This window comes from Malaclemys terrapin, chromosome 1, assembly GCF_027887155.1.
Source record: "Malaclemys terrapin pileata isolate rMalTer1 chromosome 1, rMalTer1.hap1, whole genome shotgun sequence".
Taxonomy (NCBI): Eukaryota; Metazoa; Chordata; order Testudines; family Emydidae; genus Malaclemys; species Malaclemys terrapin.
In genome coordinates this window covers 293,427,238-293,487,235 of record NC_071505.1, presented here as the reverse complement: position 1 = coordinate 293,487,235, position 59,998 = coordinate 293,427,238, and the positions used below count along the sequence as shown (strand labels likewise).

The 59,998-nt window shown below is 43.2% G+C and overlaps 1 protein-coding gene across 1 annotated transcript; it reads left to right on the top strand.

Moving 5' to 3' along the window:
- Positions 1-25,451: 25,451 nt before the first annotated feature.
- Positions 25,452-59,555, top strand: LCP1 (lymphocyte cytosolic protein 1). Its single transcript, XM_054014507.1, has 16 exons — positions 25,452-25,556; positions 36,809-36,899; positions 38,677-38,840; positions 39,388-39,517; positions 39,865-39,997; positions 42,175-42,256; positions 44,616-44,781; positions 46,545-46,687; positions 48,204-48,299; positions 48,860-49,055; positions 51,172-51,250; positions 51,550-51,664; positions 53,078-53,211; positions 54,014-54,137; positions 55,740-55,864; positions 58,031-59,555. Exons 2-16 carry the CDS (start codon positions 36,833-36,835, stop codon positions 58,161-58,163), a joined length of 1,887 nt encoding a protein of 628 aa, XP_053870482.1. The 5' UTR covers positions 25,452-25,556; positions 36,809-36,832; the 3' UTR covers positions 58,164-59,555.
- The last annotated feature ends 443 nt before the right edge of the window (positions 59,556-59,998 follow it).

Sequence of the window (59,998 nt, the reverse complement as noted above, 5' to 3'; positions counted from 1 at the left end):
ATGGCCATTCTTTACAGTCTCTACCAGCCTGGACTAGATTTGAACTGTTGATTAAGAGGGTTTATAGCCTGTTATTTATACTACATTTCTAATGTACCCATCACGGTGTTGGCAAGGCAACAATATTACTAGTGGGAAAATAATTGCTAATTCTTTGAGTTCCTCTAGCCACCCAACATGATCTTAAATGAGCACATAGGAGATACAGTCTCCCTCTCTCATTTCTGGTGCCCAGCACCACAGTAGCCCCAGGGGACTGGGAGGAACAAATGCAGGGAAAGTTTTGCTCAGCCCTGCAATCCAGAATAGTGCATGCTTGGTACAGAGAGAATTTTCAGAGAACTTAGCTGCCAAACTCTGACAAGTGTTTACTGAGCATGTGTGAACTGAGATTTTTCAGAGGCTTATAACTTGGCAAAATTTGGGTAAATTTTTACCGAGATGGCAAAAGGCACATCTCTGACACAAGGTATGCCCCATGCCAGATTTCAAGTCTCTTCTCTGAAGCACAGGCACTAAAGCTTATCCATGAAATGGATGGGGAAAAATTTAACTTGGGGGAAACAATGTATTTTTTCCCCTTTAACTTTGTTCTCAGAAACAGGTAAACTGTTTTGGCTAAAACTTTGTAGAAAGATTCACTGTGAGCAGACACTCAGCATGGAAAATTTCAGCTTGAATGGCTGGCTATATTTTGGCAAAGTTATAAGTTACAGAAAACAAGATCTTATAATGGGAAGTGTAGGTTAACCTTAACCACAGGCAGTCTATCTGCTCTGCCTATAATAAGTAATTAACTGAATTTCCAAAGTGTGCACATGCTTTAAACAGAGTAACTGAATGATAGACTACACTTGGATCACTTATTTGTTACTGAAATGCAGCCACCTCTGACATGACACATGGCCACTGTTCAGCAGGAGAGGAAGTGAAGAATACAGTATCCAACTAAAACTTCAGAGGCAGGCAGAATTGCCAAAACTACAATTTGGCCAGGACACCAAGGTGTAACTATAGTGACATCAGTTTTATGTATGAAGTACAAGAAAGAGTCTCCCAGTTGTGATTGAAAGATGGCACCTCCAACAGCAGAGTGCCCCCGAACGGCATGCTAGGACTTTGCGGCAACACTGAGGGAAAAAGTATTTGGGTTCCTGGGAGACCACTGCAGCCCAACAATGCTATCCCAGTCAATTTCTTCCCTTTCCTATAGCTGTTCAGGGATAACTCTCATGGTCCCAGCTGAGGGGAGAAAGGGATCAGGACTAGTACAGAGTTTCTTGGGCAGAGGATGTGAGAGCTTTGCCTGACTGCTATAATTTGATTATCCAATAATTCTGCATGGTAGTAATGATTTCCTCATATACAGCAGCGTATTCCCTGCACTCTACAAAAAAAGGAGGGCTTGAGGAATGCAAACCAGAGGCAGACTGTTTGGGTAACCAATGGGGACCCAGTTCTTGGAGGAAGTAAGCGGCTGCCCAAATCTAGTAAAGGGATTTGTTTCTGGAGTGTGGGGGCAGGAGAGAACCTAAAGTGTTGTTGGGGCAGCAGCTTTGTGTATGTGGGTGGAAGTGTCAACGTTGAGGAGAATGGGAGCCTGAGGCGTTGAGGGTGTGCCGAATTTGGCACAGCTTCCCCCATTCTACTCCTCTCCCCATTAGCCCCATCCCCTTTTTGGGCCATGCCTCTTTTCATCTATTGATCTCTCCCCATTATCAGTCCTTGCCTACTCAGCCCTCCTAGTTGACCCCCCACACGTCCCTGATAGCAATACCCAGCTGCCCACTCCTCTTTCTCCTAGCTGAGGGCTGACTTGGCACCAGCAGGGGAGCAGATTGATGATGTAGAGATGATGATGAGTCACAGCATCCTCTGGCAGCTGGAAGGTAAATGTGTGAACGTCACTTGAGATGTAGGACATTTGACAGCCCTCAGACACTTATGGACTGTTTTTCAGGAGAGTTGTTCATCCACAATTCCAGCTCATGGCAATGAGAACTGTGAATGCTCAGTAACTTTGAAAGTCAGGTATGGTATCTCATGCTGGGAACTCAGAAAAGGAGGCACCCAGAGTCAATGGTCACTTTTGAATGTTTGGCTACCAAGGGCAAATCCTTGTCATCATTGAAGCCAATGGGGAGTTTGGCCAGGGACTTATATCGGAGGGTGCTGAGGGAGTTGGCTGATGTGATTGCAGAACCAGTGGCCATTATATTTGAAAATTCATGGTGATCAGGGGAGGTCCCAGACAATTGGAAAAAGGCGAATATAGTGCCCATCTTTAAAAAAGGGGAGAAGGAGAATCCAGAGACCTGCAGACTGGTCAGCCTCACCTTAGATCCTGGAAAAATCATGGTGCAGGTCCTGAAGGAATTCATTTTGAAGCACTTGGAGGAGAGGAAGGTGATCAGGAACAGTCAACATGGATTCACCAAGGGCAAGTCATGCCTGACCAACCTGATTGTCTTTTATGATGAGATAACTGGCTCTATGGATATGGGAAAAGCAGTGGATGTGATATATCTTGACTTTAGCAAAGCTTTTGATATGGTCTCCCACAGTATTCCTGCCAGCAAGTTAAAAAAGTATATATTGGATGAATGCACTATAAGGTGAATAGAAAGTTGGCTAGATTGTTGGGCTCAATGGGTAGTGATCAACAGTTGCTGTCTAGCTAGCAGCCGGTATCAAGTGGAGTGTCCCAGGGGTTGGTCCTGGGACCAGTTTTGTTCAACATCTTCATTAATGATCTGGATGATGGGATGGATTGCACCATCAGCAAGTTCACGGATGGCACTAAACTGGGGGGAGAGGTAGATATGCTGGAGGGTAGGGATAGGGTCCAGAGTGACCTAGACAAATTGGAGGATTGAGCCAAAAGAAATCTGATGAGGTTCAACAAGGACAAGTGCAGAGTTCTGCACTTAGGAAGAAATAATCCTATGCACTGCTAGAGGCTGGGGACTGACTGGCTATATGGTAGTTTTGCAGAAAAGGCCCAGGGGATTACAGTGGAGAAGAAGCTGGATATGAGTCAATGGTGTGCCCTTGTTGCCAAGAAGGCTAACGGCATACTGGGCTGCATTAGTAGGAGTATTGCCAATAGATTGAGGGAAGTGATTATTCCCCTCTGTTCGGCACTGATGAGGCCACATCTGGAGTATTGCGTCCAGTTTTGGGGTCCCGCTACAGAAAGGATGTGGACAAATTGAAGCGAATCCAGTGGAGGGCAACAAAAATTATTAGGGGGCTGTGGCACATGAATTATGAGGAGAAGCTGAGGGAAATGGGCTTATTTAGTCTGCAGAAGAAAAGAGTGGCGGGGGGGATTTGATAGCAGCCTTCAACTACCTGAAGAGGGGTTCCAAAGAGGATAGAGGTAGGCTGTCCTTAGTGGTGGCAGATGACAGAACAAGGAGAAATGGTCTTGTTGCAGTGGGGGAGGTCTAGGTTGGATATTAGGAAAAACTATTTCACTAGGAGGGTGGTGAAGCACTGGAATGGGTTACCTAGGGAGGTGTTGAAATCTCCATCCTTAGAGGTTTTTAAGGTCCGGATTGACAAATCCCTGACTGGGATGATTTAGTTGGGGTTGGTCCTGCTTTGACTAGGGGGTTGGACTAGATGACCTCCTGACGTTTCTTCCAACCCTAATCTTCTATGATTCTATGACTTCAATAAAACCAGAGTTCAAGTCTGAATCCTTCGTTTTATACAATTACTATGCAGAATTATATAAAAAAATTAACTAGTCAAAGATGTGCATTCAAAAGTTCACTCACTATTCATGATGTCTTTATGCCTTTTCAGTTATGATAAACATTTAGGGATCCAGGCCCAGATCCACAAAGAACTTAGGTGCCTAAACCCCAGACATCGGGTCCAAATTTTAGGCTCCATTGTGATTCACAGAATTCCTGCTCTGCTGTCACCTAACTCTGTAGGCACATAAGTTTTCAGGGTTGAAGTTCTCTAGGTGCCTGAACCTCTTGACAAGCACACTGCTGCCTCCCTCTACCCATTGTATGCTTTTACCACATAAGCTCCAATGTGATCCACAAACTGTGGAAAGATAGGCATCTGCATGTCTATCTTGCCTGCAGGGCCTGATCTGGTAGGCATGCTAAGAGGCTGCCTACTAGATCAGGTCCTGTTCAACACTGCACTTTAGGTGGTGCCGCCCACCTTATAACCTTTAGCCCAGTGGTTAGGACACTCGGGATATAGGAAATGTAGGTTCCATTTCCCCCCCTGTCTGAGTGGGAGAAAGGATTTGAACAGGGGTTTCCCACACCTCTCGGAGGAGTGTCTAACCACTGAGCTATGGGATATTCTGGTGTGGGTCTTCCTCAGTCTCTTCTCTTGAAGCTGTTCCACTGTATATAAAGACTTAGAGTTGTTGGGCCACAGAGAGAGCCTGAGAGTGACTCTGTATCCTGGTGGAGATGCCAAGTCAAATCCCCTGGCTCCCATGACTCTTCAATTATTTATAAAAAGTGGAATAGCTTCAACAGGAGAGACTGAGGGATTCTGAATATCCTGTAGCCCAGCGGCCGGAGCACTCTTATGAGAGGTATAGGAGATCCCTGATCATATCCTTTCTCCCCTTCAGGGAGAAGAGGGAATTGAATGGGGGTCTCCCACCTCCCAAGTGAGTGTTCTAACCACTGGGCTAAACTTCTAAAAGGAATAGCAACTCCTCCTCCAGCCATTGTGTATGGAATGAGGCAGGTGCCTAACACTTTCTCATCAGAAACCACTTAGCACCTAAGCCAGTGTTTCTCAACGTTTTTGATATCAGGGACCGGCTTGCTGCCTCCCTAAACTGTGTCAGGGAGATCTCCGGGACTGGTCCATGGACTGGTCGTTGAGAAACACTGACCTAAGCCACCTGATTCCAGGAGTGAATCTGGTTGTACAACATTAGTGAAGATAAGCACCTATCTCCATGAGAGGGGATGGCCTTAGGATACCCCCTTTTCCTTGGCATCTCTCTTAGCTAGCATGCTGGCTTTTGTGGATCTCATTCTTGGATGCCTGTCTCTCACCATTCATTGTACAAGGAGTCTAGGTGCCTAACTTTGTGGATCATCAGTGTTGTTATTGTGATTTTCTAGGTAACTAAAAGTTAGGCATTCCAATGCCTAAGTCCCTTTGTGGTTCAGGCCACAGTCTGGAAGTGTGGTCTTGTACAGAACCTGCTACTGGCTCTGCTACCAACTCACTCTGAGTCATAGTTAAGTTTTTAGGATGTGTGGCAATAGGCCAGTCCCTTCCCTACCAACTTCCCCCTCTGCTGTTGCTCTTTTATAGACTCTCTTCTCCTAGTGCTGTTTTTTCAAACAGCTTACTTTGTTTTTATAAACTTCCTGAATTACTGAGCCACTAGAGTCAGTGGGTAAACCATTCTGTCACCAGTGGTGTCTTTGCTACATCCTCATTTATTTCCAGGCCAAGTGACTGGCAGGGGAGGCCAGTATCAGCATTCTGGTAAACAGTTGTTGAAAGAAAATGTTGCGCAGTAGCACTTTCTCACTCCGCCTCCGTGACTCTCTCTCCTCCAACTCCCCACTTCCTGTCCCCCGACTTCTTTCCAAACTCTGTGGCCACCTCATACACTGCAGAAGCTCTATCATACCAGCGATGTTTAAACAAAACTCCCCCAGTGATGGCAGTGCTTACAGCAGGGAGTTTTACTTGAAACTGGATGGGAAAATATGACTCCAAAAATGCAAATTATTATGACTGGTTTGTCTTGAATTATGGTACACAAAAAATATTGTTGTTTGCATTTCCCTCATAGCATTGTGTGCAGATCTCGGAAAACATGACAGTTGCACAAGAGAGGGTTATACAAGGGTATGCTCAAACAGGGAGCGAAGCAGGAAGGAAAAAGAGGAGGAAGGAAGAAACTCAATTAAGCATGTTAAATATTTTCTTGTCAATAGTGTTTTCTTAAACATTGGAAAATCTGAGTATGTAAGTTAAAGCTGCCTGGGCAGACCGTGCTTACTCACTGGATTCCATAAATCACACTGATGTTACCAGCATATTTTGTTTCGATGATTTCTCTAATTCATTCATCACACGCTGTTGTTGGACTTGAAGACTTAATATTCTCCATCTCTAATTTGTATGGGACAGATCCTTCAGTCCTAACTCAGGTCCAAGTCCTGATTATCTTACTCCTGCAAATAATCCAATTATCTTCAAATGGGACTAACTGCATGGGTAAAGTAAGCAAGATTTGGCCTTCAGTCCATACACAGCTAAAACTCCGACTGCAGTCTAAGGAGGTTTTGCCTAAGTAAGGAGTTCAGGATTTGACTCGATACTATGATTGTGTTCAACGCATACTTCTTTTAACAATAGAAAACAAAATTCCACTATGATTTATATTACCGTATTGTATATGTCAATTGTTTGAGTTCCCCTATGTTCTTTTGGTATTATTTCAGGATAGTGATGAACACAGAATCTTGATTCAGACTTGTCTGTCTTTTAGATAGTTTTAGTGCTTATTGCTCTTTTTCAAGAATTGGCCTAGGGTTTATTGGGAAAGCTTTTGAGAACCATCATTCTCATTTTAACATTTGAAAACACATAGGGTCTCTTTGTCTCATTTCTCCCCAGTGTGCATTGGCCCTAGCCGCAGAGAATGTGAAGCAGCAGCTTATGATATTGGAAAGATCACTAGGAAAGGGAATGTGTTCTGATTGTTCTAGCTCATATTTTCTATGCATCCAAGCAGCTCCTGTATATTACCCACTAGTGGAGAGCAAACTGCCTTTCTGTGGGCAAATGACACCTGCAGCCAAATTTTCATGTGGTCTTGCATTCTGGATGACTGTATTTTTTCAGTGTCCAACCTTCAACACCCTGCACGCCAGACTCAGGGTGTCCCAAGTTCAGCACTCAGAAATGGAGGCACCCCAAATTAGAGGCCACATTTGAAAATTTTGGCCTTAAAGTGTAGGTTGGACTACTTCCTTATTTATATAGTCAATAAGGAGATTCTCTAGGCCTACATTTTAAGTATTTAAATACACCATTAGCTAACCTTGTCCAAACCTCCTCATACTCTTCCCCTATGCTCTATATCTAATAAAAAACAAAAAGAAAAACCAGCAGTCATGGGCACTGCTACTGACTAATCATCCAACAGCAGCTGAAGATCTAGCTAGATCACCAGATTTTGAACTTTAGAAATAGTAAACAAACACCGTCAATCCAAGATGCACATACAATCCTTAGTGTATCTTCTCTTTGCTTCCACAACCTACCAACATCACCTTAGTCTTATTTCAGTTGAACCAGAGAAACCTAGATCTCATCCACGCTCCAGTGTCAACCAGTCATTCAGGCTTGGTTTCTATTACATAGACTCAGTTGTGCATGTGTCTACATGTAAATTTGTCCCCCAATGATGTAAATGCCTGTTATGGTCACACTGTAACACCACCTCCCCAAATGGCGTTGAGCCATGGTTGATGTACTGGGGTTGATGCAGTGTGAGTATAGACACTGTGTTACCTATGTCAACCATAACATCCTCCAGCAGCTATCCCACAATACCCAACACTGACCATTCTGGTCACAATTGTGAACTCCACTGTCCAGAGATCTCAGATACTGGAAGCCCTCCCTCCCCCTTCCCCGTTTCCCTTAAAACCCTGCAAATTTTGGAAATGCCTTTTCCTGATTGTCCAGTTTGGTGAGCAAATTAGCAACTTTCCATTGTTGTGTGCAACTGCCTGGCCAGCCATGCCAACTACATGCTCCAGATGTGCTTCAGCCTGGAGAAGACAGGAGATATTGGATCTCCTGGACCTATGGGTAAAATAAGCTGTGCAGGCACTGCTACAGATCTGCCATACCAATGTGTACATATAGGAGAAGATTGCACGGGGAATGCAGGAGAAGGGGTACGACAGGGATCAGCATCAGTGCTTCATGAAAGCGAAGGAATTGTGGCAGGAATACCAGAAGGCCAACAGTCGATCTGATGAGGCGCCTCAGACCTCTTGCTTTTACAATGAGCTGCATGCCATACTTGGCAAATACCCTACCACCACCCTTTAGACCACCACGGATACCTCTAAGAAACCCAAGACACAGGCCCCTGCTGTGAACAGCAAGGAGGAAGAGAAAGTGGATGGGGAACAAGCAGCTGGGGGATCCAGCTATACTGAGAGCCAGAACCTGTTTGAGACTCCACTGCAGTGCAGTCAGTCCCAGCAATTGAGCATAGGTGAACCTGATGCAGGGGAAGGAACCTTGGGTAAATGTGTGAATGTAATTCCCATTAAAATGATGCACTGATGGTACCTCCAACTTAGCAGGGCACAGCTATTGACTTTTCATTCATTTACTCATACTAGAAGAGGTAGAGTACAACAAAGACAGGCAGAGTTGTTATCTGCAGTTCATTCCCCTGTACAGTGAGGCAAGGAGGAGGGGGTATGTGAAGCAGTTTGTTTATGTACACAGGGATGTCCCTTGAATCCTCTGGAGAGATCTCAATGAAATTTTCACGGAGGTACTCTGAAATCCTCTCCTGAAAGTTTCTAGGGATGGCAGCCTTGTTTTTTCCTCCCCAGTACGACACTTTGCCACACCAGTCGGTGATAACTTGGGCAGTCACCATTGCAGTAAACAGACTAGAAGCATTCGGGCCTGGGCAGCTTCAGGACACCAACATGAGCTGTGTGCTCTGTGCCTTTATTACGCTCAAGAGTGAGATATCAGCTAAAATCATCACTGCCTGTTGAAAATAGTGCCAGTATTCAGTGCCATTGCCCTATACTCATAGTTTCATGCAACTGAGCCATTCCGTCCTCATTTCCTTCACCCCGGCAGGCCATGCTCACCATGTTTGGTGCTGTGAGTGGCGCCGTGCACAAGCACCCTGAAGTATTAATAAGCATGTCTTGTTTAAAACTTTAGGGAGCAAAGGAAGGCAGTTCTGAACCTTAATTTTTGCTTTCTGTTGTGACTATCCTGACAACGGTACCTCTGTGTGTTTTACTGTAACTACTATTGTCGTGGCCTTGGGGTTCACCTTCTACACTCGTGGAATCAGGGCTGGCTCCAGGCACCAGCATGCCAAGCAGGTGCTTGGGGTGGCAATCTGCAAGGGGCGGCAGTCTGTGTGTTTTTGCTCCCCGCCCCCAAGCAGCGCGCCGAATTACCGCCACGGACGGCGGGGGCAGTCCGTGTGCCATTAGGGCGGCATGTGCGTTTCCGCAGCGGCGGCAATTCGGCTGCAGCTTCTGTCTTCAGCTGCCTGCGGCGGCTGCCTCCGGCTGAAGACAGAGGCTGTCACCGAATCGCCGCCGCGGAAACACGCGTGCCGCCCTAACGGCACATGGACTGTCCCCGCTCTCCACAGCGGCAATTCAGAGTGCTGCTTGGGGCGGCAAAAACAGTGGAGCTGGCCCTGTGTGGAATGCCTGAGTCACATAAGGAAGAGAAAGAAGAGGACTCGGGATGACATATTCAGCGAGAGCCTGCAAGCCAGTGCTGCATCAGATCATGAGCATAGGGCCTGGAGGGTGAATATTGCAGAATGTATGGAGAAGGCAAGAGTGGGTAGGAGAAAGGCCAGGAATCCTAACAGGAAAAGGAGAGGGAGCTGCACCAGGACATAATGGGGCTTCTCAGGCAGCAAACACTCATGCTGGTGTCCATGCAATGGACTTCTGGGGCAAACTCGTCACACAGATCCAGGAATGTGGCTTTTTGCATCTGAAAGTTCTGCAGCCACTGCTCACCGTTCAAAACGAGCATTACAATGCAATCCCACCCGTCAGTGCTTGTTTCTCAGCCCAGAAATGGCGCTCCACTGTCAACCCTGTGAATGCCACCAACAACCTAGAATTGGTTTTTGTTCACTATGTCCCACAGCAATCTGTCTTCCATGAAATCATGATGTGGTTCTTTTTGTGGGTGTGGCAATATCGGAGGATCATGTGTCCTGTACTTGCAACACTCATGACAATAGTGCAGAGCTGTGTAATTTCCATGCTTCTGTTAGAGATGGTGGACAGTGAGGAGGGTCATATGGGTTCATCGGATTTTTAAAAAAGGCATGAAAATTATGGGATAGGGCTCACATTATAGGCTGGAGAAAGTCTCATGCAGGGAACTTGACCCCTTCTCCTAATCATGCCTGTGTGACTTGTTTCTGCCCCACCATATGTTGCCCAAACTTCCCAAAACAGTGCTCTGGATGGTGATGGGTTGCACACTGGAATATCTACCCCTGGTGCACCTCACTGTGCATTGACACAAACATTGCTGGTGAGTATGCTCAGCGCTGATGCAAGGAGCCAAGTATGCACGTGCATGAGTGATATACTAAGTGTGGTGGCTTTATGACAATGTAACATGCTTCAGCCAAAGTTTGTGCTACAAACATGGCCTCAATAAGGCATTTAACCAACAAGATAAAAAAAAAAATCCTACTGCCATTCCTGCAAACTTAGTTTGATCTCAGTAAGTCAAGTTGGGTTCCTTATTTCTAGTGCATCACTAGTAATAAAGGTTCTGCAGGCCGAATTAGGTCTTCATGATGCTGTCAACAGCACCAGTACAAACTGGTGCCTTCGGTGCTAGGTTAGCTGTTGGCGATGCATAAGAAGGAATAGAATCCAGCTCCCACGTTTAGCTGTGTTAGCTCTGTGGGACTAACAGAAGTAAACATTAATTTTTGTCACGGAGGGCAGCAGATGACTCAATACATATTGGGGGGGGGTGATCTGTCAGGTAAGATGATAGCATTTTTACACAGTCATTTTTCAGGGTAGAGCTGAATTGAATGGGGATTGCTAGCCCAAACCATTCAGACATTCCCTGCTATGGTCCTTATATTTCATTCTTGCAGGATATTTCAGTAAAGTTATTAGCTTCATTTCTTTACCAACTCCATCCCTCATCCCCCACCTTGTTTCCATCTATATTTTTCTGTCCTTCTGTAGCATCCCTTTCAGTCAGTGCCGGCGTTAAGCATACACAGACTAAACAATTGCTTAGGGCCCTGACCAGTTCCAGAGGCCCCCCCTATTCACTTTCTTAGTATGTGTTGTGTGTGAAAGGGGCCAAAATATTTCTGCATAGGGCCCCCAAAGAGCAGCACTGCCTCTGCTTTCAGTCTAACACTAAGGCGCACAATCAGCTCTGTGACAACTGTCATTGCTTTTTTTGCTGGAAAAAAATGGAGCCCATGATCTTCAAAACAACTATGGAAATGTTGAGAATAACACTTCTGTATTTCATCCAGTCCTTCACTTTTGGAGTTTACTATCCCAATTCCGTGCAAAGATTTTTATGTGTTGTGGAAGGGTAGCAAGTTCCTCATGGGGAAGGCCTAGTTCCTGTCCTCATGGGGAACTGATAGCAAGTTTTACAGTCTCCTATCTGCAAAATGCTACAAAACTGCTGAGTTGTATGAGCTATGGGTTAGAATGGAGAAGCCAAGTGCTGGGGCATTCTTGGCATGGTAATTCAGAGATAAGCAGGGAGCGAGGCTGGATGCTGCAAAGAGAAGTAGGAAGGAGAAGAGGGTTGGAAGTGGCCACATGACTGGGTGAGGGCAGGCAGAAAGAGAATGAGGGGAAGACTCAGAAAAGGGTAGTTAGAGGGAGAAAGTGGAAAGGGAAAGAGATTAAAGGGAAGTAAGGTGAAATAAAAAGAACCCGTGGAAAGAGGGAGAGAATGCATTATATGAAAGAGAGGGACAAATGGGAATAAGGGAGATAGAAAAAAGTGAACAGCAGACACCGAAAGACAGAGGAAGAGACACAGGGATATAATTTTCAAAAAAACTGAGTGAAGGAAGTGAAAAGAATAAACTAAGAGCAAAATGAACAGAGATTGGCAAGTTAGAATGTTAACATTTTAAAGCCAAAATGTGACAAAGTACACCAATTATTTTAGTTTGCAAGTGTGTATATGTACAAACACATTTACACATGCACGTGTGTGCAATTTTCTGAGTGAAATCCAAAAGCAAAACAAATTAAATTGCTGTTTATTAGGGCTGCCAAGTGATTAGACTTAAAATTAATCATAATTAATCGCACAATTAAAAAAATTAATCACGATTAATCGTGCTGTTAAACAATAATAGAATACTATTTATATACATATTTTTGGATGTTTTCCACATTTTCAAATATATTGATTTCAATTACAACACAGAACAAGAAATGTGCAGGGCTCACTTTATATTTATTTTTTATTATAAATATTTGCACTGTAAAAATAAAAGAAATAGCATTTTTCAATTCACTTAATATAAGTACTTCAGTGCAATCTCTTTATCATGAAAGTTGCACTTACAAATGTAGAAGTATGAACAAAAATAACTACCTTCACAAATAAAACAATGTCAAACTTTAGAGCCTAGAAGTCCACTCAGTCCTACTTCTTGTTCAGCCAATCGCTCAGACAAACAAGTTTGGTTACATTTGCAGGAGATATAATGCTGCCTGCTTCTTGTTTACAATGTCAATGTTTACAATGAAAGTGAGAACAGGCGTTCGCATGGCACGTGTCAAGGCTGCTTCCCCACTTTGAACTTTAGGGTACAAATGTGGGGGCCTGCATGAAACCAGCTTAGATCTGGTCCGCTGCCACCACTCCCAAAATGCTAATTCCCTTCCCTGGGTAGCCTTGAGAGACTCTTCACCAATTCCCTGGTGAATACAGATCCAAACCCCTTGGATCTTAGAATAAGGAGAAATTAACCATCTCCCTCCTTTCTCCCACCAACTCCTGGTGGATCAAGATCCAACCCCCTTGGATCTTAAAAACAAGGAAAAATCAATCAGGTTCTTAAAAAGAAGGCTTTTAATTAAAGAAAAAGGTAAAAATCATCTTTGTAAAATCAGGATGGAAAATAACTTTACAGGGTAATCAAACTTAAAGAGCCCAGAGGAATCCCCTCTAGCCTTAGGTTCAAAGTTACAGCAAACAGAGATAAACACTCTAGCAAAAAGTACATTTACAAGTTGAGAAAACAAAGATAAAAACTAACACGCCTTGCCTGGCTGTTTACTTACAAGTTTGAAATATGAGAGACTTGTTCAGAAAGATTTGGAGAGCCTGGACTGATGTCTGGTCCCTCTCAGTCCCAAGAGCGAACAACCCCCAAAACAAAAAGCACAAACAAAAGCCTTCCCCCCACCAAGATTTGAAAGTATCTTGTCCCCTTATTGGTCCTTTGGGTCAGATGTCAGCCAGGTTACCTGAGCTTCTTAACCCTTTACAGGTAAAAGGATTTTGGAGTCTCTGGCTAGGACGGATTTTATAGTACTGTACACAGGAGGGCTGTTACCCTTCCCTTTATAGTTATGACAGCACGGTTGTAGCTTTCTCCAATTTGTCCACATTTTTCCTGAAATGTGGTACGCAGAACTGGACACAATACTCAGTTGAGGCCTAATCAGAGTGGAGTAGAGCGGAAGAATTACTTCTCGGGTCTTGCTTACAACATTCCTGCTAATACATCCCAGAATGATGTTCGCTTTTTTTGCAACAGTGTTACACTGTTGACTCATATTTAGCTTGTGATCCACTATAATCCCCAGATCCATTTCCGCAGTTCTCCTTCCTAGGCAGTCATTTCCCATTTTGCATGTGTGCAACTGATTGTTCCTTCCTAAGTGGAGTACTTGGTATTTGTCCTTATTGAATTTCATCCTATTTACTTCAGATCATTTCTCCAGTTTGTCCAGATCATTTTGAACTATAATCCTGTCCTCCAAAGCACTTGCAACCCCTCCCAGCTTGTTATCATCCACAAACTTTATAAGTGTACTCTCTATGCCATTATCTAAATCATTGCTGAAGATATTGAACAGAACTGGACCCAGAACTGATCCCTGCAGGACCCCACTCGTTATGCCCTTCCAGCATGACTGTGAACCACTGATAACTACTCTCTAGGAACGGTTTTCCAACTAGTTATGCACCAACCTTATAGTAGCTCCAACTAGATTGCATTTCCCTAGTTTGTTTGAGAGAAGGTCATGCGAGACAGTATCAAAAGCTTTACTAAAGTCAAGATATACCACGTCTACCGCTTCCCCCTATCCACAAGGCTTGTTTACCCTGTCAAAGAAAGCTATCAGGTCAGTTTGACATGATTTGTTCTTGACAAATCCATGCTCACTGTTACTTATCACCTTATTATCTTCTAGATGTTTGCAAATTGATTGCTTAATTATTTGCTCCATTATCTTTCCAGGTACAGAAGCTGACTGGTCTGTAAGCTGACTGGTCTGTAATTCCCCAGATTGTCCTTCTTTCCCTTTTTACGGGTATTTTTTTAGTCTTTAACCACTTGAGCCGCTGAGGTCACATTTTCATCCTTTCCCCCATAGTCATGAGAGTTTGAAACTTACTATTAAAAAAATGAAAGCTGAGATTCTTACATAATCACTTGTCTCCAGGAGCTCAGGCTTTAAGAGATACACCAGTTTTCATGAGCCTTGTGATTAAAATCAAGAGTGTTGGCATCGCTATAAAACTGTTTGCGAACCACTGGTGTAACTCATGCCCTTTTGAAAATATTCGTGCATTCAGCATAAGACTCAATTTGAGACATAGCATGATCCAGCAAGATTACATTTTTTTTTCTTGACAGCCAAAATAAGCACTTCTGTATTTCACAGCCACTATTTTACCTTAGTTGTGTAAGTAGAGTGCCAAGAGGCTAGTTGTCTAACAAAAAAAGATACACCACAGCTATTCTGTTTCACTTAATAGTAGGCAGAGACTCCTCTAAACTGGCCTACTTCCACCTAGCTGTATCTAAGAGAGGCTCAAATTGTATCAGTCATATTTAACCAGAACTCCCTATTACAACCAGTGCAGGGATCTGCTTAATAACAGATGGCAGATTATGTCCTATTAAATTTGCATTAAAGTGTATCTTTTATTTCACTTATTTATCATTGCTTTAGTTTTACACTGTTGTGTAGCCAATCATTTTTCACTTTCTTATACACCCGTTCTCCCATTGCCCTCCTCCCAAAAAATAGAATTGTTCACAGGGAATCAATGAGACTGCTTGTTCTTTTTAAGTCAGGTTATGTTTCTCTTTATGTCAATTGGATTTTTGCCACTGGGTAAGATTTTCAAAAGCAACTAGTGATTTAGGCACCTAAGTCCTATTTTTAAAAATGACTCGGGCATTGAGAAGTCTAAGTCCTATTGACTTGCAATGAGATTTAGGTGCCTAAGTGCCCACGTTACTTTTGAAAATGGGACTGAGGCACCTAAATTGCTAGTTGCTTTTGAAAAGTTTATCCACTGACTTCAATGGGAGCAGCAGCAGGCTCTCGCTGAATAAGGTACTGATTCAATTCCCATCGAATTCATAGAGACAGCCCTGTTAAGGTTGGGAACTCCTGCACTGGGGGCCAGATTCACTTTACTCTGTGAATTTGGGATAGTTGGCAAAACTGTAGTTGCCACACACACATCAGGGGTGGGCAAGGGGGGTTTGAAAATCAACAAACACACCAAAACCACATCATCATCATTACTAAAACCAATCACTTAATGAGTTGTAGACCAATCTCAGGAGTTACTGGGGTCTGACTCAATATTTGAACTTTTAAGGTTGGTAATACTGTAGAAGGAAGGGCATTTATACCTAACCTCATCCGGTCTTGCTAGTGCACTGGACTCTGCTCATTGGGACCCATGGAGATTGGCTGGGTGGAAGCTCACAGCCCTAGTTTGACCCTCAGCACTGAGGGGTGAGAGGAGTTCCAGCCCATTCCGGCACTGGAACTCTAGTCCGAGGCCCTAAACAGAGGAAGCAGCCTGGGTTTTGTTCCAAACTACTGCCACAACTTCTCCTGCTCATCATCTACATCCCCTGTCCCACAGGTTTGTCTAGTTCCAGAAAAAATCTGGAACAGGATCATACTGTCTCCAAAGACTTCCCCCACCAACTTTAAATGGCTAGTATGCCCTCTTACAAAAATGAACAGGGCATCAACCCTGGGAGAAGGGAAAGATTGCTAAAGGACATAGTGAGAGACAAAGTCCCAGATCTATCAGGTCAAGGTGGAGTTGAGGGAGAAGAGAAGTTCCAACTCAATGCAGCATGCAAGGGGAAGCCAATGCAGGGATTCTGAGTTGGAATGGCCTTATCTCATTGACAGGCACAGAAGAGTGGCTGTGTATTGGGCAGATAGGTGGGGGACAATGTCAGTGCTGAGAGGTTAGACATGAAAAGGCACCGTTCGAGGTGCTGTGTTAATTAATGATCTTGAAAGAGGGATGTAGGTAGCAAAATTTGCAGATGATACAGAGTTCATAGACTCATAGACTTTAAGGTCAGAAGGGACCATTATGATCATCTGGTCTGACCCCCTGCATGCTGCAGGCCATAAAACCGTCCCTACCCCTTCCCTAGACTCTGCTGTTGGAGTCCCCAATCCTGTTTTAAGTGACTTCAATCAGCGGAGACCCTCCTGCTAGAGATCCCTGCCCCATGCTGCGGAGGAAGGCGAAAAACCTCCAGAGGCTCAGCCAATCTGCCCTGGAGGAAAATTCCTTCCCGACCCCAAATATGGCGATCAGTAAGACCCCGAGCATATAGGCAAGAGTCTCCAGCCTGACCCCTGTCAGCCATTATACTATTTACCTACCATTGCTTGGTTTTCCTTGACTACTATGCTTTACCATTAAACCATTCCCTCCATAAACGTATCTAACTTAATCTTAAAACCAGACAGGTCCGTCGCCCCCACCGTTTCCCTCGGAAGGCCGTTCCAATATTTCACCCCTCTGACGGTCAGAAACCTTCGTCTAATTTCAAGCCTGAACTTCCCCACGGCCAGTTTATATCCATTCGTTCTTGTGTCCACATTAGTACTAAGCTGGAATAATTCTTCTCCCTCCCTTGTATTAATCCCTCTAATATATTTGAAGATAGCAATCATATCCCCCCTCAGCCTTCGCTTTGTCAGACTAAACAACCCAAGCTCCTCTAGTCTCTTTTCATACGACAGGGTTTCCATTCCTCTGATCATCCTAGTGGCCCTTCTCTGCACCCGTTCCAGTTTGAGTTCATCTTTTTTAAACATGGGAGACCAGAACTGCACACAGTACTCCAAATGAGGTCTCACCAGCGCCTTGTACAACGGAAGCAGGACCTCCTTATCCCTACTAGATATACCTCGCCTAATGCATCCCAAGACAGCATTGGCTTTTTTCACCGCCACGTCGCATTGTCGACTCATAGTCATTCTGCGGTCTACAAGGACCCCTAGGTCCTTCTCCTCTTCCGTTACTTCTAACCAATGCATCCCCATCTTGTAACTAAAATTGTTATTAGTCATCCCCAAATGCATCACCTTACACTTTTCACTATTAAATTTCATCCTATTTCTGATACTCCAATTCACAAGCTCATTCAAGTCTCCCTGCAGGATATCCCTATCCTCCTCCGAATTTACAACGCCTCCCACCTTCGTATCATCCGCAAACTTTATCAGCCCACTCCTGCAATCGGTTCCGAGGTCAGTTATAAATAGATTAAATAAAATGGGTCCCAAAACCGAACCTTGAGGCACTCCACTAGTAATCTCCCTCCAACCGGACAGTTCACCCTTTAATACTACCCGCTGCATTCTCCCCATTAACCAATTCCTTATCCACCTCTGGATTTTCGTATCGATCCCCATGTTTTTCAGTTTAACCAATAATTCCTCATGGGGTACAGTATCAAACGCTTTACTGAAATCCAGGTATATTAGGTCCACCGCATTTCCCTTATCTAATAAGTCCGTTACTTTCTCAAAGAAGGAGATCAGATTCGTTTGGCACGATCTGCCCTTCGTAAAACCATGTTGTAATTTATCGCAATTGCCACTAACCTCCAGGTCCTCAACTAGTTTCTCTTTCAGAATTTTCTCTAACACCTTGCACACTATAGATGTTAAACTAACAGGCCTGTAGTTACCCGGATCACTTTTTTTCCCTTTCTTGAAAATAGGAACCACATTAGCTATTCTCCAGTCTAATGGGACCACCCCCGAGTTTACAGATTCATTAAATATTATCGCTAATGGGCCTGCTATTTCCCGTGCCAATTCCTTCAATATTCTCGGATGAAGATCGTCCGGTCCTCCCGACTTAGCCCCATTAAGGCATTCAAGTTTTGTTTCTACCTCGGATACGGTAATTCCCCATCCTGAATGCCCCTCTGTAGTGGTGCTAGTATCCCTAATACCTTCATTTGCCTCATTAAACACCGATGCAAAATATTCATTGAGATATTGCGCCATGCCTAGATTGTCTTTAATCTCCTCTCCGGCAATAGTCTTCAGCGGTCCCACCTCTTCTTTCTTTGCTTTATTACTATTTATGTGGCTGTAAAACCTCTTACTATTGCTTTTAATTCCCCTCGCTAGGTCCAACTCTACACGGCCTTTGGCCTTTCTCACTCTATCTCTACATTCTCTGACTTCACTTAGGTACGTTTCCTTACTGATCCCTCCCCTCTTCCACTCTTTGTACGCTTTCTGTTTTTTCCTAATCGCCCCTTTGAGTCGGTCGCTCATCCAGCTCGGTCTAAATCTCTTGCTTAGTAATCTTTTTCCCTTTTTTGGAATGCAGGCCTCCGACAGCTCATGCATCTTTAACTTGAAGTAATCCCAGGCTTCTTCTGCCTTTAGATCCATTAATATGTTTGCCCAATCCACTTCCCTTACCAGTCCCCTTAATTTGTTAAAATTGGCCTTTTTAAAGTTATAAACCCTAGTCTTTGACTTAATTCTGTTACTCCTCCCATGTATTTTAAACCGAATTAGCTCATGATCACTGGAGCCCAAATTGTCCCCTACTACCACTTCCTCAACGAGGTCCTCACTACTTACCAGAATCAAATCTAAAATGGCCTCCCCCCTCGTCGGTTCAACTACCACTTGATGGAGGAATTGATCAGCAAGCACATCTAGGAACATCTGAGCCCTATTATTGCTACTAGCGTTTGTTCCCCAATCTATATCCGGGAAGTTAAAGTCCCCCATAATTACACAGTTTCTATTAGTAATTACTTCTCTAAACACATTAAATAGTTCCTTATCCATATCGTGGGTTGATCCCGGCGGTCTATAGCACACTCCAAGCACTATCCCCGGAGAGGCTCTAGTAGTCCTATTACCCAGTGTGAGTATTGCCCAGACGGACTCTGTGTTATCTAATCCATCCACTATTATTTCTTTACAGCTTATTTCACTATTGACATACAATGCCACCCCCCCACCTTTATCTCTGTTCCGGTCTTTCCTAAACAGCGCATACCCCTCCATACCTGTGTTCCAGTCGTGACTGCCATTCCACCACGTTTCTGTTATTCCTACGATATCTGGTTTCAGCTCTTGGACCAAGAGCTCCAATTCCTCCATTTTATTACCTAGGCTTCTGGCATTGGTGTATAAACACCCCAATGTATGTCGTTTAGCCTGTCTCCCATTATTAGCAGTATATGTTGCGGGCCTCCTTGCGTCCTTCCCCCCTGTCCTTCCTATCTCCAATCTCATCTCCCCGGCTATTTCTCCTCTCATTTTACTCACCTTTTCCATACTGGAATCTGGCGTGGAGATTAGCTGTGCATCTCCCAACCATCTCCCCAAACTTCCTAGTTTAAAGCTCTTTTGATAAGATGAGCCAGCCTCCCTCCCAGAAGTCTATTTCCTTCCCTACTCAGGTGAAGCCCATCCCGCGAGAACAGGTGTCTGTCCCCGAAAGCCTCCCAGTGGCCATACATCCCAAAACCCTCCTTATAGCACCACTCTCTTAGCCAACTATTTATTCTCACTATCCTATCAGCCCTTTGCTGCCCTTCCCTTGGAACGGGCAGAATCCCACTAAAGATAATCTGAGCCTCTATCTCCTTGAGTGTCTTCCCCAGCCTAGCATAATCTCCCTTGATTCTCTCTAACGAGAACCTAGCCGTGTCATTCGTTCCTACATGAAGGATTATCAAGGGGTTCTTACCTGCTCCTTTTAGGATCCTTTTCAACCGCAGGTCCACATCGCGTATCTTTGTGCCAGGTAGACAGCACACCCTTCTGTTCTCCGGGTCTGCCCTGGTCACAGGCCTGTCCAATCTCCTCAGTAAAGAGTCTCCAATTACATACACCTGCCTTCGCCTGGCAACAGTGCGATCTAGTAATCTAGTCTCTAATCCCTCTAGTCCTGACCTGTGCCTGTTCCTATCTTCCCTTAAGCTCCCCCTTATGCCTTCCTGATTCCTCCCGGGGCCCAGAATTGGTGCTGTCTCCATCAACTCCTCCCCTCTCTCTCTTGGACTAGCTGCTCTTCTCTTCTTCCTCACTCTCCCACCTTCAGCCGCCACCTGCTGCCCCTCCACCTCGCTATCCAAACACTCGAACCTATTCCTGAGTTCTATTCCCCCCTCACTGGCCCTTCTTTTCCTTTGCCTGCTTCTCACAGTCACATGCTTCCACCTCCCATGTTCTCCCCCTTCCATTCCCCTCTCACCGTCCTCTGCCTCTACCTGCACCGCAGGGCAGTCTCCTTCCTCCCCTCCTTGCCTGTCCTCCATCAGCTGCTCAAACCCCCGCCTAAACTCCACCAGGGTATCTACCTGCATCTCTAGCCCCTTAATCTTTTCCTCCAGTAACACTATCAGGCGACACTTCATACACACATACCTGTGTTCCGGCTCCCCTGCTAGGACCATATACATACCACAGCTTCCACATGCCGCCATCTGCATTCTGTCTGCTGCTGCTGCTTGGCTCATGGCTGATGTACTCTCTGCCCACAGCACCTGTGGACTCAGAGCACACACCACACCGCGCCCTCCTGCCTCCCCCTTTACCTCCCCCTGCAAACTTCCTCTCAAATTCCCGTTAGCCGCCCTGTTTGCTACCGCTGCTCGCAGCTGTACCGCTGCCTGGCTGGGGGGCCGCTTTTATGGGCCCCCTAATCAGCCAAGCCCCGCCCCCTACTCAGGGCTCAGCATCCTTCTCAGCACCCAGCCCTTGCAGGCCCCTACAAACACACAGGAACACACAAGAACAACAAGGACAGACACAAATACAGGTACCTTCTCCTCCAATGAGAACTCCCTCTCAAACTCCCCTGTTAGCCGCCCTGTTTATTTTAGTCAGGACGAGAGAGGACTGGGAGGAGCTTCAGAGACACCTAAACAAGAATGAATGGATGGTAGATGAATGGGCTACATGATGGCTAATGAAGCTTGGTGTTGTTAAATACAAAGTAATTAATACTGGAGGGAAAATAATTAGCTACTTCTACACTTTACAAGGTTCTCAATTGACTATCAATTCAGGTAAGGGACCAGGGTGTCACTGTAGACAGTCAATGAAAATCTCTTCTTAACAGGGCCGCCCAGAGGATTCAGTGGGCCTGGGGCAAAGCAATTTCAGGGGCCCCTTCCATAAAAAAAAGGTGCAATAGTATAGTAATGTATTTGGAAATACATTCAAAAATTAATTTTTAATAATTTGAAAATACACAAAATACATTATTTAAAAACATTAAATGCTTTAATGGTATGTATACATTTGCAATTACATAATGGGCTGTCGCTGGGTGATGGTGATGGTTGGTGCCAATGGGCTGTCGCTGCCTGGGGGTGGCGCTACTGTTGTCCAGGGCTGGGTGGGGAGCTGGGCTCTGGGTTCGGGGGTGCCCAGCTCAGAGGGGCTGGGCTCGGAGCTGGGGGTCAGGGCTGGAGGGGATGGGATCGGGGGAGTGTCCGGTTCAGAGGGGCTGGACTCGGAGCTGGGGGTCGGGGGATTTCCGGCTCAGAGGGGCTGGCTCGGAGCTAGGGGTCAGGGCCGCGGGGGAGAGTGGGGGTGCCCGGCTCAGAGGGGCTGGGCTCGGAGCTGGGGTTCAGGGCTGTAGGGGGATGGAGTTGGGGGGATGTCCGGTTCAGAGGGGATGGGTTTGGAGCTGGGGGTCAGGGTGGTGGGGGATGGAGTCGGGGGGGTGCCTGACTCAGAGGGGCTGGGCTCGGAGCTGGGGGTCGGGGGGTGCTCGGCTCAGAGGGGCTGGGCTCGGAGCTGGGGGTCGGGGGGTGCTCAGCTCAGAGGGGCTGGGCTCGGAGCTGGGGGTCGGGGGTGTGCCCGGCTCAGAGGGGCTGGGCTTGGAGCTGGGGTTCGGGGGGTGCCCGGCTCAGAGGGGCTGGGCTTGGAGCTGGGGTTCGGGGGGTGCCCGGCTCAGAGGGGCTGGGCTTGGAGCTGGGGTTCAGGGGGTGCCCGGCTCAGAGGGGCTGGGCTCCAAGCTCGGGGGCAGGGCTGTGGGAGAATGGGGTCGGGGGGCTGTCCGTCTCAGAGGGGCTGGGTTCAACAGGGCTGGGGGGGTGCCCGGCTCAGAGGGACTTACCACGCCGCTTACCCCCTCTCCCAGAGCCTCAGCGAGCTGCGTCCAGGAGCTCCTGCCGCTCGGCCCGCTGGAGCTTGCAGCTCCGCCCCCTTACCACATGGCTCCGAGTGGGAGGACCTCAGGCCCCGCCCGAGCCAAGCCGCTGCAGCGCTGTCCAGGGCCGCTCCTGGGTGCGGCGCGCTGAGGCAATGGGGGAAGGCGAAGGCGAAGGCGGAGGCTGGGGGGAGCCTCTGACATTCTCGTGGGGGCCTCTGCGGGGCCCGGGACCTTGCCCCACTTGCGCCTCCCTCTGGGCAGCCCTGGTGCTTAATGCAGAGCTGTGATAAAAACAAAACAAACAAAAACACACTGAACAAGATGTTGAGATGCATCGGGAATTGGATGTAGAATACCAAAAATATTATAATGTCATAATCTAAATTCCCTGGGGTGATCTCATCTAGAATACTGTCTATAGAACCGACCACCCCTGGGTTTGAGATGGGGGACATTGGACTCCCTGTTTGTGTACCTGTGCAAAGGCCCAGTACAATAAGGTTCAGTTTTGTCCCATAACTAGTACTAATAAGTAGCCTGCTGCATTCATAGCACATGAAACGAGATGGTGTTCTGAGCGTAGGGCTGGGCATTCTGCATTCTAATCCCAGCTCTAGCACTATGTGGCTTTGAATGAGTCCCTTAACTTCTCTGCTTCATGTTCCCTATTTGGAATATGGGGATAGTAGTACTTATATACATCACAGGAAGACCGTGAGGATTAATTCATGTCTGTAAAACACTTTAAAAATGAAAAACACTATATAAATGCTAAGCAAAATCAGGTATTATGTGCAGTAAAACCTGCCTTCAGCAGCCACATCTTCTTCGGCATCTCCACTACTGCAGGTTTGCAACTAATTGTAGCCCATGGTGTATGATTCTCTGCTCATCTCTTTTTGGCTGTAGCCAAGATACCACATTATCCATCCATGATCTTCTTTTTCTGTTTCATTTTCTTCTGTCATTAACTTTCCCTTCCAGTGCTTGTAAATATGCATTGGCTGCTGAACATCACAAAATGTGCCCTTCAAATTGAATCTTTCTTTTTCATAAGATCTCTGATGAGTGTTTGCTGAGTTCCAGTTATTTCTAATACTTTTTTTGATGATTACACAACCACATTAGGGACCAGCAGAAATCTGTTGCTTATAAGAGGTAATCTACTCATAACAGTTGAGCAGAATTCATAGAATCATAGGACTGGAAGGGGCCTTGAGAGCTCATCTAGTCCAGTCCCCTGCACTCATGGCACGACTAAGTATTATCTAGACCATTCCTGACAGGGGTTTGTCTAACCTGCTCTTAAAAATCTCCAGTGATGGCGATTCCACAACCTCCCTAGGCAATTTATTTTCAGTGTTTAACCACCCTGACATCTGGGAAGTTTTTCCTAATGTCCAACCTAAACCTCCCTTGCTGCAATTTAAACCCATTGCTTCTTGTCCTATCCTCAGAGGTTAAGAAGAACAATTTTTCTCCCTCCTCCTTGTTAAAAACTTTTATGTACTTGAAACTGTTATCATGTCCCCTCTCTGTCTTCTTTTCCAGACTAAACAAACTCCGTTTTTTCAATCTTCCCTCATAAGTCATGTTTTCTAGACCTTTAATCATTTTTGTTGTTCTTCTCTGGACTTTCTCCAGTTTACAATATTCCAGTTGAGGCCTAACCAGCGTGAACTAGAGCGGAATTATTACTTGTCATGTCTTGCTTACAACACTCCTGCTAATACATCCCAGAATGATGTTCGCTTTTTTTGCAACAGTGTTACACTGTTGACTCATATGTAGCTTATGGTCCACTATGACCCCTAGATCCCTTTCTGCTGTACTCCAACCTAGGCAATCATTTCCCATTAATTGGGGTGGTCTCCTAAAACAGGAGGTTGCCTACTGTGGAGATAACGCCTGTGCAAGTTTCACTGTAATACCATACTGTCATATGATAATATCCACCCCCAGATCGCTGTATTTTCATCAGTGATGGGATCTTAAGCAGGGGGTTATAATTCAGGTGTGGGGAGTTCCAAAGCACTTTGTATCTTCAGGTGTAGAGTGGTCCAGTTAGTCAGTTTGTCCGATTAATGGTGCTCTATTTGTTTTTGAGGAAGGGTCTTTTTTCCTCCCCAGCAGTAACCTTGCTGAACTTAAAACAGTAAGAAAAACTGCTCAAAAGAGTCAAAAGAGAAAGGGTGAAATCCCACCCCCCATGGAAATTAATGGGAGTTTTGCCATTGACTTCGATGGGGTCAGGATTTCACCCCAAGTTCCCATAGTACTGAAGAGTCATTTTTACATACCAAGAGCCTGATTTTCAGTTACTTTAAGTCCCCTATACAGTACTCTGGCAGTGCAGAGGTGGGTTAAAGTAGGTGTAAATTATATTCACACCCACTTTAAAGCACCTTTTACTCTGAGCCTGAGGTCTTGGCTACACTGGCGCTGTACAGGGCTGCAACTTGCTGCCCTCAGGGGTGTGAAAAAAAACACCCCCCTGAGCACAGCGAGTGCAGCGCTGTAAAGCGCCAGTGTAATCAGAGCCTGCAACGCTGCACCCTCGCTCGCAGCACTGCAAGCTATTCCCCTCGGAGAGGTGGAGTACATAACAGTGCTGCGAGAGAGTTCTCGCGACTACACTCGCGCTTCACAGCGCTGCCACGGTAGTGCTGGGAAGTCCCGAGTGTAGCCAAGGCCTCAGTGTGACTGTGAACTGTGACCTGAAACTGTAATTGTTCAATTTTGAAAGAGAAAAGGCATAAATAGTGTGTGTATGTGTGTGTGTGTGTATATATAGATAGGAGAGAGAGAAAGAGAGAGAGAGAGATGCTTTTAAGAGACATAAAGAGGAAGCGGAAAGAACTCTACATTTCAATGTGACCTGCTCTGTGTGAGTAATCAGGTGATGGGGGGGGGGTTGCCCAAAGTAAGTAATATTTCCTTATAAAGACAAAATCTATCTCACTGCCACATGACGTTTGATCACTCTAGTCACTTCCTTCGTTGGGGTCACATACTGAAGGTTGACAAGTTGCACTTCGGATCAGAAAGGAGGGTTTTCCTAGGCACACTCCAAGCTGCTTCTACTTATTTTTTTACAGCTTTCAAACAAGGTAATTTTACAAAAAATCTTTCCTTTCAGTTTGAGTTGGATCTCACACTGCCTGGTAATTTGGACCACAGCATTAGATTTCTAGTATGCTTACAGCACCTGTTATTTTTCTGTGCACCCACCCTCAATGTGCACTCTAGCAGTTTAACTGCACAGGAAACCTGTGGTCACCAGGAACAAGAGCATAGGATCAGTAACAGCATGAATCATTTTGCAGTCTAGTGCAGATTATTTCTATAAACCTTTGGGAGTATATGTAGTGTGTTATTTTGGTATATTGCCGTTCGTTCGATTTGTATCGGAGTTATCGGCTGTATTTGATCCATTTGAAAATGTTGTGAGAATGAGTGGATTGATGTGGAGGTGTAGTTTAATTTTAGTTCCAGTGGTCTGAAAAAGGCTGATATTTTCTAGATGATTTACTTTTTCTGATACGGCTTAAAATTGTTGCTTGTTCGGAAGACATACAAGCTAACCTATTATCTGTCTAATTTCACTGTGCTGTCCCTTCCCCGATAATGGGAGCCATATTGGGTTATCAATTTTAAGGCAGAACTTATCACTGATTTCAATAGGGACTACTGCTTAAAACATGTGGGATGGCCCCAGAATAAAACTTTGTTTTTAAAAGCCTGAGCCAATGTGCATTTAAGTCAGTCAAAGTATTGCCATTGACTTGAATGGGCTTTGATTTGGACTCTAAATTTATTGTGTGTTACAAGTCTCTGGATTCTCCGGGTGGCTTTATCTCTTCTGAGCATTCAGAGGACGTTTGCACAAACAAGGATCTTCCTGCTGATCCTTCCATTCCATAATTTCCAGACTTTCCTGCCTCCCTCGGCCAGGCAGGTATGGATTCACCATGGAGTTAATTCAAGCTTCATTAAACATTGGCTGTATAGAACTGTGGAACATTATGTCTCTGGATGACTTTGATTTCCAAATCATAAATGAAATGAGATGTCAGGGTTCTAAATACATGACACTAAAATTTCAGGGAAAGAATAACAAATATATATTAACCAAGATACAAAATCTTCGTTAACGTGACACAAAACGTAATGGCCAAATCCTGTAGTCCTTAGTCCACTGACATCGAAGGGAGTTTGTCTCAATGCAGGATTTGTCCACTAGCTCCTGCAAACATCAAGTGAAGATAATCTTAAAAACAAATTACAAATGAGGCTACTTCTTTAGGGATGCAGATGGATTGTTGACAAATGGAGTTTTGATTATTTTGGTGAAATCTCAGGGCCACGTGTGTAGAGGGGACCCTCCATACACATATCTCCCCCTCCTTATGCTGAAGGGGTGGGTCAGACCTCTATGGTGTCTGAAAGTAGAGAATGAGTGGAAGGGGAGGGCAGGGAAAGACCCAGGCAGTCTCCGCCTGCATCGAGTAGAAACAGAAAACTCCCTTCTTATTGGAAAATCCCATTAAGAGCTGGCACAAGCTGCCTGAGCCATTTGGGAAATTCCTGATAGCACAGTTAGTTGTTTTACCTTCTGAATATATTTTGAAAGTTTAGCTGGTTATGATTATTTTACATGCACCATGTTATTGGTTACGTACTAATACGCTTGAAATACGTACAGTAATTTTCTTCTATGAATTTATATCAAATACATTTATTATACTGTAGATATTCAGCATACTTTAATTGAGTAAACACTTTGAGGTACGTCTAACAACCCACCACCATGCAGAGTGCCATCACATTTTGCAGAGCCCCTGGGACTCTAATGCGTAGGGATGGGGGATCGATTGGAGAGAGACTGTCTTCTGTTTACCTAAGATTTCTTTATGCAGTCCCTCTCTGCACTTAGTAGGTGCTGAACATGTAGATTAAGTCTGCTTGCTAATATCCGAAGTGGACTTTGCTGGGAATTCTGCTCATTGCCTTTCTCAGGTTCTAAGAAGTGTTATGTCGGCTATTTCTACAGCAGGAAAAAATTGATGGATTTATTGCACAGAAGGGCAGGGCTAGTGATTCCACAACTCTGCATAACCACTGGCCAAAAATCCCTGCAGGATTAGCAGGTACTACTACAGCCCAGTAGTGGCTGGGCTGGTGTGTGGGAAGGAGGACTCCATTCCCCTACAACCTCTCTGGAACTCTCTTGCATAAACTCTGTTTACTTAAGCTAGGTCTAGGCTCCAAGATTTGGCCTTAAGCACTTAATAAATTATATTGAGAAACAATGTCCTTTCTTGAAAGCTTATGAAATTAAGACTTGTGTAGCACCACCATGTTGTCTTTCAAGCAGAGATAAATATGTCGTTTTACTACAGTCTCTTCAAATTCTCTGATGCAGCATCTTTATCATTCAGCAGCTATATTGGGGATGGTTATAGTCTTTTTGGGGACGGTATCATTTACTGTGGACCAGTTGTGAACCCCTTATTCACACTGGGGAGCAGTTACTCACAGAAGTAATCCCATTGACTTCATGAGGGTTGCACAAGCTTGCCCTGTAGTTCTATACAATGCCTTGCACAGTGCAGTCCCAACCTAGTTGAAACTTCTAGGCGCTACCGTAATAGGAATGTTATATATTGTTAATGGAGTTAGGTACATTTTGGGCTGTTTGGGATTCAGAATTTAATTCAACACCCTTGAGAAAATTAGAATGAAACATTTAACTTTATTGTGTATTTGTAGCTATTTAAGTAGGCCGATGGACACACTACAAAGAATATACACCTAGAAAAAGAGCATTTTTTTAATTGCAGCATATTCAAAATACCTTAGTCAGTCTATACCCTTCAGTGATCTTGGAAGTCATTTTATTAAGAATTACATTTTAATTTGATATTTTGTTCAGAAATTGTTGGTGTTTCCTAATGTAGTTAACCACAGTGGCCTAGGAAGGAGTACTGCGGAAAGAGATCTGGAGGTCATAGTGGACCACAAGCTAAATATGAACCAACAGTGTAACACTGTTGCAAGAAAAGCAAGCATCATTCTGGGATGTATTGGCAAGAGTGTTGTAAGCAAGACTCGAGAAGTAATTCTTCCGCTCTACTCCACTCTGATAAGCCCTTAGCTGCAGTACTGTGTCTAGTTCTGGGCGCCACATTTCAGAAAAGATGTGGACAAATTGGAGAAAGTCCAGAGAAGAGCAACAAACTCGATTAAAGGTCTAGAAAACGTTACTTATGAGGGAAGATTGAAAAAACAGAATTTGTTTAGTCTGCAAAAGAAGACAGAGAGGGGACATGATAACAGTTTTCAAGTACATGAAAGGTTGTTACAAGGAGAAGGGAGAAAAATTGTTCTTCTTAACCTCTGAGGATAGGACAAGAACCAAAGGGCTTAAATTGCAGCAAGGGAGGTGTAGGTTGGACATTAGGAAAAACTTCCTAACTGTCAGGGTGGTTAAGCACTGGGACAAATTGCCCAGGGAATTTGTGGAATCTCCATCATTAGAGGTTTTTAAGACCAGGTTAGACAAACACATCAGATGTTTATTATTTAGTCCTGCCTTGAGTGCAGGGGACTGAACTAGATGATCTATTGAGGTCCCTTCCAATCTTACATTTCTATGATTCTGTGATGATAAATAACCAGTGAAGGACAAGGTGTTGCAGTGGGTCCTTTCACCTTGGGAGATGTGGGTTCAAATTTTGTCTTAGACTGCTAGTGAAAAATCATTAGACCACATAACTAAACCGCCACACAAATAGGAAGGATTGCCAGTCTGGTCAAGAACCTCCAGACTGAAAAAGTAAGAGTGTTGTAGATTAGCATTGGAGCATTGATGGATCTATCTAGCTGTCTAAAGCATTGCTGTCAGCTAGATTCTTGTAGACCCCCCATCTATAAATTAATCCTGCCCCCACTCTGACAGAAACTCTGAGGGAAGGTTGACATGCTAACACTGCCTGTCCTCCCGGGCTGTGAATACATCCTGGGTTTCTTTCTTGGCACAGAGAGATGCAATTTACCTCTGACAACACTAGAGAATCTAGGGTTTTATGTACATTACAGCTTGAAATAACAAAAATAGAATATAAAATGTGTCCTGAGGAGTGAGAGAGAGGAAATTTTAGACTATGCTGTAACTTCATTAAATATGTTTTGCTGAGCATCAGCAACATTATTTTGCTCTCTCCATTTAGTGCCTTTATGGATGTTGATTTTAAAGAAGTTAGGGCTTTTTTCTTTTTTTTTTTTTTTTTGTCAGTGAACGGAAGACTAAAGTTGAGCAACTTTTAAGCCACAATGTTGTGGTTTATAGCATTGATTCTTCTTTTCACATGAGATCAACTGAATAATTTCTCTTTCTCTCTCCTTGTGTGTGAGAGCAATAACGGAAGAAAATATTATGTGCCCTCCCTGCAAGACTATCTGCAGTTGTCAAACATTTATAAGACCCAAAAACATAAATGCCACCTTCCCTCCTGTACAAAATATGCAAGTTGGACACATAGTCTGAGCAGGACACCTTTGCATGGGGGCTGTAGCTGGGTCAGAGGACATATGGGCAAAACCATGAAGTCTATGCATGCTAGTCCCCATTGAGAGAGAGAGAGAAATATTCCAGGAGAAGAATGTCCTACCAGAGACATTCTGATCGCCATCAGTTACATGCACATGGATGAGGAAGGGAATTTAAGAAACTTTGGTTGGAGGAAGGATTTAGTGAGGAAAATCCCCCAAAGATACCACCTACTCCCATAGGTGCTGGAAATAGGGTAGGTGGGAGTGCTGCCACACCCCCTGGCTTGAAGTGGTTTCCATTATAGACAGGGTTTACAGTTTGGCTCAGTGGCTCTCAGCACCCCCACTATATAAATTGTTCCAGCACCCCTGCCGACTCCCGTATATCTTTATGATATTCAAGCACACTTGGGATACATCAGAAGATGCAGAACTCCTTTTCACTTCCTGAAAGCTCCTTCTCAATCGCTGTTGCTTATCTCATTGCCCAGATGCTGTAGGTAAGGAGAATTTTCCTGATGCATTTTGGGTCAAAAACTCTCCTTGAAATTGATCAGAAAGAAATGCTAATTCAGAAAAGTGGAAAACTATTCTATAATCCTGATGAAAAATCCTGCAGAAAGAAATCAGGTCTCAGATAACCGACAGCTTGGTTAGGGCAAAGAAGAATAAAGAAAATAGGAGTTAAAGGGGTCCAGCTCTGCCAGAGAAAACAGTACTGTGTTGTTGGGGAGAACTCCGTCTTGTGTTTTTCTTCTGCTGCTCTAAATGCTCTATTTTGCAGGGATGACATGTTTCTTGTTCCAGCAGCCTAAGAGAGAATAAACCATTTAGAAGAGGGTGGCTGAGGCAGGGCCGGTGCAACCATTTAGGCAAACTAGGCAGCCGCATAGGGCTCCTAGTGGTTGCGGGTGCCTAAAAGCCCGCTCAGGTGAGGAAGTGGAGTGGAGGTGAGCTGGGGCGCGGGGAGGGCCGCCCGCAGTAATGGGGGGGGCACATAGGGGAACCCTCCCCACCCCAGATCAACTCCACTCTGCCTCCTCCGCCGAGCACACAGCCCCCGCTCTAAGTCTCCTCCAATCGGCACCGCAAGCCTGCGAGGGGAGGAGAATTAGAGCGGTGCCAGCATGCTCAGCGGAGGAGGTGGAGCTGAGTTGAGCTGGGGCGGGCTCCCCAGGTGGGGTTAGCTGCCGCGGTGGGGGTCTCCCCAGGTGGGGTTAGCTGCCACGGTGGGGGTCTCCCCAGGCAGGGTTAGCTGCCGCAGGTGGGGGGGGGGCTCCCCGGGCGGGGTTAGCTGCTGCAGAAGGGGGATAGCTGCTGCGGGGGGGGGGGGGGCGGGGTTAACTGGGTGGGGGGGGTGCAAGGTGGAAGTTTCGCCTATCCCAATTGTCGCCACTTCCAGGAGCCACTTGGAGCCGAGTAGGGAGACCGACCTGGTCAGTGGTGCTGAGTGTTGGTTAAGGTAGACTAGGCACCTGGCCCTTGACAGCTCTCTACTTTCTCAGTGCATTTGATTTAACCACCTCAGATAATTTCAGAAAAGTGACAATAATTTTTAAGTATAAATTAATGCACAGGAAAACTCCCTTGACATCCCCAACAAATCAGACTCTCAAGCAGCATCTTTCCAAAATAAATCACATTGACATTAATACAAAAATTGTTTCTCTTACTCTGAAAACTTTCTGGACAAGATTCTTCTCTCAGTTCTTCCAGTCTACATTTGGGAGACCTTCACTGACGTTACTGAGCAAATCTGGCCAAATATGAGACTATAAGTATTAAAAATAAAGACTTGGTTCTTTCACTCCCTTTACTGCAATCTCTTGCCAAATTGGGGTTAAAGGTAATCTTGAAACAGTGTAGGAGCGGTGTTCCACTAGGGACTTTGCTGTTGATATTATGTGGATATTATGTACCTGCGATGAGGTACTAAGGTGCCCAACTTTACAACTTAAACAATTATGTGACTTGCAAAGTCCTGTGATAGAGTTGTGCCGATGGCAGTTTAGGGTTAACTGACAAAAATAGAATCTGGGGATCCAATTTTGATCGCACCCCAGGGTAAAAAGGGAATAACTCCATTGAAGTAACTATAACAGGACCGCTTGGAAATAGTGACCATAATACAATAGCATTCAACATCCCTGTGGTGGGAAGAATATTTCAACAGCCCAACACTGTGGCATTTAATTTCAAAAGGGGGAACTATGCAAATGAGGGGGTTAGTTAAACAGAAGTTAAAAAAGTACAGTGACTAAAGTGAAATCCCTGCAAGCTGCACGGGCGCTTTTTAAAGACACCATAATAGAGGCCCAACTTCAATGTATACCCCAAATTAAGAAACACAGTAAAAGAACTAAAAAAGAGCCACCATGGCTTAACAACCATGTAAAAGAAGCAGTGAGAGATAAAAAGACTTCCTTTAAAAGGTGGAAGTCAAATCCTAGTGAGGCAAATAGAAAGGAGCATAAACGCTGCCAAATTAAGTGCAAGAATGTAATAAGAAAAACCAAAGAGGAGTTTGAAGAACGGCTAGCCAAAAACTCCAAAGGTAATAACAAAATGTTTTTTAAGTATATCAGAAGCAGGAAGCCTGCTAAACAACCAGTGGGGCTCCTTGATGATCGAGACACAAAAGGAGCGCTTAAAGACGATAAAGTCATTGCGGAGAAACTAAATGGATTCTTTGCTTCAGTCTTCACGGCTGAGGATGTTAGGGAGATTCCCAAACCTGAGCCGGCTTTTGTAGGTGACAAATCTGAGGAACTGTCACAGATTGAAGTGTCACTAGAGGAGGTTTTGGAATTAATTGATAAACTTAACATTAACAAGTCACCGGGACCAGATGGCATTCACCCAAGAGTTCTGAAAGAACTCAAATGTGAAGTTGCGGAACTATTAACTAAGGTTTGTAACCTGTTCTTTAAATCGGCTTCTGTACCCAATGACTGGAAGTTAACTAATGTAACGCCAATATTTAAAAAGGGCTCTAGAGGTGATCTCGGCAATTACAGATCGGTAAGTCTAACGTCGGTACCGGGCAAATTAGTCAAAACAATAGTTAAGAATAAAATTGTCAGACACATAGAAAAACATAAACTGTTGAGCAATAGTCAACATGGTTTATGTAAAGGGAAATCGTGTCTTACTAATCTATTAGAGTTTTTGAAGGGGTCAACAAACATGTCGACAAGGGGGATCCAGTGGACATAGTGTACTTAGATTTCCAGAAAGCCTTTGACAAGTTCCCTCACCAAAGGCTCTTACGTAAATTAAGTTGTCATGGGATAAAATGGAAGGGCCTTTCATGGATTGAGAACTGGTTAAAAGACCGGGAACAAAGGGTAGGAATTAATGGTAAATTCTCAGAATGGAGAGGGGTAACTAGTGGTGTTCCACAAGGGTCAGTCCTTGGACCAATCCTATTCAACTTATTTATAAATGATCTGGAGAAAGGGGTAAACAGTGAGGTGGCAAAGTTTGCAGATGATACTAAACTGCTCAAGATAGTTAAGACCAAAGCAGACTGTGACGAACTTCAAAAAGATCTCACAAAACTAAGTGATTGGGCAACAAAATGGCAAATGAAATTTAATGTGGATAAATGTAAAGTAATGCACATTGGAAAAAATAACCCCAACTATACATACAATATGATGGGGGCTAAGTTAGCTACAACGAATCAGGAAAAAGATCTTGGAGTCATCATGGATAGTTCTCTGAAGATATCCACGCAGGGTGCAGAGGCGGTCAAAAAAGCAAACAGGATGTTAGGGATCATTAAAAAGGGGATAGAGAATAAGACTGAGAATATATTATTGCCCTTATATAAATCGATGGTACGCCCACATCTCGAATACTGCGTACAGATGTGGTCTCCTCATCTCAAAAAAGATAAACTGGCACTAGAAAAGGTTCAGAAAAGGGCAACTAAAATGATTAGGGGTTTGGAACGGGTCCCATATGAGGAGAGATTAAAGAGGCTAGGACTCTTCAGCTTGGAAAAGAGGAGACTAAGGGGGGATATGATAGAGGTATATAAAATCATGAGTGATGTGGAGAAAGTGGATAAGGAAAAGTTATTTACTTATTCCCATAATACAAGAACTAGGGGTCACCAAATGAAATTAATAGGCAGCAGGTTTAAAACAAATACAAGGAAGTTCTTCTTCACGCAGCGCACAGTCATCTTGTAGAACTCCTTACCTGAGGAGGTTGTGAAGGCTAGGACTATAACAGCGTTTAAAAGAGAACTGGATAAATTCATGGTGGTTAAGTCCATTAATGGCTATTAGCCAGGATGGGTAAGGAATGGTGTCCCTAGCCTCTGTTTGTCAGAGGATGGAGATGGATGGCAGGAGAGAGATCACTTGATCATTTCCTGTTAGGTCCACTCCCTCTGGGGCACCTGGCATTGGCCACTGTCGGTAGACAGGATACTGGGATAGATGGACCTTTGGTCTGACCTGGTTCGGCCGTTCTTATGTTCTTATGTAAGTTGGTGGCACAAGGGGATATTAGGTACTAGAATTAATTGGGTGAAATTAAAAGGTACAGTTAGACTGAGAATATAGAAAAATTCCAACTAACGTGTGTGTGCTGGAGGGGAGGAGACATCAGGGTACTTTAGTGGTATGAATACGGCAGCATGCTGGCAGTTCCAATCTCAGCTCTGACACTGACTCTCTAGCCTTGGGTAAAACATTTAACTTTTCTGCTCAGTTTCCCCATCTGTAAAATGGGACTGATAATATTGACCTCACAGGGGTATGTGAGGATTAATAACAGTGAAACCTGTGCCTTTGGTGGCCATTATTATCAGGTTGCATTGTACTTCATGGACCAAATTCTCCAGCAGCATATGTGGGCACAACTCCATTGGTTTCAATGGGACCATTTATGCAGATGGTGAACTTGACCCAATATTTGTAACTGAATTGTGTGATAGTATGTATGTGCTATTATTGTTGTTTACATTAGCTATTGTACTGTGGAATTATCTTCCTGGAGCAGTGTTAGACATCATATTGCTTGATAACGAATCTAGACTGGACAGTATAAACCTGCATTGGAAATGGATTAATGAGATGCCCTTCCATGATTTCCTGTCCAGTAGGTCCCTAATACTTCTCAATACTATTAATAAGAGTGGCTCAATCGTACAAAGCACTATACAAACACAAAAAGACAGTCCCTGCCTTTACAATCTTATTTATGTATTGTGTTATTCTTCTCTATAGGCAATGCTTCAAAAAAGTTTGAGCAAGATGAACCAGCTTTCTCTCCTGATGAAGAAGTCTTTTAGTTCTGATCCAGAACTTGCAGAGATTAGGCAGCTAAACTGTGCTACTGTAGGGACAGACAGGATGAAAGAACCAACCACATTTTATTGCCTTTGGCTTATTTTTCATCCATTTCCATAAAGAGTTCTCCTTGTACGCCACACTTACTGACATTATAAATCAATGCATAAATTCAGGAAGGCATTAAACCTGAAATCCAGATAAATGGTGCCTAACTGTTATACTCAAATTATTGTAGCAAATGTGTCAAGTATCATCTTCCATTTTTCATATCTACCCTGAATATCTTTTACAAAACAATACAAATGTTTGCAATCTGGACCTTCTCAATGAAGTTATGGGGTTGGGGTTTTTTTAGGTCTGAAGTGGTTTTAGTGCATTCTCTTTTGATTCTTTCCTAAATAAGGGCACTGCAACTGCAGCAGCCACCCTCAAATCCTCTAACTAGGGCCCATATAGTATTCTAGTCTAATACAGTCCTTATATTATTTTGTAAATCATATTTTATTTATTACACTAGTGCCTAAGGACCAAACAAAAGTGGGGCCCCATTGTGCTAGGTCCAGTACGATCCCAGAACTATAGACATTCTGTGCCCCAAAGAGCTTATTCTATAAACAGACAAGACAGAGGCGGGGCAGGACAATCCCGGTTCTATTACCATGGTATGGGAGCACCCTTCAGCAGTGCATGAAGCAATGTGACAAGCATCTGTCACAAGTGGAACTGAATCTTCCACCTCTGTGCAGTATTCTCAATGATATCAGAATGAAGGCACAAACGTGTTTAGAACCTAATCCTTCTTTGTGTTGCATTGGTGTACTGAGAGGGAGAGGGCACAAAATGCCTCTTTCTCCCACGGTGTGCCGGTAAAACAATAGAGCTACAGTTTCAACCTCGAGCCGAGGAGAGCGCTAAGATGAAGGCCCTGTTACAACACTTGCCAGTGTATCCCACTCGAAGGGATACATGTTCTGCTAGCTGGAAGACCCAAGTAGGCCCTTAGCATGTATGCTGCAATGTGAAGTGTTTGCTAATTGGTGATCCAAGCTGCCCCCCGTGGCAACAGTAGCAAAGTGCTCCCAATCATGTGTTTGCCCCCAAACATCCTGAGCCATCCTGACCCACACTTGCAGGATGGCTTTGGGAATTCCTGAGTGTCCAGCATAATTCTGTTCTGTCCCTCCACAGAGAATTAAGGCAAGTGAGGACGGGATTTAGGTATCAAAAGTATTCACCAGCCTTGACAAGAATTTTGGGCAGGACTTGGCAAAACAGTGCAGTTTGGTAACAAATCAATGTGGATTTACATCTATAGGATTCAAAAAAGGTCACCTCTTAGTTACACTACTGGATACAGATGGAAACTGTGTTGTAAATTATAAAGAATGATGCAGTGACTTCGTGTCATGCTGTTAATTCTAACTTCTAAGTGAAATTGCTTTGAACTTCTGACTCTTAAAAATAAAAGGCACAAACTAATAACATGCATTTTCCTGCAGATTTGTCATTCAAAGAAGTAAAAAATGGCATCAACAGCACACATCTCAGAGGAAGAGATGACAGACTTAAGAGAAGCTTTCAATAAAGTCGGTGAGTACAGTTAGCATGTAACATACGACACTAGGTGAAGTTGTATTGTATCCCTCTGTACTGACCAGCTTCAGTTAAATGAGCCATGCTTCAGTACTGTCATACTGTGAAATGGAAACTATATGAAGTAATGTTCATACAACTGCAGTCCTTTTCAAAGAAAACCACTTTAGCCTGCTGTAGCTTTCTGGAAGTACAGCATTGGCATTCCTTTGCTGAATGAAGACTACAGCCCACTTCTTCGGAAGAAGTGGGCTGTAGTCCACGAAAGCTTATGCTCTAATAAATTTGTTAGTCTCTAAGGTGCCACAAGTACTCCTGTTCTTCTTTTTGCGGATACAGACTAACACGGCTGCTACTCTGAAACCCATAATACATTGGTTCACATCCCCTAGGGAAACTGAAACAAAGGCAAATTAAAAAAACCTCAAATGTACAGCCCCTTTTCCTTGATCATTTTGTGCTCTGTGTGTTTTTAAATTCATATCCCTTTTTCTACTTTTAAGCCCCATTCTGTTTTTCTCTACTTATACTGGACCATCTTTCTCCCCTGATTCTAAGGATATGCATTTCTGTCTCTCACAGCTCACTTATTCTCAGCCATTAAGTCCTTTCATTGCTACCAAGCATTTTTCCTCTCCCAGTCCTGATCCTCTCTCTAAGTCCTCTTCTCTCTACTAGTTTCTGTTTCCACTGTGAGACAGACATTGAAAGGACACTCTTCACAATCCCATATTAATCCATACTTCTGTTGCTAAGAAGCAGCCTCAAATGTAGATCCTATGTGGCTTCGCTGCAAATGGCATGGTCAATTTCCAGCTCAGCTCAGGAAATCACAATATATACTTCTTTGAAATCTCTCTCTGGGCAAATGAAGACTACAAAACAAAATTTGGGACAATATATATATACTGAGAGTATAGGAGAGTTTCTTACAAATAACAAGTTGCTAGCATTTTCATATGTCAAAGAAAAAATCTGTCTACATGACATCTAAATAGTTTCAACATATAAATCCCCTCATTAAAAATTCCTTACAAATCACAATAGGCTGTGGTACAACTGAATGTTTCATTTTTAAATTCCATAGAATTCTGCATTTTGATGCCATGGGTTGCTGATGGCTAAACATTTGCACGTACAGGACCTCACCAATATCCAAAGCAAAATGAGAAGCAATGAAAGAATGGGACAATATTGGAATAATCATACTTCTGTTGTTATTTGCCTGCTACTGTTCCACATAACATGCAAGGTTAATGTCATAGAAAGAGATTAGAGAAATAAAATTATTTTACTAATTTTTCTCATTTGCGTAATTTGTGCATTCGAGAGCAATTTGTGGATAGTCATTTTGCATATTTTCAGAAATGCTCCTACAGACGGGGTAATCTCTGCCTAACTCACACTCTCATTTTGGGCCTTAATTAAAGAATGTAGTAGGAGAAAGCTAATAACTTTTGGTTTTGAGTTTGTTTTTGTTTATTTTGTAAAAACCATTAATTCAGTGTAAATTTAATAAATTCAAACTATAAATACATCCACATATCATGTTGCTACTGTAACATATATCCAACTAACATGCAAATTATTCCTTCTTTTTTTGTTTGATGGTCATTATAAACTTTCTCTGGGGTTGAAAAGGTCACTGCAATTGTTAAAAATAATTTACTATATTTTGTTATAAGATTAAAAAATCATTACACATAATTCACATTTCCTGAAAAAAAACTTTTCTGTGAAGACAGGTTCATTAAGCTGTTTTTTTCCTTTACAGACATTGATGGAAATGGTTTCATAAGCAGTTCTGAATTAACAGAGCTGTTCAAAGCAGCCAATCTGCCTCTGCCAGGATATAAAATCAGAGAAATCACTCAGAATTTGATGGCCACAGGAGATCAAAACAATGATGGCAAAATCAGCTTTGATGAATTTATTGCAGTGAGTAAAATGTTATTTTGGAGAATATCCTCTAAAAAGGGAATTCAGAAAAAAACAGTCTAACTTTCAAAACTAGAGCTGGTCTGGAATTGTTTGTCAACATGATTTTTAGTGGTAAATACAGTTTCCACAAACTGGGACAAAAACAAATGTCAAAGTATTGGAATTTCCTGCAGGATGGAAATTTCAGAATTTCACTTACCTCTGTTCAAAACTTAAACTTCTAAGGGCTTGTCTCCAAAATACAAAGATTGTAGATTTCTAATACTCTTTAACTTCCTATTAATTAGTTAAAATATAAAAAAATTAAAAGGTGCCAATTCTGCAAAGGCAGCCACAAGTGTGAACTCTTGCTTCTGTGCAGACTGCCCATTCAAGTAATTGTTATTATTTCAGATTATTTATTTATTCGATGCCCACATTGTTTTCAGCTCTGAAAAAAACATAGAGGACAGCATGGTCCCAAGAAACTTACAACCTAAAAGCTCATAGTTTTACTCTAGTTTTATAACTTGCAATTTTAAAATCACTCTATGTATTTTGAAAGGTTTTCCAGGGCCTGAAGAGTACAGATGTCGCTAAAACCTTTAGAAAAGCAATCAATAAAAAGGAGGGGATTTGTGCTATTGGTGGAACTTCAGAACAGTCCAGTGTTGGAACCCAACATTCTTATTCGGGTATGTAGAGTCATTTGATATAGGTAGTAACTGCAACTAAATGGTTCCTTGGAGATCATTTCGTAACTGTCTGTGTGAAAAGCCTTCGGGAATTGCAGTATCGGTAAGGGTGACTTAAAATAGGCATATTTTGGACAAACTGTAATAAAGCTGAGGAGAAGTAAGAGCAGTATTTTGGCCAAAAATGCAACCTCCCTTATTTTAAATAATAGTTCGGTTCCCAGGTAGAATAGATAAGTAACAGAAAAGGTGCCAAATCACTTTTAATAAGAACTGAGATTTTCATGTCAAGAGAATTGGTAAAAGTTTTAGGCTTCAAATTGATAGATCTGACCTTTTGCTTGCAGAAGAAGAAAAGTACGCCTTTGTGAACTGGGTTAACAAAGCCCTAGAGAATGATCCTGATTGCCAACACGTGCTCCCAATGAATCCAGACACTGATGACCTCTTCCAGGCGGTTGGTGATGGCATCGTGCTGTGGTAAATACCACCTATGTTTCCCTACACAGTTAGGCCTTGACCCTGTGAAAACTGATGCACGTGCTTACCTTGAAGTACACAAGCAGTTGCATTGCTTTTAGAGTTAGGCATGTGTGTAATTCTTGTAGGATCAGGGCCCTAGTGATTCTCTTTCTCACACATCTTTTCTCTTAGGAGATTATAAGCTTTTTTTAAACTATTGTTTATAATTGAAAAATAGATATTTTATATGTTAAAAGTGACTGTCTCTGTCCATTAGAATCAGGGGAGAAATAACGGAGCCAACAGGAGTGAGCCTGAGTAGAGAATGAGTAAAAACTGGGTAAGGACCTCAGAATATAGAACCCAGTGAGTTTTATATACTTATTTGCATAGCTGAAATGTCCTGCATTACACAACATGAGCCAAATCCCGAAGTTCTCACTCAGTCCTTACTCATATACAATTCTTATGTAGGATTAGTTGGAGATTTAGATTAATGAGGACTTCAGGACTTGGCACAATGGAAATTTTGCTTAAAATAAGAACAGAATAACTTAGTAAGGGCTTCAGGAGTTGGTTCCTCCTTTTCCATTAAATGATACTGAAACACAACCAACCTGCCTAAATGTGAAGGGCTCTGAGCAGCCCAAGGCTTTACAATTTACTATGAAAGAGCTATATTGTTAGATACAAGGGAAAATTCCATGTCAATCATGCCCAGTAAACACATGAATGTGTAGTTCTTTTTCTTCTGTATTAAACTATGTTTTGTAATAGTAATAAGAAACTTGAGACAGGGAATTTCTAGGGGGCTCCTATCTAGAGGCATGCAAAATATTTGTGATGCAAAAATTATGGTTTTCACATTTTATTGTGAACGTTAAATTCTGCTGAAGTCTGCCTATTTTTTGAGCAAAATTGAGGCCATTTTTGTACAGACTGATCCATTTTTGAGTGAACATGGCTTTGTGTCAAAAATGTGTGTAAATTTGAGGATTTGTTTGCAGTTGTGGACAATGAAAATAGCTTTTTTTTTTTTCCAAATTTTGCATAAAATCTTTGGTGGTAGAGGGTGAAAAGCAACATGAAACAGTGAATATTTTGACATGAATTTTCACAAAATGAACATTTTGAATTTCACACAGGTTTACTTTATTGCCCTTTTTGGCCACTATTCAATATATCTGCTTGTCACCTTCCCTGCCTCCACTGGTTAGGAAAAAGCTGTGCTAAATATTGCTGTACGTGTGTGTGTGTGTGTGTGTGTGTGTGTGTGTGTGTGTGTGTGTGTGTGTGTGTGTGTGTGTGTGTGTGTGTGTGAGAGAGAGTGTCTCTCTCTCTCTCTCTCTCTCTCTCTCTCTACAGTGTTCCTGGACTTTATAATGCACTAAGAAAGTTCTTGTGTCAATTCAGTCTCTGGATATCTGATCAACATGTCACACTCTGCACTGATTAGGTCTCAACTGGCGAATTGTGTCCAGTTCTGGTTGGCACATTTCAGGAAAGATGTGGACAAATTGGAGAAAGTCCAGAGAAGAGCAACAAAAATGATTAAAGGTCTTGAAAACATGAACTATGAAGGAAGACTGAAAAATTGGGTTTGTTTAGTCTGGAGAAGAGAAGACTGAGAGGAGACATAAAAGTTTTCAAGTACATAAAAATTGTTACAAGGAAGAAGGAGAAAAATTGTTCTCCTTAATCTCTGAGGATAGGACAAGAAGCAATGGGCTTAAATTGCAGCAAGGGAGGTATGGTTGGACATCAGGAAAAATGTCTAGCTGTCAGGATAGTTAAGCACTGGAATAAATTGCCCAGGAAGGTTGTGGAACCTCCATCATTGGAGATTTTTAAGAGCAGGTTGGATAAACACCTGTCAGGGATGGTCTAGATCAGTGGTTCCCAAACTTGTTCCGCTGCTTGTGCAGGGAAAGCCCCTAGAGGGCCGGGCTGGTTTGTGTACCTGCCATGTCCGCAGGTTCGGCCGATCGCGGTACCCACTGGCTGCAGTTCGCTGCTCTGTGCCAATGGGAGCTGCTGGAAGCGGCGCGGGCCATGAGTGCAGGGGACTGGGCTAGATGAGCTCTTCAGGTACCTTTCACTCCTATGATTCTATGATTTTATGATGAAGGTTCAAAATGACTTTGGTGTAGGCAAAGTGACATATTTCTCACTTGCGTTTATTCTTTAATTTACAGTAAAATGATCAACTTTTCAGTGCCAGATACAATTGATGAAAGAACAATCAACAAAAAGAAGCTCACTCCATTCACTATACAGGTACTGAAACAGCAAGTATAAATGCTGAGTCTCTGTTATGTAATTAGGTGTAATGCTATAAATTTCATGGCCCTGCACAATGCAGCCAGACACAGTTTGTGGCAAAGTAGGGTACTTGAGCTGCAATTCTGCAAAGATTTATATCCACGCTTAATTTTGAACTTGAGAATGATCCCATTGAAGTCAATGGGACTACTCATGTGCTTATAATTAAGCAAGGTATATTTAGGTCCCTAAGGAATACTAAAGATGAGATGAAGACAATGACAAATTTAAATATGGGTTAACCGCTAGAATACTAAATGCAGGGGTGGAAGTAACATTAAACACTTACTGGTACAGGGGACTGGAAGGGGCAGGGCCTTGGGAGGAAGGGGCGGGGCTGGGGTCAGCTTTCCCTAGCCAGCCCATCCGCGCTGCTTGGCTTGCATCGCCCCGGACTCTGGTGGCGATTTAATGCATCCGGGGCTCTGGCTGCTGCCGCGGTAGCAGCGGCGGTGGCCAGGAGACCCGGGCCCTTTTAAATCACTGGCCCTGGGGTAGGTGCCTCTTTTGCCCCCCCGTCATCAGCTGGGGGGGGTGGGGGGGCGCAAAAGGGGCAACGATGTTGAAGTGCTGCCACAGCAGCAATTTAAACAGGGTCCTTAAAGTGCTGCCGTGGCTGCGCTTTAATGTCGGCTGCGTACAGGCCGGTACTGGCGGCCACTTTTTACCGGTACACCGTACCGGCCTGTACCAGCCCACTTCCACCCCTGAGTAAATGACACCTGAGTACTGTGATTAAGTGACTTGCCCATGGTCACACAGGAATTCTGTGGCAGAGCCAGAAACGGAACCCACATCTCCTGAGTTCCAGTCCAGTGCCTTAATCAAAAGGTCATCCTTGCTCTAGAAAATACCACATATGTGAAAGATGGCTGAGTTAATGTTGTTGGGCCCTTAGCATTTGCATTTTCTTTTGTGATTTTTATCTGTTCAACCAGCGTGTTGGATTAATTTTGTAAAAAATACATTGCGTGCATGTGTGCACACCTTCATTTTTTAAAGATGAAATTCTGGAAAATAAAATTCTACCTGCCAAGATCTAAATTGAGGTTTATTCTATTTCCTTTACAATAATATGTAGAGATACATTGATACAGTATATATGTACCTCTGTACCAGGATATAAATAAATATCTAATAATATATGGAGATATTCTATCTCCTAGAACTGGAAGAGACCTTGAAAGGTCATTGAGTCCAGCCCCCTGCCTTCACTAGCAGGACCAAATACTGATTTTGCCCCAGATCCCTAAGTGGCCCCCTCAAGGATTAGGGCTCACAACCCTAGGTTTAGCAGGCCAATGTGCAAACCACTGAGCTATCCCTCCCCCCCTCTACTATATATGTACACATAACCCACTGTAGCCTTCAGTTACTCTGATTAAATGGAACATTAGCCAGGCTCAAGTAAGCTTAGAAGCCATTAAATTTGGTTTCTGTGCTGCAGTCCACATTTTTTCCAGTTTTAATCCTCTTGGTCTTATTGATGCAGCACAGATCAATCCCTGTCAGATTTAGACATGATTTAATCAATATAGCTTATGCTTTAACTTAACCCTTTTACAACTGTCAAATAAAGAGAGGGTGATTATTTTTCAATGCTATAAATTTTTCATTTTATGACAATTTACGCTTTGTGTCCCTGCGTATTTTCTACCTAATCGAATGTACCTCTCACACTCACGGTGGTGAAATCCATGTGATAAACTGCAGAGCCAGGAAACAAATGGCATTTGTCATGCACCTTTGCCTGCCTCACCTGCCCTCTGCCCACTAGTCCATCTCCCCAGGGGCTTATTCGAACAACCCAAGCCTTTGAGCAGATTCAAACTGCCCTTTTGAAAAAAGAAAAGGAAAAAAAAAAGCCACCTGCCCGAAATGTTTCTTCTTTCCATCCCACCACCTTGATATATTGAAGCTCCTTCTTTCCACCCCACACTCCTCAAAATATGGATTTTCTCTCTCATCCCATATTCCAGCAGTGTAAACACCAGAATGAGCAATATCCAGACAAGGACAAGTGAGGGACTTAAGGTCCAATGTCTTGTAACACTTCAGGACAAGAAATGGAAGCTTTTTAATTTTGCAAAGGAGAGGTTCCCTGTGCTGCAGAAGGGCACAGGACTTGCTTTTACTCCTGGGAGTTCTAAGCTATCACACCCTAGGCCCTGATCTGAAAAGGGTTATACCTAATTTTGCTCACTATATTTCCACTGAGTTCCTCACCCCCTCTTTAGTTCTCCTTCTCCCTCCCCTCCACTATTTACTTATTGCATAATAAGAAACCTCTTTCTCTCTCTCTCTCTCTCTTCAGGAAAATTTGAACCTTGCTTTGAACTCTGCCTCAGCCATCGGGTGCCATGTTGTTAACATTGGGGCTGAAGACTTAAAAGAAGGGAAACCTTACCTGGTCTTGGGCCTCTTATGGCAAGTTATCAAAATTGGCTTGTTTGCCGACATTGAGCTCAGCAGAAATGAAGGTACATGCGGTACACTCTCTCAAACCAGTGCTCTCATCTTTAGAAGTGTTATTTCAATGAGTCCTGTGGACTCTTAGGGCTTGTCTCCACTTACTGGAGGAATTGACGCACGGTGATCGATCCACTGGGGGTTGATTTAGTGGGTCTAGTGAAGACCCGCTAAATTGACCGCCGATCACTCTCCCGTCGACGCCGGTACACCACCGGAACGAGAAGCATAAGGTAAGTCAACGGGAGAGTTTCTCCCATGGATCCAGCGCAGTGTAGACACTGCAATAACTCAACCTAAGGTATGTTGACTCCAGCTACATTATTCATGTAGCTGGAATTGTGTAACTTTGGTCGACTTAGCCCCATTGTGTAGACCTGCCCTTAGTCAAGTCTTCATTGCCTCTCTTCTTCACTACTCTGATTCACCCAGTTCTAGTCTCCATAAGCCCAGAGGCCCCAAACTTTCAGTCCAACCAAAATGTGTATCCTTGTCTCCTTACCTACACCTGGGATCAGGAGCACATCATGCTACAGTCAGGAAGCCCTGCTGGTTTCCTGTTCTTCATAGAATCCAGTGCCAAATCTCCCTTCTCTTAAAAATGACACACGCACACTGCTCTCCAACCATATATTTTCCTGCTGCTTCTTTCCCTTCTCCCCTGGATTTGATACCCAGTCACCAGCACTTCTTATAACCTGTACCATCACCGCCTCTGCCGTCTCCCCTGAACATATTGCTTGGCTTCTTCATTCTCCCCTCCACACTGCTGTCCTGCTGAGTGCTGGGAGACCCACTGGTATCTCCAGTTGCAGAGAATGGCTCCATTTTCCTCTCTTCCACTTATTATATAGTGATGGTATCTAGAAGAGACAGCAAAGCTCACTCTTCTTCCTTGTTCCCAGCTGTTTTTAAAGGCCTCCAGGCTCTCCTTGCAATGAAGAACCTGGCCACTTGTAGAAACAGCTGGAAACAAAGGAGGGAGCCAGCCCCAGGTGACCAGCCAGCTCTGTAAATCACCAACCATTGCTCCAGAGACTACCAGTGATCCATAAACCACAGCCGGGAATTTCTGGAATATTCATACCTTACTTTCTAAACTGCCTTGCTCTCCATACTGATGCTCTTCATTCTTCCTGAAACTTAGCCTTTGTACCCTGCTTCACCGCTGCCCGGCAACATCTGTAGATGTTACATGCATGAGACAATACACTGTAAGCTACAGATGTTACTTTTCTTTGCATGTTTAGTGTGCAAAAAGCTGGAAAGCATTCTGTGTCACTTGTGAATGAACAATGCTCTAATACATTGTGTTGTATTTTTTGTCTATGTAAAATGTAGCTCCTTAACATAAAATGAAAACCAAACACATTTGAGAATGTATGGCGTGTGAAATAGAAAAACAAAATTAAAAAGCCAAAATGTAAATCTGCCAGTAGAATAACATTTTTTATTTGAGCACGGAAGGAGGAAGTGGGGTTTACAATTCTGTGATGCTACAGTTATACAACACACTGCCCAGAACAGAGCAAAATGGCTGTAACATCTGTAACAACCAATTAATTCCTTAATAATAAAATAACTGTAGGCTCAAGGGACAGCTTTCGCTTTACTTGAGCCTCTCAAATCTATAAACACACTGATCTCCCCCATTTTCTTCGGTGGGAGAAGGATCAGGCCCTTGCTCTGTGAAGGAAGTTAAGAAGGATAAATTAAGAGCACAAATATTCCTGTGCATGGTGTTTATTTTTCTTTCAATTTTGTGCTTGCCCAGCTCTGATTGCCCTTCTGCGGGAAGGAGAGAGTCTAGAGGATCTGATGAAATTATCCCCAGAGGAACTGCTGCTGAGGTGGGCTAACTATCACCTGGAGAACGCTGGATGCAACAAAATCAATAACTTCAGCACAGACATCAAGGTATGAGAAACACTGATCAGCTACAGCAAAAATAACAACCCCAAGCTTCAGCTTTCTCCTCTGGACTGAGCTTGTTCACCTGGAGGTGATGGCTTAGACCACAATCCTGAAAGCACGTATGTGTGCGCTTAACTTTAAGCTTGTAAATAGTCCCGTTCAATTCAATACGACTACTCACTTGATTAAAGTTAACCATGTGGGTAGAGTGTTTCCAGGGTTAGGGCTTTAGGGTATGTCTACACTGCAGCTGGAGGCGAACCTCCCAGTCTGGGGTAGACAGAGTTGTGTTGGCAGCGCTTGCATTAGCATGCGAAAAATAGCAGTCTGGATATTGCAACACAGACCGAGGCTTGGGCTAGCCACCCAATAACAAATAAGAGTAGGAAGAAAATATGAAAGATTTTGAGCCCAATTCTGCAGTCACCTCATGCATAAAATTTCCACTGAACTCAATAGATTTTTTTTTTTAACTCAATAGATATTTTTCCTGGAGAAGGGCTGTGGGACCCTCACCCTTACATAGGCAGGCTGGAGAGTTATCTAATGTAGCTAATTAAATCTAAACTATGATTTATGTCACATCAGTATTGGAAAATATAAAGTAAACATTGACTTCAACAGGGCCAGGATTTCAGCCTATGTAACTATTTACTACTTCTAATTAGCTTTGCCTCTTTTATAAATACATATGTTATAAAATGAATGTATGCTTACAAGGAAGCATTTGGGTAGAAATCTGGAAACTTCAGTGGAATTACTTGTGCAATGAAGACAAATCTCAGCAGTAAAGGTTTGCAGGATATCACCTGGAGCCTTTTTCCATGTATCTAAATAGTAACAATTTCTTGGTCTTTTTTTCTTTTTTAAATCTGAATCTTTATTTGAAGGGCTGTATTTATGTTTAAGATGATTTCTGACGTGAGATTAATTTTTTGTACACATGGAACCAACACTATGCCTTATAAAGATGAAAGTAAACAGCATGTGAAATCTTTGTCTTGTTCTAGCCTTCTCCTGAAAAAATGCTTGTTAACTTGTCAGCTTTAATGTCTGACCTTGAAAACTTTACTTTGTACTTTGTGACAATTTCAACATTTCTTTAAACTCTGCTTTAAACTTCTGCTTCCTCCTTCTGTCTGTTCTTTTACTAAACCTTTAGCTGACTGACTTCTACAGCCTTATAAAGGTATATTTTTCATATCTCTAATTTAATATGTTCATATTAAATCAATTCTATCCTTTTTTCCTAAATGCAACATGCACTATTGTGTCTAATGCTTCCAGCTTTTCCATATTTAACGTTTTAATTACTTTATAAAACAAACAGATATGCAAACCAGAAGGCATACAATGGAAACTGTTAAATGCTTTCAGCTTGATTAATTTAATTATGTTGTCAAATGGTTGATGTAATAAAAACAAAGCATGCTTGCTCATTGTTCATCGGAAGTACTGGCATGCAAAACCTGGCTTTAGATGTGACTTTTCCCCCCTTTGATTTCTTGGTCTGTTGCAGGACTCCAAAGCTTATTATCATTTGCTGGACCAAGTTGCCCCAAAGGGAAATGAAGAAGGTATTCCAGCTATTGCTATTGACATGACAGGATTAAGGGTAAGATGATACACACTTATACACTAACATTCCTAGAACCTAGGATGCGCTGTAATACCTAAACAAGCAAACTAGATTTACCATTGGAGTGTAATCCTGCATTCAAAAACCAAAAATGCAGAATTAAATTGATATGTTTTAGGTTAGATTGTACTAATGATAACAAACTATCTTCCAGCATGAGTTATCACAGAAGCTTTAAAAGCCAATGAACCAGCTAGACACATTAGCACGACTTTGCCAATATATGTTTACGGACATTTTTCTGGGTTATTTCTCAAGCTTATCCTTTGTGTTAAGATTTATCTTAAACATTCATTTTAATGTCGCATGGTTTAGCACATTGATTTTAGTTAAAAGCAATTTGCAGATATTGACGTGATTTGTAATGTGGAAAAGGAAAATGTTATGGATTTAAACAAGAATGTGTTGTAGTTTTTACAGCATCAGTATGAAAAGAGACAGCACGTTCATGTGTATTATGAGTGTGATATTTCAGTGCTATTGGATGTCAACATATTTTCATGTTTTTGCTGACTGACGCGTTTGATATCTCTTAGGAGAAGGATGACATCCAGAGGGCAGAGTGCATGTTGCAGCAAGCAGAGAGATTGGGCTGCCGACAGTTTGTTACTGCTACAGATGTAGTCCGTGGCAACCCCAAGTTAAACTTGGCTTTCATTGCCAACCTTTTTAACAGATATCCTGCCCTCCAAAAACCAGAGAACCAGGACATTGACTGGAGTTCTATTGAAGGTAAGGAAAATACAAATAAGAATTGGCATCCAACTGAGGCCTCTGACTTTTAACATGTAACTGAGACCTGGTTGGGTAATTCAGCTGTTAGCTCAACTTTCTCCTGCCATGTACTTACTGGAACATTAGCCAAGGCAGGTTTGAGGATGGGATATTGCTGTGTGTTACTTGCATGTGGCTTCCGATATAGTTGGCTCCCTTCACTGTAGGTGTATTTGTTTGAATGCACTGTGGCTTTATGCCTCCTTGGTTTGTCTAGACTAGAATTCATGGTCCTGTTTAAATTAGAGTTAATTGACTAGGGAGGTTGTGGAATCTCCATCATTGGAGATTTCTAAGAGCAGGGTTAGACAAACACCTGTCAAGGATGGTCTAGATAATACTTAGTCCTGCCATGAGTGCAGGGGACTGGACTAGATGACCACTTGAGGTCCCTTCCAGTCCTACAATTCTATGACTCCACAAATGGTTGTTCCAGTTTTGTGTCCTGGAACAAACATTTATGGGATGTCTGAACTAGCATTTACAATTGTATTTGTCAATTAACTTGATTTAACTAACAAACAGTTAAGTTAAAACAAGAGCAAAAACTCTAGTCTAGACAAATCTCTTATGGAGTTATGAGAAAGGCACAGTTTGCTTTGTTGCACATCAGATCTCCTTTCTGAGCAAAGTGAGTTCTTGTCTTCTGTGGCACTAGAGCCACCTAAGCTTATTGACTTGAATGACTTCAATATCTGTGTGGCTTACAGTTATTGTGAGCTGACCTTAGTTCTTTTATCCAATATGACAACTTGGAAATGTCCATTATAAACTTATTTCCTTTGTATGTAAACCTCCTAAAAATTTTTGTTTGGACTGAAACTTCCTGCTTGGTCTCAGCCCAAAGTTGAATTTTTCTGGGAGGAGGTTCTGCTTGGAGATGTTTAAGTTAAATGAGCAGAAAAAAAGTATAATTTTCCCTCTTTGCTAATATTTTAGAGACTTTTTCTGTGCACAAATAACTCACAAACATCTGAATGCAAAACTTTAAACTTTGCATCAATCAGCAACAGTCACTGATAGCTTTTTGAAGAATTCTAAAATATAGGTAAATTATAATCAATGAAAAGCAGGCTTTTGCACATGCTCAGTGTGACACTTCTATTAAATATTGTTGTGTAGCTGACAACAACAACAACTAAGGAGTTCTTTAAATGCAATTTCACCAGTCTGCAGGTGCAGCACAGTTTTGCAAAGTGCTGATCTTTCTAGCCCAATGCAGCAAAAAACCTAAATTGTGTGCTCAAAACTAAGCATAAGCATATGGAATTTCTTCACACACTGCACAGTCAACCTGTGGAACTCTTTGCCAGAGGATGCTGTGAAGGCCAAGACTATAACAGGGTTCAAAAAAGAACTAGATAAGTTCATGGAAGATAGGTCCAACAATGGCTATTAGCCAGGATGGGCAGGGATGCAAAACCATGCTCTGAAGTGTCCCTAACCTCTGTTTGCCAGAAGATGGGAATGGGCAACATGGGATGGATCACTTGATGATTACCTGTTCTGTTCATTCCCTCTGGGGCACCTAGCATTGGCCACTGTCGGAAGACAGGACACTGAGCTAGATGGACCATTGGTCTGACCCAGTATGGCCGTTCTTATGTTCTTATATGTTCTTATGAGTAGTCCTATTGAAGTCAATGAGATTTTTGTGTGTGCTTAAAGTTAAGTAAGTGCGTTGCTGGATTGAGGAAGAATGCTCAGCTCCATACAAGATCAATCTCTTATGTGGTGTGACTGCAGACGGCAACTCATCATAAATCTGTATTTTCAATTGCTTCTAACTTTCTCACAAAGCTCAGGCTGAAATGTCTCATGATTCGACACAGACTAAAGTTGAATTTCTTAAGTAACTTTGAGAACAATCTGCTCAAATATGACAGTGCATATAGTATGTACAGAACATTACCTACTGTTCTATACTCTTGTATTTCACTGCCTGTTGATATCTCATTCTACATGTCATTTTAGCATATAGTAAAATCTGCATTTATATTTTCCTTGTTGTAAAAAGTTTATTTCACTGAAGTGTTGTCTTGAGGATCTGTTGATTGATATTCTGTTATTTTAGGTGAAACAAGGGAAGAGAGGACATTTAGGAATTGGATGAACTCCTTGGGTGTTAGTCCCCGTGTCAATCATTTATATAGGTAAGGAAAGTTATCCTTCCTTTAGATGACTAATGTGATCTACATCTTAAGAAAAAAATATTTCTAGAAAACATGAACACATTGCTAGTCCTTATGAAAACAGATGCCTCTGTTTCATTCTTTAGGAAAATGTGATTCGTTCTACTAATGCTTAAATTAGAATCATAGAATATCAGGGTTGGAAGGGACCTCAGGAGATCATCTAGTCCAACCCCCTGCTCAAAGCAGGACCAATCCCAACTAAATCAACTGGATTCCTTGCTCACATTGTAAGTCACAATATGTTTCCATTGTTTCAGTGACCTGTCAGATGCCATGGTTATCTTCCAGCTTTATGAAAAGATTAAAGTGCCGGTAGACTGGAGCAGAGTGAACAAACCACCATACCCTAAGCTGGGTGGTAACATGAAGAAGGTAAAACAAATTGGCATGGTTCTTATGAGGTTATTTATTCCATTTCATCTACACTACTGCTTAAGTCGATGTAAGTTACATCGCTCAGGGGGAGGGGGGGTGAAAAAAACTTACATCAACCTAACTCTTCTGCCTCTCAGGGAGAGCAATCTCCCATTGACTTATCACGTCTTCACCAGACCCACTAAATTGACGCCACTGCATTGATTGCAGTGGCGCTGATTTAGCGGGCCAGTGTAGACAATCCCATAAAGAGCAATAGACCCATACATAGCCCCATTCATTACAGATTGACTATGCACATGTTTGAAAATGGAACTGAGTCCTTAATCAACAAATTACAAAGTGTAAAGTCTGATTTGCCTTTGTTACTGTGGATTACATTTTCAAAGAATTGTCAATCTGGCCTCCTTTTGTGTGTATGTAATTTTGCACCTGCAGACACTTGCATCTGTATTCTTTCGAGTGCAAACAATAGCATGTAGCATCTGCATGTGACAGATGATTGTGCTTAAAAATGTCTGTGTAGGGACTTGCATGTGCCAGCAGATATTGTTCTCAAGTCATAAGTAGATCCAACCAAATTATATTTTTATAGTCTAATCAGTGTCTACTTTCCATGAGTTTCCTAATAAATTCAACAATGTTTCACAAGCTGGATGGATGGTCAAACATTATTTGTGATATCAAGAAACTTGACATTTTTCTATCAATCTTTAAAAATGTATTAGTGAATAATTTTTCCCACTATCCAATTCGCTCTAATCACAAGTCCCGATATATGTCCATGATGAGTCATGTGACACCCACATTAATTCCAGCCCTACAGATCACCTCCACCACATGAAAGAAATAAGCAGATTTTAAACATTCCTGACACAGATACCTGACAAGCTGGCTAAGAGTTCCCCTCTGAATCTCCACTAACTACCCAGCTTTCTCCCAGCTCTACCACAGTGAGGAATTTTGGTCCGGAACATTCCCATACTATTTGTGAGTGAAGCAGCACAAGATGACTAAAGGACCGAAAACATTAATACTTAGGGACTGAAAACCTCAGTTATTGTCCCACACAATCACTCTGCGCTGCTGGAGGTGGGCATGATTGCACAATGCTGTACACTGTGTCTCCATATTTCCTGGTCTGTGTGATGGCATTTAGGCTTTGATGATATACAATAGCATTTCTATGTTAGATTTGTCTAAGCTGCCTATCCTCATAGAATCTAAGGGCCAGATCCTAAAACAGACAAACCTCTGTACCCACATTGACCCCATTGGATGGAGCTGCTGCCTGGATCCATTGGCAGGATCTGGCCTAAGTTCCCTGTAACAATTAAAGATAGCATGAATGCCCTGAACAGCAACTGTTTCACATTTACGAAGCACACTAACTGACTCTGTCATTAACAGCTTGAAAACTGCAACTACGCAGTGGATCTGGGAAAGAATCAAGCCAAGTTTTCCCTCGTTGGAATTGCTGGGCAGGATCTCAATGAAGGAAATCGCACACTAACCCTGGCCTTAATCTGGCAGTTAATGAGAAGGTACGCTAGTTGAACATATACATACTGCTGTTCTGGTATGGAGAGATTCCATGGAAATGGGGTGCCAGCACTCACCACTGCACAGGAGGATCAATACCATTATTATTATTCCTATTGTCTGTATTGCACCATAAGTGTTCCTGGCCCTCCACAGACCATAATTAAAAGGCAGGTCTTTGCACCAAGAAAGGAGAGAGAGAAAACATTGGAAGGTCAAGGGCTGAAACAGTGGTTAGAAGTCCTGATCTTTGCTTTCTGTTATGGAAACACCTTGTTAGATCCTTTAGGGATGTCATGGATTTTCCATCCCTTACAGTCTGTAAGTCAAGACTGGGTGTTTTTCTGAAAGCTAGGCTCTAGCTCAAACTGAAGTGTTTGGCTTGAATCTCAGGGTGAGGTTCTACGGCCCATGTTATGTAGCAAGTCAGACTAGATGATCACAATGGTCCTTTCTGGCCCTAAAATCGACACATCTATTATTATTTGTAGATACTGTGGGCCTGAGTCTCCTTTGCACCACTCAAGCCATATAAAAGGGCCTCCTTAGCACATGGGAGTAAATGTAATTTGTATCTATTCTGAAGCCCCTTGATGCTGCCAGAGCAGTGTTAAGGGGCCATACTGTAAATGAGAATCAGCCCTGTACTTTGTATAAGTTAACATACCATGAGGGAACAGAATCAGGTGTGAGTGAAGACTGCAGCATTTGGCCCTTGTCAGGTTTCACAGATACACTATGCTACAATGCCAAGCTTTTTATAAAGCATGAAGTAGTAGACAGCATTTTGTCCTCTGTGTTAAGGTACACTCTGAGTATCCTGGAAGATATTGGTGGTGGACAGAAGGTCAATGACGACCTCATTGTCAACTGGGTAAATGAAACACTGACTGAAGCTGGAAAAAGTTCAGTCATCAGTAGTTTCAAGGTACAGTATTTCATGATAAGTCTCTGTTTTGGGACCCCAGGTGGGTACATGTGTGTACTGTTGTTTATTTTTCACTGCATTTTCAAGGGATGTTCAGATCTGGGGGTTTGGTTCAGGCTCATCGCTAAAGCTTTTTTAAAAATTACTGCATTTATGAGATTCAAAACCTGAAGCTTTATACCGTGCTTGGATCCATCCCAAAGGGACCTTTATGCTAAGTGAGGTGATAATGAGAGTTTTAATCTCTGCCAGTCATGGTCAGCCTCACACAGCTGGAAAGTCACTTCATCAGTGAATGGGGTTGTAGTGAGCCAGTGAATTGCACAGTAATGTCTTGTATAGCGCAGTTGTAGCCATATCGGTGCCAGGATATTACAGAGACAAGGTGGGTGAGGTAACATCTTTTACCGGACCAACTTCTCTTGGGGAAGGAGAAGAGCTTTCGAGCCATACAGAGCTCTTCTTCAGGTCTGGGAGAGGAGTCTGGTGAGGCTGGGAGTTCCTTTCCCAGACCTGAAGAAGAGCTCTGTGTGGCTCGAAAGTTTGACTCTCTCACCAGCAGAAGTTGGTCCAATAAAAGATGTTTCCTCACCCACCTTGTCTCACACAATGCCTTGGCATTCTGTGGTCATAGTTGTTCATGGCGTTCAATTTTTGTGACACAAAATCATTGCCTGTAGATCAGGGGCAATGGATTCTTCCTAAAAGTGTGTGTGTGTGTGAGGGGGGAGAACAAAGCCCCGCCCCCTCCGTGGCCCCACCCCTCCTTTTCCCTCTGAGCCCCCGGTCCTCCAGCCAAGCCAAAAGCTGTAGCTGAGTCAGGAAGCCCTGGACCCTCCACCTGCCCAAGGTGGGGGGGCCTAAGAGCAACCCTCAGCCCATGTTCCTGCCCCCCGGGCCCTCTGCCCAGGACAGGTGGCGGTTCCGCAGCTCCCCACAGCTGCCTGCGTGGCTCTTATCCCGATCCAGCTCCAGCTTACAGCCTGGCCTGTGGGTGGGGCCTTGGGGGCTGAAGAACTGCAGCCAGGCCATGGTAAGAGCCACCGGGGCAGCTGTGGGGAGCTGCAGACCTTCCATCTGCCCTGCGCGGACATGGGCTGGGGGCTGCTCTCGGGTCGCCCAATCCCAGGCAGGTGGAGGGTCCCTGGCTCCCCCCACAGCTGCCCGGACTCTCTGGGCCACTCTTACCCAGGTCAGGCTCCAGCTTCTGGCTGGCTGGGGGCGGGGTCTCAGGGAGAAGAAGAATGGCAGAGGGCTTGCCTCCCCGTTCTGGCACCCCTGCTATAGATATAATAACATTGTGACACATATATTGCAATGCAGCAGCAAGATAACCATGCCAGGGTTATTGTGTGGCCATTGCAGCACCTTTTGACTCCATGTCACCTTTCTCTTCTTCTGCCCACCTCCTGGCTGGTGGAGGGACAAGGTGGAATCCTGGTGACTCATTCCATGTCTCAGCACCCACTGTGCTGCTTGTTGCAAAGTTCTAAATAGTATGTCATTTGAATGACCCATCCACTGTCCTCGAGCCATGATTATGGCTTTGTAGGACATCTGTCAATCTGTGTTTATATCCAACTGTATTTTCCCTCTGTGCAGGACAGCAAAATCAGCACAAGCATGCCAGTCCTGGATCTCATTGATGCCATTCAGCCAGGTTCCATCAAATACGACCTTCTGAAAACAGAGGACTTGAATGAGGAAGAGAAACTTAATAATGCTAAGTATGTGCATGCCATGGGACACTAGGGTTACATTACACTGTTTGTTCTTTTTGAAAAAAAAAAAAAAATCACACTGGGTGCTTTTAATGTATTTCATCTCCCCCTCCCAACTGTTCTGTTCCTTTCACTGCTTCCTGCACTTGTCTTTCTTCACATGGCCCCTTTCTCTCCCTCTCCTCATGCTCATGTTTCCCTGTTACCTACTTCTCTTCTCCTTCACGTGCGTCCTGGCTGTTTAGTTCCTTTCTCCTCTGCTGCCCTCAACATATTGCCCCAGCCCTTTCTCACTCTGGTGGCTGGCAGCTCCAGTCCCACTGGCGAATCCAGGCCGTGAGGGCAGCTCCAGTTTGCTATCCCCCTCCTCTGTAGCAGCACCCCGGTAAAGGCAGCTAGGTTGGCTCTTCTTTCTTGCTTCCAGCTGATTTGTAGGTTTATATTCTTTGTGGTGAAGTGCCTACACACTAGTAGAAGTGACTGGAAAGACAGGTGAGAGCCAGCACCATCTGACCAGCCTCTTCTCTGCAGGTCACCAGAGCTCCTATGGGCCTCAGGATGGGAACTGCTATATTACAGGAGTGGACTTAATCACAGGCTAGGTCTATACTACCCGCCTGATCGGCAGGTAGAAATCGACCTCTCGGGGCCGTTGGGACGCGACAATCGATCCCCGAATCGGCGCTCTTACTCCACCAGCGGAGGTGGTAGTAAGCGCCGCCGACAGAAAGCCGCAGAAGTCGATTTTGCCGCCGTCCTCACAACGGGGTAAGTCGGCTGCGATACGTCGAATTCAGCTACGCTATTCACGTAGCTGAATTTGCGTATCTTAAATCGACTCCCCCCTGTAGTGTAGATGTACCCACAGATATATTTCCATTTTAAAACAAAATACCTGAAATTCAGCACTTCCTTTCCTGATCTGTCAAGTCTCTTCACCAAAGGAAAACTCCAGCTGGCAATAAAGGACCTATGCAGCCTCACTGAAGTCAAAGTGATTGCAGCAGGCATAAATCAGGGAAGGGACTGGCTGAGAATTTTTCTCTTTATGTAGCATTAATAAACTTTACTTATTTAAAACAGGAACCAAAAAGTATTCTAGGAATATCACCCTCACCTCTGACTCCTTCCTCTCACAATAGATGTGTGCTTTGCTATCTCCTGTCCTTTAACCTCACCTATAACTACTGCCCAATGGATTCACTTCTTCCCTAGTGTTTGGAGGCACTCAGATATGATAGTGATGGGGGGGCCATAATAGTCCGTAGATAGAGAGAAGCTTATTGAATACCCTGTCTTCAATTGTTGCCTCACGTACCTCTAACTCCATCTTCAGTCCTTTCTGGTTTGGCTTCCAGCCTCTCTGCTCCACTGAAACTGCTCATACCTCGGTCTTATGCCAAATCTCAGGGTCCCAAGGCCATTCTCATCTTCTTTGACCTGTCCTGCTGCTTTTGACACTGCAGATCATTCTCTCCTGCTTCCCAGCTTATCCTCCCTTGACTTTTCCAACACTTGTTCTCCCTGGCCATTCTTTTTGCATTTCTTCTGGTGTATCATCTTCCTCCCTTCTGCTACAGCCCATGTGAGTCCCACAGGTCTCTGTTCCCTCCTCTTCTTACTCTACCTTCTATATCTGGGTGAACTCATCAACTCATAACACTTTACTACTATCCATATGCCAACACCTCACAAATCTACCTTTCTACTTCTGGTCTGTCTCCATCCGTCTAATCTTGAATCTTGGCTTCACTCTCCAACATCTGGATCTGGACATCTTGCCACCACCTTAAATTTAATTATCAGAGGGGTAGCCGTGTTAGTCTGGATCTGTAAAAAGTGACAACAAGTCCTGTGGCACCTTATAGACTAACAGATGTATTGGAACATAAGCTTTCGTGGGTGAATACCCACTTCGTCAGATGCATGCTTATGCTTCAATATGTCTGTTAGTCTATAAGGTGCCACAGGACTCTTTGTTGCTTAAATTTAATATAGTTCAAACCAAACTCATGATCTTTCATCTGAAACCTTGTGCACTCCCCCATTCTCTGTCACTGTTGAACTCACCTCCAATCTACTGTTTATCTGTATGAAGCACAAGAAGTTGTTAAACAAATTGATTACTAAGGTTGCTTCTTACATTTCTTTTAATTTTTCCCCCCAATGTAGATATGCCATCTCCATGGCAAGAAAAATTGGAGCAAGAGTCTATGCCCTTCCAGAAGACCTGGTTGAAGTAAAACCCAAAATGGTCATGACTGTGTTTGCTTGCCTTATGGGAAAAGGAATGAAGAAAGTTTAAGCCATAAAAGACTGATATTCATGACTGGTATATGCCCCCTGACTCCCTCAGACCGGACGTTCCTCAGACTCAGATATCAAGGAAATATGCTGTCTTGGTACTTTCCAAAGCATGAATGCTAGACAAGGTTCCAAATCATACAAAAGATGACATGCATATCCAGCAAAACAATCTACCATGTTCTGTATGGAACAGCAATGTGCTTGATTTCTTTGCCACATTATCCCCTTTGCTAGATGTAGCCTTTTCTGCTTCCTGAATATGTTTCAAACAACACGAGCTTTACATGTGCTGATATTAATGGCTGTCCAGGTCATTGTCTGGAGATCACCTGGCATATTTGTTTTGGGAGCAGGATTAGGTTATACACCTTTTTCAGGATTGTGAAATGTTACATTAACTCTCTTATAGGTGTTCATGCTTGTAACATTTACGCTATGCTTTCCTTCAGCTTGTACCTGGAACTACAAAAGAGATTTCCTTAAGCCAATGCAGGTACTGCATAGTGTCCTTATCAGTGTTTATTTTTCAGTGATAGTAAAATCCACTCTGTTGGGAAACTCTTGTGGCAACAAAAGTGCTAATTAAGGACCTTATTGTGGCACCCTTATTCAGACTAAGTAGTACTTTACACCACGAGTAGTCCCAGTGCTATCAGTGGCATTACTTGCAGAATATGACATTAATCATTGAATAAAAGTCTGGCCCTCAGAGCATCCTAATTCTGTGAGACCTTCACAGCCCATGTTGTGCAAGATGATCATTCATTTTTATTTCATGACATGCTTTAAAACACAGCAAGAACATCCTTAAAATGAAATCTGTGCTAAAGAACTTAAGGAGAGGTCTACTCACATAGTAGCAACAATACAGCTGGGACCAGAGTGAAGTGAACATAAGGCCACATAGTGACAGATTTATTTATCAAACAATAATTCAGCCCTGCTAACAACTTTGAACAGGCTTGCAGACAATACAAGGTATGCTACTGAACACACAAGGGGCCAGAGCCCTGATTAAGTAAGGCAATTCAGCATGTACTTATCTTAATTAGGCACATGCTTAAGTGCTTTACGGAATTGGGGCCCATTTCCTCAACTGGGGTAAAAAAGCATAGCTCACATTGACTTCAACATAGCTCTGTCAGTTTACTCTAGCTGAGGCTCTAGCCCTATCTGTTTAGAATAAATGAAATACATTGCACTGAATCTATTCTTTGGCATGTGGTATTCATTGTTATGCTCATTAAGTGCATTCTACTGTAGTTCAAATGCAAAAGAAGTGAGTTTTGCCTTAATGCACATTCTTTCCCCCTGCGAAATTGCCTTAATGAAGAATAAATATACAATGATGAGAAAAGCCTCTCTAAATAAAACATTCTATAAGTCAAAATTTAAGACTTTTCCTTTCAGTGATATATGTGCTAATGATGTGATAAGTACTGTATGCTTGTACAACTGACACATACAGATTTTAAAACAAACTCATGGGACTCAATATATGTAGACTTGTATGCTGGACTTGTACATTATATAATCCACCACTCCGTATCACCGCACTTTATGGACACTAGCCATCACCATTAACTTTACTGCTTTATTTGTTTTGTAATGGAAATATTCTGTTGGGTGTACAATATTGATTAGAAAGGCCAGATTCTGCCACCCATATTCATCTTGAGTAGTAACTTGCTCCTGACCAGATTCTGCTCCCTTACTTGTATTGAGTAATACCTTACTCTCTGAGTGGTCCCAGTGACTTCAGTGAGACGGTTTGCATGGAAAGGCATGGAGTGAGGACAGCAGAATCTGGCCCTTTGTGTTTAGTTCTTTTGA

Coding starts and splice junctions, on each gene's coding strand:
- LCP1 (XM_054014507.1), top strand. CDS start 36,833: ATGGCATCAACAGCACACATCTCAGAGGAAGAGATGACAGACTTAAGA. Junction 36,900..38,676: donor AGAAGCTTTCAATAAAGTCG/GTGAGTACAGTT, acceptor TTTCCTTTACAG/ACATTGATGGAAATGGTTTC. Junction 39,518..39,864: donor AACCCAACATTCTTATTCGG/GTATGTAGAGTC, acceptor TTTTGCTTGCAG/AAGAAGAAAAGTACGCCTTT.